Below are 66961 nucleotides of genomic sequence, written 5' to 3' on the forward strand. Positions count from 1 at the left end.
TGCACTCAAGTAGGCCAACAAATTCACATAAATCTTGCCAAAAATCAATATTGTGTGCAGTATGTAGTATAAACATCTCAATTTGCATAATAATCCAAATTGTAGTTGTTTTGACTTGGTAAGTTGTTGGTAAGAAAAACGGTCTTATCTCATTGGCAGTTTTACTTTCTTATTTCAAGTGAGATTTACCGTAGAACCAGTCTGAAATGTCCTCAAACAAGCAAAGTAAACTTGGTCCGATCAGGAAAAATGTCTAAATTAGCGAAAAACGCTCAAAACAAGCTATATTTCCTCAATTCAAGTCATTTGAGACAATGCTTGATATTTACTTTTTGCAGTGTGGCCATCGGGGCTGCATTGCCAGTCCCAGATGATAATTCTTGCAATGGTGAAGATGAGGGTTTCAAAAACAGTCAATCAAATAAAAAACTATACAAACATTGATGTGGATGAGCAAAACTTTGAAGCCTGTAATAAAAACTGCAATCCATTTTTCTATTTTACTATGAAACAAGAAATGTGTTTAAGCCATATGTGTCAGCCTCTGCATGTGGCGGCAGATTGAACATCACAACCGTTTTTCATCTGGATCCTTCATTCACACTCAAAACACAGTGAAGCTTTTGGAGGGAACTCAAGAATGAAAGAGAGAAAGTGGAGAAAGTGGAGAAAGTGTCAAAACCCCCAAAGTGCATGAAAGAAAGCAATTTGAAGTGTAAAAAATGTTTCAAGATTAGGTACTAAATTCTCCCCCATCTCATATTGAGGTCAACACTGTGGCACACTTTGAGGGAATGCGTTGAGGTGACTTTTTGTTTTTCATTATTGCAGTAGATTTACAGATATAAGTGGGATTTCTGGAGCACCGGAAGGGGGCTGTCTGGGTGGCTGCCTCCCTGCATTCCTAAATCCTTATAATCTCTCTATAAATTAACCTCCACAAAAAATCTCACGCCAGATGAGTCGCAGTGTCCTTCATGGCCTTGTGCTGCTGATGCTCACCATTCCACTGAAAAATAATCGAGAGATTGCACGAACACGTCGGGAGATTTGGTATGATGATGATGAAAATGCTGAAATCAATGAGTGTGTTTACATGCGTTTGAGTATTCCGGTTATTAGCCATAATCTGGTTATGGCAATTTTGGGGATATGGTGTTTATATGTATCTGAGGAATGGAGAAACTCAATTATGCATTAAGAATGGCTTAAGGAATGATTGGGTGAAACTTAAAAGCAAACATCGACTTGGCAAACGGTAACGGTAAATGCAGTGAAAAACCTTCCTGATTTCATTTACTCTTCCGGTGGATTTTCATTAATAATTTAGATGTAGAGCAATAACTGGTAAAATAATGTCATAAAAGTAAATATGTTGGATATGCGTATAAATAGCTCCATAGGGTTTGTTGTGATAGTGGTAGATTTTCCATTTATTTGCACATTGAACTCGAGGCTGTACTTCACATTCAGGGTTAAATTTGGTGAAAGGGCTGAGCTGTGTGCAGGACAGATGCTCGGTCTTTTTAAAGGGTTTCAATGGGATGTTTGCTCACTCTCTTATGGCTTTAAATAAGAGGGGGACATCTATCTTCTCTCTCCTGTGTTTCGGGGGGGGGGGGCGATGAGGAATGGGCCTGTTTTGCCCTTGTGACAAACTCAACAGATCTAACTCAGCAAACACACGGAAAAATACCATCATAAAAGTTAAGAAAAGAAGGCGTTTTTTTTTTTTTGCACTGAACTTGACTTCGTCCTATAGATTATCAGAAATACCTTACATTCTTACAAGGTTTTGATCTGATTTAGCACTTTAGCTTTGTTTTCTTTTATGACCTTTTAGCGCCGTAAGTTCGGGCTTTCCCCATCAACCCAAAACACGCACAATCGACTACTTCTTCAACTAAATTCTCCTCAATCTGTTTCATCAACCCCCTTTAGTGCATTATGTGTGGATCCATGACAGTTTTGACCTAAAACACTGGGTCAAAAAAGGTCAAAGATTCTCCTGAGACTGGCCCCATCTCTCGACACCTCAGCTCCCCCAAAGTTCAACCTACTGTTCTACAGTAATAAATGTAGGTGCAGAGTCAGGAGAGCGATGATGCGTTTGTGGAAAATAGGAGTTTTTATGTCCATACAGCTGGCCTCTGTCTTTCCTGAAAAAGCATAAATCCACCAAGATTAAGTAGTACATGAAATACACTCCGTTCTCTCTGAGGTGAAGTGGGACCTCGAGCTATAATTTCCTATATGCTTAAATATCTACAAAGCAGTTTGCTCGATTTGTCATGATTTGGACTCTATCCCGCACCAGAGGTCCAATAGTGAATCTGATATTGTGCCGTTGCTCCGTAAACAGAAACATTCTTGGCAAATTCAATGTGTTACTCTATGCATCTTGGTTTTGACAATGATTGTGACCGCAGTCTATGAGCAGGCATATATTTAGAGCCCTTGTAAATCCATTTCCTCGTGTGAAGTTGCAATATTTTGTCTTTGCCAAATAATTCAGTTCATGGTTTAGATATTTGTTTCAGTTTTGTGTTTTTTTTTTGTCTGGGATAGCTCCCCTCCAAGTGGAACAATAGGTCAAAATGGATGTGCTGTGAAGTTGCATGGAATGAAAGCGTTGCATTGCTTCTCTTTTGCTGTTTATTGTCTGTCCTACAGTTGTGGCATTTATCCATTAATCGCATAGCTCTTCTCAAGTTTGGGATTCAAATTTGTTTGATTTTAGGCTTCTAAGACATTGGTTGGCACTCAAAAATCTTGATTGTTTTCTCAACTTAGATCAAGATTTTTAAAGCAAGATCAACAAATCTCCTTCTGCATTCATTCTGTGCTCTAAACTGCTTCTGTTTGAGTCCATTTCCCTTTCTCCCAGCGCCCTCAGGTGGCCACTTTCCTGTACTGCGATTCCGCTGTGGGACAGAGCTAATGTGTGTTTGTACATGGTCTTTAGGGTTCAGATGAATGGAAATGAAGTGTTTCAAAAGCACTGGACATTTTGTTATGAGTATAAAGTGTTACTGTAAAGACATAATAAAAGACGATGAAGGCTATTGTTATGTATTTGATTTTTTCTACAAACTCACTGTTAGAGAGAGAAAATAAAGAGAGAGAAAAAGAAAGAAACAGGATCAAATAAGTAATGGTAAAATTAAGAACCAAAACGAAAAGTGTACACATAATCAACTTTTATATCATGTATAAATTTACCATTAGTCCATAGACATGGAGGAGGTGGACAGCTTCAAGTACCTGGGTGTTCACCTCAACAATAAACTGGACTGGTCCCACAACACCAAGGCCCTGTACAAGAAGGGCCAAAGTCGCCTCCACCTTCTGAGGAGACTGAAGTCCTTCGGAGTGAGCAGGCCTCTGCTCAGGACTTTTTGTGACTCTGTGGTAGCCTCTGCTCTCCACTACGCTGCCGTGTGCTGGGCCCCGGGCAGCACAGAGCAGGACAAGAACAGACTGAACAAGCTGGTCAGGAGGGCCAGCTCCATCCTGGGCTGCCCCCTGGACTCTGTGGAGGAGGTGAGGGACAGGAGGGTGTTAGCCAAGCTCACCTCCATCATGGACAACACCACCCACCCACTGCACAAGACTGTAGAGGAGCTGAGCAGCTCTTTCAGTGGAAGACTGAGACACCCTCAGTGCAAGAAGAAGCGCTACTGCAGGTCCTTCATCCCCACTGCTGTCAGACTGTATAACAAGACTGTAAAGTAACATGTGCAATAACTCCTTTGCAGAATACATGCAATAATCCCTGTATTTACATCACTTATCAACCACTTGCACTATGATGTAAAACTGCACTGCTAACACTGACTATAACCTTTTTGTTATAATCTGTTTACTTATTATTTACTGTTTATACTTTTTGTCCCCACAAAGTCCTTGGTAGTCATTGTAAGATACCACTATTTACTATTTAATTGTTTTCTCCTCACATTTCCTGCCTCTTTGCACACCTTGAGTGTTTCTAAGAGCTGAACGTAACACGTACATTCCTCCATTGTGAGATCAATAAAGGCTTATCTTATCTTAACTTATTGGATTTGAACATGTCATATATCTGGGAAAACAAAAAATTATGTTTGTAAAATGCACTTTTAAAACTCAAAATAAATAGGCGTATTGTAAACTGCTCAAATATACTACTACAATTACCACTACACTAAGTTGAATACAGTACATCAGTGCTAATGAATTGAACAAATAATTACTTCTAATGGCTTGGATATTTTGTGTAATTTATGTCACATTGCATTGTCTTATTCCAAATAAATGCTTCTGTTTGTATCTGCCAAAGCATGACCTCAGTGGTTCCAGTCTGACTGTGTCACCCAGAGCTTTAAACTCAAAGAAAACAAACCCACTCCCATCTCTTCAGCTCCCATTAGCCACAGATTAACACCAGCTGCATTCACTGTTTATACCCCACATCTATTTATTTTTACATCTTATGCATATTCTGCCTTCTCCTCGTCTATGGACGGACAGCTTCCTGGTGGGATTCGTGTTTAGACTTTGATGTGGTTGGTGCCCCCTTGCCAGTGTTGAGATGCAGTGCGTGACCTAGAGTCCGCCGTAAACCGAGCAAATCCAGGGAAAAACACAGCTGTAAAGCGCCAAACCTGGAAACAAAGGGAGAGCGAGCCACACTATATTCTAAATGACATGCATGGTGTCTGTTACTGCTGATACGCCTATTTATAACTTATTATACTATCATTAAAATACTTCATATTCATTCGGGGAGCCGTTTTTGCACACAATTGATAAATAAAAAACAATGCAAAAGAAAAACATTCATATTGAGCGCAGAAATGCTAACATCACCACTCAACAACACAGAGCCCTTCCAAAAGCAGCAGAGGGACGTCCTGCAAATGGAAAGGAAAACCTTCAGTACCAATGACCTGTGATATTTACCTTCATGTTAACTGCTCACTGCTACCGCCAGGCATGGGCCTCTGTTTGGACTGCCCCTGATGCAGAACAGATGAGGAGGGCATTTAGGAAAGTTGGGTCCCTCAGTGTTCCAGCCATACAGTAGCCACATCGTCTACAGAAAACAATATAGACTATTTGTATGAATCCAGTCACAGTCAGGTCACAGTCATCAAAGTTTGGTCAGTGGGTCAGTGTGGCACTCCTGACGTGAGTTGGCATGTATTCCATCCTCTCTGGGGTCAGGAGTCAGGACTGTCCTGTTAAAAGATCTAAAAAAAAAATATTGTGGGACTTGCATAAAAAAGAGAGAAAAAACGTAGGCTAATGAAACACTAAAGACATATGAAACATGACCAAATGTGGCTTGTGGCCAAACTGGCTTTGCAACTTCTCATGAGTATGGCAGAAAAATATTGAGATGTATCTAATTAAAAGAAGATGGTGCAAAAAAAAAAAAAAAGTAAACCAGCTCTAGCTCGCCTGTGCAAAACTCCTGAAACTACATTAGAGCTACCACCAGGTGGCGTAATATATCCTTATATCAGCGTTCAGTTCGGTCCAAGACATGGGGTGAATGAAAACAAGAAATAATGTTTCATGATACATTGGCCTATTCCTATCATATATTAGTTTTAAGATAAGCAGGGCTTGACATCAATAGCCTATCATTTTCAACAGAGGAATCAAGTGTTGTTGTTTTTTCTTTCTTATTTCTGTAGTCTGGCCATGTGGTTGTGTTGCTGTTTATTTTTTTTATTTTTTTTTAAGATTTCTGATTGTTAGAGAAGGAAGGAAGCTTAACGTGAGAGCTTGGGTTCATTATTTATTTTTGTGTATGCCTATGTTCCAAAGATGTCTGATCTCAGGACCACTGCGCAGAAGACCACTCACTGTGTATACTCACAATATGAACAAAACCTCAGTAACAAGTTTCAACGAGTTAAAATACTGCTGTGTGGACTGTTTGCATTTATTGCTATTGTCGTTTCGGGTTGTAACCCTGTTGATAGTGGAATTATCGACATCACAGAGTGAAGCATTACGAACCATTCACGATCGTGCGTCACTGCGCGTCTCCCAAATGAATTCCTGCGTTTCGTCAGTTCCGTAAAGCGTTCATTCCTGGCCATGTTCAACACAAGATAGAGGATTATTTCCGAAGTGTCTAAGGACCACTCTTATGACAGACATTCCTTACAGCTTTCACAAACGGGCACTCGCACAAACGTGATCTGTGTTGTCTCCCACAGTCCGTGTTTCCCCGGAATAACAAACACGCGCAGCACCTGGAGTGGGATGCGCGGCTGTTAGCTCATTAGCTCGTTAGCTAGCCTCCCGAAGAGCTGCTCCGACTGGACCAAACACCGGTAAGGGCTTTCCGGGGGAAATCAGTAGTTTCTGCACCGAGTAACAATCCTGATATACAATTATGTTACGTAAACAATAACAGCAGATGATTTAATTCAATAAAGTAAGTTTATGTATATCTGTAAGCGGAGAAAGTGGACTCTGTTCTAACAGCTGCTGTGTTATGTGCAGACAGGCCCACGAAGCAAAATCCTCTCCCTCTCCTGAAAGGGCTGTATTGTAATTTCTTCCACGTATAAAATCAATTTAACATTTGCTTCATGTTAGTGTCTGCACATTTCTCTGTGTGAGGCGCAGTCGGAGGAGATGCGCGCACTGGAGCGCACAAATGCGCACCTGTGCGCCTTCTGCACCTGCTCAGGTTATCCAGTGCGTACAGCCCTGTGCCATACAGCGTATTATAGACACACATGGCAGTGTTGGCATAGTTGTGTGCTTTAAATTAACCACATGTTTTAATCTATTATAGGATCTACTATAAGTCACTTATAGACGTTTTGTTCAAAAAGTCCTCCGTATAACTTTGAAACTTTGAAACAGGTTGAAACATCCAGGTCGGGGCATAGTTCAAATGCAGATAAGAACAGTATTGTGACTTTATAGATCTACTCGTAGTCAGTGTGAAATAACCCATTACGTGTCACTGGCTTTAACGAAGGCCTGTGTGTAGCTGTAATATATAATTTCATACTATGCACTGCTATTAAAACTGCTAATGTTGCAACGTGGCAGCAGCAGTTAGTAAATGTGCTCTGAGGAAATGTGAACCAGTTTAAGCTTCAGCTTCTATCGTTTTCACCTCATAGTTATGTTTTAACCAAAGGGTTCACAAAGTACACATCACAAACAGGAATCATTGATGAGAAGGATTTTCTTGTTCTCACATTCCACCTTTAGCTACAGATAACATAAATCACCTCACATATGTTTGTGTGGTAGTGTCTGTTGCTCATTATTTGTTTTCATTGAGTTTATTTAAAATAGTCACAGGAATACCTCGCGAAATATGCACAGACGTTTAGACAGGCGTTACACCCCCTAAACAATCAGTCACGGGTAACACACACTCACTTATTTATCCATCCTCCGTGTGTGAGGATTGTTTGATCTATGACTCAAGCTCTGTTGCCACGGATAGATGTTGCGACCATGTGGACTTGTTCCCATAGAGGTCCTTGTCGTATGTGCCCTTACATTTGTCTGTGTAACTGAGCTGTAAAGATTAGCGTCCCCATGAACTGTCGATTCATTATCGTAGCAGCGTCTATTTTTTGTTGGAGCTATTTTTACTTAGTGAGAGCTCTTTGAAATCTACATCAACCTCGGTGTCCGGCGATTTGCGTAATGTCTGTCTCTCTTCTTGCAGTAGCCCATCTTAACTCTTTTCCAGGACTAATAACTTATAATTTAATGCACACTTTAAATGGTAAAAAAATACACGAATATGTGCATTTCAGAAAGTATGTGTTGTACAAGTGCAGGGTTTGGCAGTTTCACATTTTCTGACCATTTATATTGCAATTTTGATTGGATTTCTAGTGCATCATGTGGTGTTATGTTGTATCCTTTTGGCTTTCCAGAGCTGGTGCATTATGACAGATAGCATAATGAGTAAAGCAGCCACTATGGAGATTCCCATCAACAGTAATGGAGACACAGGGACACTGCCAGAGGACGACGGCTTGGAGCAGGTCAGTCGCGACTACTGATTATCCAGTGATGATTTTGTATGTGGTTTTTGACATCTCAAACGCTCAGTGTGCACTTGGTGTGTGTTGAGCTGCTTTTCTCGTGTGGAAAAGCTCTGTTGGGAATTTGGAAGTTGTAGTCCAGCTGTCAGTGCCGGCTCTGGAGTCTGCTCTTCATGTTGAACTGCATTCTCACTGTCAGACCCGGGGGTTGACGTATAATGATTATATTACAGACTGGTCAATACGTCATATACAGGGCTATACAGTGATCCGATTACATCATAATCCAAATGGAAGAGGTCCTGATAGTTATATGAAAGTTGCACTGAAACACCATTCACCTCCACTCGACAGTAGCTTCTTTCCACAGTACATGTCACTCTTGTTATAACCAGGCGTGATGGCACACTGAGTGTAGGTGAAACTGCAGGGCCATTCGAGTTGAACTGGTCCTCTGTAATGTTGCATCTTGGGACACTCCTTAGATAAACGGAGCTAACATCCTGGAGGATCCAGCAGCTGCTAATCTTCATGTTTACCTAACACACTGCACTCCCTCCACATGTCTTTAAACCTGGCTTTACTGTGGATGAACGAGACCAGTTTGGGGCTGGATATTAACCAGTCGCCATGGTAACGCTGCAATTACTCTGAAACTGGCCAAAGCTGTGTCCTTGAGTGAAAGCCTCAGAAAACAGATTTATATCGGCTCTGTGCTCATTCAGGCAGAAACAGCCACCTACAGCACTGGCACTAAGCTCTGCACTGATGGGACTGACTATTAAAGTAGAGTCTCTGCCAGCCCTGCATGGCTTTGTCTCTTTCATTTGATACTCGAGGTCAGGACCGGATGCAATTACAGTTTTTCAGTGCAAGTGGTTAAATATTTTCTTTATCACAAATGGGTGACACAATATCCATACTGTAAGATGCCAGACCAGTACATCGCAGAATCAAAGGTCTTCCATCTGACGCTAACACAGCGTAAAACGTCAAAATGTGCAAAAGTAAAGTTTTAGTCAGTATTTTCCTTTAAAGGATCGTCATCGTTAATAACAATCTCAAAGCCAGTTTGTTTCATCATGTGTTGTGTGCTGGGACTTTAACTTGTTGAGATAGTAGTGCCATTAAACTGTCCCCAGTCCTATTTCTAGCTTCTTCTCCAATTTGAAACTTAATAACAAAATAAAGTGAATTGCTTTAATGAAGCAGAGACATTTTTAATTAATATTAAGTTCCAGCTGACACACACTTAACTTCTGATGGCATCTATTTTCGTTTTCCTGATCATTTAAGCCCAAACTGCACAGACTCCAATAAGAGCAAAGATTATATTGAAGTGCTTGAAGCTGCCCTACTTTTTCTGAACTTTTAAAGCTGCCTCAGTATTAGCCGAGTGCATCCGCCTGACTCAGCTCTGTCCCACACTGAGAAACATGATGTTCTTCTCTGTAGGAAACATTCAGAAACAAGTGTCGTCAAGTTCATCCATTTACTATGTAGTGATGCTTAAAATGCCAGTAAATACCTGCTTTTGCATGCAATGCTTTGTGAGCAAAAAGAGCAATTATTACAACCACCAGTGAATCACGATTTTAGACCATTCTGTCAGAAAAAAAAGCTGTATTATTGGATGCAACTATTGAATTAAGATCTCTGTGTATAAAGTCTTTCATTTAGACTCTCTTTCACTGTTTTGATTTAGACATCTTTGCTTTCGTTCTATTGCCATATTTTCTGTTGCCACGTTTGTTGATTTTGCTCCTTCCTCATCTGTGCACAGGCTGCTAAACGGCAGTGGAGCTTAGGTGAGAAGGTAGGCAGCTCCCGAGGATCCAGGGTGAGCAGGCCATATCCATCTGTGTGTTTCTGTTGGTGTGTGCAATGCACTGTGGGCTGTGGTTTGACCGCAAGTGGCTTCATCCTCAATACGGCAAACCACTGTTGTAGTTCTACTCCTACTAACTCTAGCTGTAGATAGTAGGCAATAGTAACTCATCAGTGCCTTTGTTTTAATTCATCATCATGTAATCTAGCTTTTGTGTGTGTGCTGGCACTTGGGTGTTTCCTGAATTGTAGCTGGTGTTGGTTAAATGAACATTTCACTAATACACTGGTCTACTAATACTGATGCTTTTGTCATTACTTTGTTGTATTTAATAACTTTAGTTGTGCAAAGGAAAAGAAGCTTAGCACAACAATTTCTAATTAATTACAGAAGAACTTTTTTAAGTAAGAATACCATATTTTCCGGACTATAAGTCGCACCAGCCCAAAAAATGCATAATGAAGAAACAAAAAACATATAAGTCTCTCCGGAGTGTAAGTCGCACCAGCCGTAGCTACTACCTGGTCATGGAGGCGTATCTAGCAGTACAAGCAGTAAGAGTAACCTCCGCTTTACGCCAGTCCCTCACAAGTTTCTCGCTCATTCCAAACTTTCTCTCTGCTGCTCGATTACCGTTTTTTAAATCTTCAGTGATACAAGAGTAGCAGATACTGGTACACAAGCCTAGAGCGCCCTCTAGCAGCTGTCAGTGGGAAAGTAACAAACATGTGAAATTATTTTGATATATAAGTCGCACCCCCAGCCAAACTAGGAAAAAGTGTGACTTATAGTCCGGAAAATACGGTGCATATATGTCATTGTATCGGCATATATGTGTCTTTGACTTCTGATGGCAGCTACTCTTTTGCAAGACAAGTGTTGCAACTGTGTGCTTTGTCCACAAAAAACGGAAACTTCCCCTCCTTTACACAACATTCTTGTGACGTGTCCCCATTATACTCTCAGTTCAGTGCAAGTTTCCTGGAAGTAGCCAAATACAGTAAGACAGTTTGACTTTAAAACACTTTTCATATCTGATTTGAAAGCGATGACACAAGAAAGAAGTAAAACATTAAAAATAATCCAATAGGGGATAGGTATTTGATGGCCAGGAGAAGATAGATTGTTGCTTTTTTTTTTTTTTTTGCCTTTTTCTGGTTCTGAACTCGTCTAATGCTTAATTTGAGACTAACCCTGCTAACCCTAGTGTCCCCATATTGTTCATAACGTTTTACTATTTGCCATTGTATGTAATCGACTTTTTTTACTTCTTCAAATTGTGCAGGATTTGCAGCAGGTGATGGTTTCAGGCCCCAATCTCAACGAGACCAGTATCGTATCGGGCGGCTACGGAGGCACAGCTGAGGGCATCATCCCAACCAGCTCCATCACAGGTAAGTGTCTTTCTTCTTGTGTTATCAGTGTTCCCTTTTCTAAATTGTGGCCTGTCGACATGTTACATTACACCGGTTTTAGAATCGCTGCATTGGCTCCCCGTGTGTTTCAGGATCGATGTTAAAGTTCTTTTAATGGTTTTTAAATGTCTTAATGGTCTTGGTCCTTCTTATCTCTCAGAACTGCTTTTACCCTATGAACCTTCACGGCCCCTTCGCTCCTCTGGCAGAGGTCTCCTTGTTATTCCTAAAGTCAACATATATATTACGGCCCTCGCCTCTGGAACGACCTGCCGGAGGAGCTCAGGGCTGCAGAGAACGTTCATGTTTTTAAGAGCAGGCTCAAGACCCACCTTTTTAGCTTAGCTTTTAGCTGATTTCTACTTACTTATTTATTCAGTTATTTTTATTATTATTTGTATTATTATTTATGTTTCATAATTATCTTATTATACTAGTTTTTAGGTAGTTTTATATATATGTTTTTATTATTCTAATGTTGTTATTTGTATATTGCAGTTTTGCAAATTTCAGAATTTCCAGTGTTTCCTCTGAGGGAGCCCTCTGCCCCGGGAGCGGTGGTTGGCTGTGGCTGTGTGGGCGCTGTCCTCTGGGTGCCCGGATGGAGGTGTGGTGTTTCTGCTGCACCTCCGCTGGGTGTCCGGTGGTGGTGCCCTGTGGCTGTGGCTGATGTACCGCTCCCGGTGCAGACGGCTCCTCTGATGGCATTTCCTTACCTGGTTCATCTGTACCCAGACTCAGCACTACGTCCATTATTTCATCGTGTATGTGTGTGTGTGTGGCTGCGTGTGTGTGTGTGGCTGCGTGTGTGTGTGTGGCTGCGTGTGTGTGTGTGGCTATGGGGAGGGGGGGGGGGGGGGGGGGGTGAGCAGTGTTGTCTGTTTGGAAGAGTGGGTGGTTGGGTGGGCGGGAACTGCTTTTAATCTGTAAAGCACTTTGTATGAAAAGCGCTTTATAAATAAAGTTTTGATTGATTGATTGATTGATTGATGTTTTATGCCGTAACATATGATTCAATTTCTTATCATTTGCATGTTTTTAAAGAAATCACTTTTCATCTTAAATTGCATGATGGCGATGATCTGAAATGCTGTTGCTCTCTTTCCCAGGGCCTGCCATACGCTACAATGCAGAGTTTTATAAAAGGATTGAAGTGACGGGAATAGGTGGCTCATTACACTTATTTAATTTACTAGAGAACGCTTCTGTTCACTTTGCAAATTTGACACCAGTTTCTTTTCAAAACAAAACTCTCTTTGCTTTGTGGGCAATGTCGGATACATTTGGGAAGCTACTCAGGATTTCTTTTCAATTAATGGCACTTGGTTTGCTGGGAGCGAGTCTCTGAACTCCATAATTTGTGCTTGGATAGAATATTATGCAGCAGTGTGACTTTAAATGAAAAGAGTATAATCTTTTAGCAACAGTAATAGTAATACATAAATGCAATCTCCATATTCCCATGATTCATTTGTCTTCATTTGTCTTCAGTGTTGTGCACTAAACATTGTCTTTTCATCTCTTGTCCTCTCTTTGCATCACTCCCTCCCACCCATCTCCTTTTGTTCACTTTGTCCTATTCATTTTTCATTATTTGCCTGTTTCCCACTTCCTCACGATCTTCTGCGTGACCAATAATTTTTTGAAAATATTATCCCCTCCCCATCCCGACCTCCCAAATACCTGGACATTGAAAATTATACTAATTTCAAACCCGATTCCAAACCCCACTTTTCATACAATATCTGAACCCTTATGTTTGGCCTCTTTTCCCTATTGCCCACCCTCCGTCCAGATCTGCGTATGAAGGCCAGAAGAAATAGTGTTCCCCCGCTCACCCGCCACTTAAGTCAGTCCCATCAATATCAAGGTACTGGGAGTCAAGTCAACTCTGAATACCATCAGGACCTGTTCATTTAGTACATGGAGCCTCTGTGTTATAACTTACACTTTGTGATTTAGTGCAAAAATAAGTAAATCGGATTAATCGCTCCTAATTAATTGATGCGATATAATCGGCTAATTTAACTATCAGATAAGATAAAGAATGTTTTATCTCATTCAGAGCAGGATTTATGTCAGCATTTGTATTTATTTATGTGTTCATATAACTTATGTATACAGTGCACACACTAATGAACTACTTTGTTGAAACACAAATAACAGAAGTTCTATCTATATTCTACAAATAACAGAAGTTAATTCAGCAAATAAATATATGATTAAGTAAAGTTAATGGTTTGCTTCAAGCTGGACCATGAATATACCGTGCGTAAAGTTGGACATTCGGTGAGGGGAGGTGTCTTCAGTGCACCATCGCTTTATCAGCAAGTTGTGATATTTTATGAAAAATTCATTGATTAATATAGAAAATAATTGTAGTCATCTAGAAAAGTAATCATTAGTTGCTGCCCTCGATGATTTTTAGTTTTACAGGAAATGTAAATGAACGCTGCTTTTCTGATCTGATGATTCGCTGGTGGTGGAAAAATAATTATCTCTTCATCTTTGTTGGTTATAATAGCTTTTCTAGTTTATATAGAGCCTGTTTTTGTCTTACTGTTATTTCTATTGTCCTTCCCCACTAGGTCCCAACATGAATCACAGCAGCAGCAGCTCTTCTATGACGGGTGAGGAGGCGACCAAAGGAGTGGCTGTGGAGAAAATTGAGCAAGTGAAGAAGTGGGGTCTCAACACATACAAGGTACAGTGTTATATTTACTGTCAAGCTCAACTGTTTCAAGATTTTTATTATGTCTAGAAAGTGCCAAAACGCCAAATCAATTTTCACCTGTCCAAGTCAAAAATGTAGGATTTTTTTTTATGTATACCTAGGTTTTCGGTATACTGGATTCTATATTGCATTGGGAATCTGAAGAGACTAGTCTAAACAGGCTGATTTGGTCTCCATACTCCCCCTTGTGTTCAGTCTAGTGTTTTACAAGTCTTATTTACTAAACAAAAAGGAAGTATTGGATGGTTAGGTACATCTCTTGGACTCTTGGACGTTCTTTGTGGATGACTTACTGATTTATTTCCACCTTTATTGTTGTTAGTGTACGAAACAGATGATCTCGGAGCGTTTTGGTCGAGGGTCCCGGACTGTGGACCTTGAACTGGAGGCTCAAATTGAAGTCTTAAGAGACACGAAGAGGAAATATGAGAGCGTGCTGCGACTGGCCCGAGCGCTGACCAACCACTTCTACAACATGGTGCAGACACAGCACGCTTTAGGGGACACCTTTGCCGACCTCAGCCAGAAATCCCCAGAGCTAAGGGTAAGGATTCAGATCTAAATGTAGAATAAAAAAACATTTACTGTATGATGTTTGAATTACAAAATGTTGCTTTTTACAGGATGAATTTGGGTATAATGCAGAAACACAGAAGCTCCTTTGTAAGAATGGAGAGACTTTGCTTGGCGCTGTTAACTTCTTTGTATCCAGTATCAATACACTGGTGAATAAAACTATGGAGGATACTTTGATGACAATAAAGATGTATGAAAATGCCAGGTAAGTCTTTCTCCTTACATTTTTCTTGTACAGATACTGTTACATGACATGAACCCTCATCTGTCTCTTCAGACTGGAGTTTGATGCCTACCGGACAGACCTAGAGGAGCTGAGTGCGGGACCAAGGGACGCAGTGACTGTAGCCCGCATTGAAACTGCTCAGCAACAGTATCAGATTCAGAAAGACAAATATGAAAGACTCCGTTCTGACGTCACCATCAAGCTCAAGTTTCTGGAGGAAAATAAGGTTTGCAGCTAAAGAAACCTTATGCAGTATATAAATAATCATCAGGGAGGTTTATGGATTGATCCAAGCTCCCACATGTTTACAGTACAGTTGTTGAGACTTCGGGCAAATTAATTTAGCGGCTCTGCCTCTTTCTTTATGGCATTGGCACATGCCGAGATGACAATGTTTCAGGGAGCATGAGACATCAATTTCACATTGATTGGCCACAGGGGCGGACTGGCCATATGTCCATTCTGGAAGAGCACAATCTGGCCTCTCAGTTTTCTCGTTAACCTCTTAGCCCCCACCTTAACCCGAGCTTTACCCAAACCTAAAAGCCTCAAAGAAAAATATCAAAAAGTGACAAAAACGAGGATGAAAACAGAACAAAAATGTGCCGAAAAAGTGACAAAAACACAACAAAAAATGGACAAATAAGTGACGAAAAAGTGACAAAAAAACGACTACAAATTTACCAAAATGTGACGAAAACACAACAAAAAATTGACAAAAATATGACGAAAACATCGCAACAAAGCCACAAAAAAGGAATGAAAAAGCCACAAAAATACGGCAGAAAGTTGCAATCACTTTTGTACATCCTCGCTTTCAAATGAGGCGTTATACTGTTGCTCTCCAGTCGAAGAGATTTTAGATTTGGGTAAAGCCGAACTGAGAAAATGCACTCGGCAAGAGGTTGCAATTTGTCTTTGTGGAAGTGTCGCATTTACGCTAATATGGGCCGGGCTGTTCAAAGTCCAGGTCCGTTTTTCAGTCCCAGTCCGCCCCTGATCGGTCACCACAGAGTCCAGACCTTGACCCCACTGAGAATCTTTGAAAGCTCGGTTTTGTACATAAGTGACTTTCTTTTACAAACGCGTAACATCTTCTCCTTTTCTCCAGGTCAAGGTGATGCACAAGCAGCTCCTCCTCTTCCACAATGCCATCTCGGCGTATTTCGCGGGGAACCAGCAGCAGCTCGAGCAGACGCTGAGACAGTTCAATATCAAGCTTCGGCCACCGGGGGCAGACAAACCCTCCTGGTTGGAAGAGCAGTGACCCCAATCCACCCCCCTCCTTCCACAACTAGGAACGTATCACCTGTCGGACCCCCAGATAACGGAATGAGGACCGCTGCCGTGGAAACGCAGGAGGCAGAAACTGTGCTGAAAGACTTAAGTAGAACAAACGACCGAGCGATTGAAGGAGTGTGAGAGATGAGGACACGAAGAAGCAGGGTATTTCTGATGAATGGACGAACCAGCTGTTTACCAAGTGGCCAGTGTCGTGGACAGTTATGGGGGCTTTTAGTGCCTCTAACTCTCCCTATTTTTTCACTCTAACCCCTTAAGTGTGCTTTATCCAATACTTTCCTTCCCCTGTTGCTCTCTAGTTAGTCAATATTGTGACTATATTATTCCAGCTACTGTATGAAGTGGTCTATATCCCCTATATGAGGCAGAATCACGCCTACTTAGCCACAGAAGGTGCAATGATGGAAACTATTAATGAAGTAGATGGACATGTGACTAACCACTTGATAAAAATCATACTTTTGTTATATTATTTCTGTGTGCCTCTCTACTGACAATGATAGGATGTATAGAACACATACACCTGCGTAAAGAAATAGCCCAATACAATACCTTTAAATTGTGCAAGTGATGTCACAGTCTAGCAAGCATGAAAACAGAAACTATATGAGTGTCTAGTGTGCATTGTTATGATGAAGACACTCCAAAACCTTGAGGTAGGTTAAAAAAAGATCTATCCTCTTTCGTGACAACACCAGACTAATCAGTTCTGTACAATTGACATTGAATCAACTGTTGTGTATTTTGTTGGAGTGCAACATTGCAGAATATTTTGCCAAGTGAGGTGCCTAGATCTTGGCTTAATCGTTTACAGTGGAAGAAAATCACTACATATTTTGTGTCGTTTCAATCTATTGCACAGATTCTCAAATGGAAGTTTATACTAAAAAGAAATATAGCTGCCATGACCACACCAACACTGACTGCAGTACAGAGATTAAACTTAGCCAGAATGTGTATGTGCCATGTACAAACAGTCACTGTCTTGTTTATTCCACTTGTCCAAAGAGACCCATAATGCAGAAAGACTATTCTAATAGATAAAGATGAATAGTAGGAGGAACATGTGGCCTCAATCTGCTTGTTGAAAATGAACGTTTGTCTAAATGTCTGAATTGTTTAAATACACTGTGTTTATATCATGTCTTCTAGAGCTTTATGTACCTATTAGTTCTGTTGTACATCACTACATTGAACATTGATGGCTGATTTGTAAAGTAAAACAATGCTGCACTTGGTACTACTACAAGCTTGTATAAGAAGTAGCATGCATTATCAAAGCCAACAATGAACTATTTCCTCAGACAAACACAATCTATACTGCCTATTATCCAAATAATATATTATGAACACTCTGTGACATGAATCATATCAAGTCTAGGTGGTGTGTTGTCAAATTTCCATCAGTTATAGCCAGTCCTGTAGCTTTTTATCAGCTCTGTATTTGCATGACCGGCAGCAAGCGCAAGGTGTGAGTTATCGTCTCCCTTTTGAGCTTGCATGGACAGGCAAAATGTCAGCGTCATGCTTTGGGTTTTTATGAGTTTTGACTAATAACAGAAAGCTATTAGTGGATGAATTTTGAAATCATCTTAATTTCAGCATCCACTTGCACAATGTATCAAAATCAACCCTATTCACAGCAATATTATGTGAGTTTATCTTTCCAAAATTGTGAGAAAATTGGAGTGTACTGGTCTATAATTTAGTTATACTAACGTTGTCCATTTTAAATGTCATTCCTCCAGGATTATAGGCACTGCTGACTAGAGAACCACATTTTCTTTTTTTTTTTTTTTTAATAAACAATCATTATTTTGTAGGCCAGTCCGGTGTCGTACTGATTTAATGATTGCACATAAGGGGTATTTATGAAAATGTTATGGATTTATGTGATAATCTGTCTTCATTTCCCACCTGGAAACTCCCGCATCAGGGGGAACAATATTAAAAAAAAAAACATTTGCAAATCCTTGGGGTGTTGTGCAGTTTTTTCTTCTGTTTTAATGTTTTAATCAAAATGCTTCTTGTATCTTCTTTTTTTACACAAACATCCACAGTACTACATTTCTGATGGTGTCAGTATTCAAATTGCTTCATTAGCATTATCAACATACACACAATACTGACGATGCATACAGGATTTAACAATAATATATTAGTTTTATTTAGAATGTATTTTTTTTTTCTCTGAATGTAATTGTGTCAATAAAGTTCAATTCAAAAGTAAGAGTAAAAGTAGGTCTGAAATGTTATTGTATAAAGACTAAAAATGACGTAAATGATCATGGGCAGCCTTGCTCTTTACCTGCGTCTATCTAAGGGGCGGGGCTTACCTGAGCTGTTAATTGATTGGTGGATGAGTGGCTCCACACCTGAGTCTCATTGTTTTGCGTCAGTTGAGTAAACTACCAGCGGCACGAGGCTGCTCGAAATTGGCAGAGAATGTACATGGTAAGTTTTTATTTTTATTAATGAAAAAGGCCGTGACATTGTTCAAGGTTTGCTGAATAAGGACATTTTACCAAGGCCTGTTTTTAGCATGCTAATTGTGTGTTTTCCTCCTCGCATTGTTACCCGTTATTTACTATGAAAAGTGACATAGTGTAAACTGACCTAATGCGTTTTGGATTCGTTGTAGCCCACTTACAAAATCAAACTTGGGAAGGTCAACATTTCTCACATGAAAGTTCCTCTTTGATACAGCATGCATCACTGAACATGTTTATCGTGGTCTTTTGTTGCTTCTCAGGTGTGAGCGTGCATTCTCGGGACTCCCTACAGCTGTCCCTCCTCCCTCTGGTGGAGATGGAGACGGAGGATGTTCTAGAAGTGGTTCCTCCACTCCTGTCTTCTTCTCCTCGTGCACCTGTCCCACCAGATCCCAAAGATGTGCCGAAACTGGAACGCTTTACCCTAGGATCTAATTTTGTCACTGTCAATATAGTACCCCCATCTCCCTCACCTCCACCCTTTTTACTACCACCACCTCTTCCGCCCTTCTTACTACCACCTCCACTCTTTATACCTCCACCACCTCCACTTCATCTTCCACCACCTCCACCACCTCCTCCACCACCACCACCTCCTCCACCAGCCTTTGCTGTCCCACAACCGTTTGGCTCTCGGGACAATCGCAAGTCCATGAAGAAGCTCAACTGGGACACCATCCCGAGACAGCGCGTCTTGGGGAAGAAGAATGTGTGGACGTCTAAAAAGACTGAACGAGAACTCAGACTGGACATACAGAGCATGGAGGAGCTGTTCAGTCAAGTGGAAAAACAATCTTCAATACGCAGGACACCAGGACAGAAAAAGTATGACGTGGACATTGCAAAAGAGCCACAGGTAAAAAGGCCCAGTGACACATACATGCATTAGGAAGTACGAAACATATGCAGGAACTTATAGACACAAATGGAGAAGGAAGTGCCCATGTCATTTGGTTCCTCAAATACGGTGTTATCTGTATTAGGTTTGGAAAGGTTTCTGTATAAAATTGTAATTGTTTACATAATTGAGTTTAAAAAAGTGAAAGAGGAAGTGAAACATTTACACTACTAGATGTGGACCAAACTCCGTCAACATTCAAAATAAAACAAAGTTTCTAGCATCCCAATTCTTCACGGGGGGAGTTTATATGCAAGGCAACTTTATTTATATATATTTCGTACACAAGGCATCTCAATGCGACTGTTACACAACATTCAGGGCTACTTTGCATATTTATAAACTCAACATACTGAAGGAGGACAAAACAAATATAATTTTCACGAAAAGAAAATCGAGCACAGGGCCATTAATCTGCTGAGTTTTTTTTTTCTTTTTTTTAAAGGTCACTATTCTTGACTCCAAAAGGAGCATGAACATCGCCATCTTCCTCAAACATTTCAAAAGGTGAGTCAAATCTAAGCACAATTAACAGAACGTTTACAGTACATGCACCAAAGATCGGTTATGCTCAAGTGTGTAAATGTGAATTGGAATGACCTACTTCTTTATATACTCTTTTATTTTGGGATGTCATTCCTGTGGTTTCACTAACTCATCAAGATGATGCTGCACTCTGCCCAAGGTCCACTAAAAATATTTGAATATCATGTTTTATAATTGTTATAAGATTGATACTATACCAAGTGGGGCTTTCCTATTTAAAAAAAATAATAACGTTTTACTCTGTTGCATGAGTAAGTAAAACAAAACAATTTAGAAATACTGTATGTATACTAATTTGCTTTAATCCTAGGCCAGTAAAAGACATGGTCCAGGACATTTTTCAGGGAAACTGGCTCCGCTTTGGATCTGGCAAACTCAAAGAGCTTTGTAAACTGCTTCCAGAGGATACTGAGGTAACACTTTTTGATCTATGCATTTATTTATTTACTTCTTTTTTTGTTTTTTGGTTCTTGCATTAAAACTTCTTTGCAGGTTAAGAAACTACTTTCATTTACTGGAAACATTGCACAGTTACCAGAGGCCGACCAGTTCATGGTGCAGCTTGTCAAAGTACCTGGGTAATATTTCTGTTACTGATTTAGCCACTTCATATAGAAATATCCTTTTCTCACACTTATGATTGCACATTATGATTGCTGTGTTTTGGGTTGTCACTGTGTTTGTGCAGGTATGTGGAGCGGCTGAAGGCAATGGTGCTGAGGGAGGAGTTTTTTCCATTGATGGAGGAGGTGAAGCACTCGGTCACTGTACTAACCAATGCAGCTAATGGTAACTTTAGGCATTTGCCCTGGGAAGTGCAATGGACTGGAATAGACATTTTGGCTTTAGATGTTTGTCTCTCTTTTCAGAGCTGCTCGACTGTGATGACCTTCATTCTGTGATCCAACTGGTGCTGAAGGCTGGAAATTACATGAACGCTGTTGGTATTTTGTCGTTTCTATTCAACATTCTCGCTTGAAAGATTCTGCTCACTCTGAAACAATGCTTGAAATATTCAGGGAGGATTCAGCGAAAATGCAATTGGCTTCAGGATGACTACTTTACTAAATCTGGCTGACACCAAAGCAAACAAGCCTGGAATGAACCTCATGCACTATGTGGCGAAGGTATCGACTACACACCAAACATATGACATACGAGCTGGGTGATATAGCGGATTTTCCACTTAGTCTAAATTTTTAGTTTCACATTAAAACAGTGGTTCGTGCTTCATGAATGTACCTGTATAGGAAAACTCTCCATTCCAGTGGCTTTTGAATTGACATATTTACTTGTACTCACAGCAAGTGGAGGACATAGACCGGGAGCTGCTGACTTTTCCAGTTCAACTCGAGCATATTGGAATGGCTGCCAGGTGAGAGATTAAGCATTACATAATATATATTGTGTATGGTCTGAAACTAATATTTACCAACAGAATGTGCAAAGAGGAGGTGGTGGCAGATTTTCAAAGGGAAGTCAAGAAGATCAAGGAAGTGAAGCTTTATGCAGGCAGACAGACGGACCTCTTTGAACAGATGGAGACGTTCCTCATTGTGAGGCTATCTTTTTATTTAGTATATGTTAAGGTTAAAGATTTAACAGTTCTCTTTGGTACTTTATAGAGAGCTGATGCAAAGTTGTCGGATATTGAGCGCTGTTTAAAGGGACTGAATTCAGTCAGCAGTGCTGTGGCAGAGTTTTTTTGTGAGGACCCAGCCACATTCAGGCTCCAGGAGTGCTGCTCCATCTTTCACTCTTTTTGCACTCGATTTGACACCGCTGTGCAGGTATGAATTTGACTCTTTTAATGGATTTGAATTATTTGTATAGCACTTTTCACATGACTCGAGTCACACAAAGACTTTCACAGTGTAGGGGGTTTGTTCTTCCTTCATTCCACACATAACCCAGACAAGAATCTGTAGTATGTAAAACACAAGTGCCCTTTACAAAAACAACAATAATAAGCAACTACATATTTTTTATGTAATGATCACATGTTTAATGTGCATGGGACAGATACTCGTGTTTTAATATTTTTTACGGTTAGTAGTAGTATACTTTTCAAAACCACAGGAGACAAAGGAATAGGGAGATTTCCATATCCCAAGGAAAAACCTGGGACTTACTCATGGCCCTTATGTACAGGATGGTCGCACAGTGACAGTTAAGGGATTTTTAAAGGCCCAGATTAATGGGGTTTTGATGGGCATTGCAACGTTTAAAAATTGGTTGCCCCCTCAGTCTGTTTTCAGGTTCAGAATATTTACCTTGTTTGTCACATCCTGTGTCAATAAGGAATTAAAACAAATTGAAACAGGAACATTTTGTCATTGTTATGTGTGAAATTGGTGACTTTTCAAAACTAGCACTTTAAAAAATAATGGTTATATGGTTGGACTTTATAAAGCTCTTCTCAATATATTTATCTATACATTACACTTGTATGTGTTGAACTTGTATTTTTTTGTTTTTACGTATTTTTTCTTTGCAACATAAATTAATTCATCCAAACAAGACTTTATTGCTTTTTTTTAATGCATCTCTTTGTTTCCATTTCCGCAGGAGAACCGTGAGCGCGAGGCAGCTGAGGAGCAACTCAAACGTAAGGAAAGCCTGCGCTTCTCTGCCAAACGTCGTCCCACAGTGTCCTGCCCACAAACCAAGCTGGGCCCGGAGCAGGAAGCCCCTGGGCTGGAGTCCGCTCTGCACACCTTCCTCTCCTCTGTCCCGGGCAGCGTCACCCGGACCAAGAAGAACCCACATCCTGGACCTTCTCCTCGTCCCGGCTCTGTCAAAGTGGAGGCCAGTCCCCAAATGTCTCCACAACAGACGCCTGACCATAAGCAAGCCAAGCTCCACAATGAACCGTCGGCCGAGAGTCAAAAGGACGAGAAGATGCGGAAAGTGCTGCGACATCAGGATGGCACAAGCAGTCTTTATGTGGAGAGAGAGTTGGGCACTCCAAGACCAGATCGACTATGCCCATCCACCCCCAGGACGCCCCAGCCCAGAAACAGGCACTACGTCTTTGTTGACAGCGGAAGCTCTCCATGGACCATCCTTACCCCTGTCAGGTGCCCGCGCAGAAACACTAACGCTCAAAACAAACAACCTCTGAAACGCTCCTCCATGGCAGACGATGCTGACGATGGAATTTGGGAAAGCGTGGAAGTCACCTACGTCCCGGATTCAACGACTGAGGAAAGCATAACCTCCTCCATATCCTGCACCCCTGTTGATGTCAAATCCATTTCTCACGGCCCGCTCAACCGCTCTGCGTCAATGGACGAGTCGAGAAGTTCCACGACCTCCGCTTGTTGGCTGGGTGACTTTTTCCAGAGAAGTTTTACACACAGATCTTACTCCTCCGGATCAAGGAGAGATGCTTTGAATAAAGACGCTTTTGGAGTTGATAAAGTAGCAAATCCCTTCGACAACCAAGTAGTTAAATCTTTCCTCAAGCGCATTGGAAACCGAAGCAGACCTTGAAACACTGACGAACCAAATATTGTGAAATCATGCACCTGATTGTTTTTCTTTTTACTTTGTTTTCAAATTGTCTCATCATTGATTTTACCCTTCAGCAAATGCAAGGGAACTGGGGACTTCCTTTGCTTTTTTTATAATGAAGTTACCAATTTAGTCATTTGTATGTTTTTGTCCTCGTGCATGAAATAAACTATTTGTGGCTGTTTTTTAATCTAACTTGTACGTAGTCGTCATGCTCTTCTTACTGGCGTACGCCTCCTTAGTCACCCCTGCTCAAATTCCAGCTCTTGCTTTTCACTTCATCTATTATTTCTCCCTTGTCATTCTGTGTAAAACTTACCCTCAGTGGAATGTTGTTCTAAACTCGTGTGCATTTTGTAACATTTGTAAACGCCTAAGTTATAGGGTTTACAGGGTCTTTATATAAGACCCAATGGATACATGGGTTTAGTCCTATACTCGTAGGACATTAATTATTGCAACTAAAGCCTTTGTGATTATATTTCGAGCCCTCAAGGTGACTTTAAGTAACATTCTGTCAGTGATATTTTAGTAATGTACACAGTGATGCATGCTTGACTCTTCGAGCTAAAGCACCTCTTGCTTTTTATTCTAGAGCTGGCAATGGCAAAGGCTCCTTTCATTAGAGTAATGTGGATGAAAGGGACACATGCTTGAGTTACTTGGGCAACAGGATTCGTTTGTATTCTTTTTCTGATATTCGCTTGAAGAAACCTGTAACACAATCCTTGTTTGCACTGATCCATCCCACTTCTGTTAGTTTTACAGCAAATTCAGTAGTTTCTTTTGGCCAAGCAAATGTAGTTTATATAATGAATATGATGCAATAAAATGTGAGTGCTTCATGTGATTAGATCCTTGTTGAAAACATAAGCTTCCTCTGCCATGACTTTCCTGTTAAATGGTAAATAGCAGTTCTTGAACACAATCGGGCCATTGTGATATGTTCAGAGCATCTCATGTGAGTCGCCTCCTCAAGGCTCCCAATGACCTGCGCACAGTCACTCTCACCATAACAGCAGGCAGAACTTTTTGTGTCTGTGTGTGTCTTTGTGTGTGCAAGTGAAAGATGAGAACACAGCTCTGAATACAGAACAGACCAGAGGCACGCCAGGGAAACTTGGACCCAGTCAGAGGAAGGGAGTCCTACAAGTTGCATTGTGCCAAAGCGCATAGGCATAAAGGCTCATTCTGAGAGGAGAGCCAAGCAACACCCCAGTGCCTGCTGGAGAGAACAGAAGACTGCGAACTTGGGACTGCTGGACCTACAAAGGTAACACTTTTCCCATACACAATTTTGACAAAGGTTTTATACATAATGCTGAAAATGCTATTACAACAAGTACATAACACTTTTTCTTAAAGATCATTCAAAACAGGCCTTAAAACATGACAAGTTTTTATTATGTGGCCTATAATGAACTCGACATTGCAATTATTATGATTATTATACTTGTGTCGGATGGGGATGCTCTTTGTATTGTGCTGACCACCTCTATTATCCCAAAGCCTGCGGTGCGTTTTACTCGGAGAACACAATACACCGATCAAAGGACGCACGCGGATGGATCAACTATCCCGTGACTGTCATTCAACGAAGCAAAGAAGTGACCCCGACGTGATTTGAACACGCAACCTTCTGATCTGGAGTCAGACGCGCTACCGTTGCGCCACGAGGTCCTATTACTATTGTGCAAAAGAGTGTTTTTAACAATACACGACACGAAGTATTATTATTTATTTGCCAATGTAGGCTATGGACTGTAGTGGCCTACGTGGGACAAGCTATAACTGAGCAATTGTTCTAATGCACTGAGTTGCACGGCTCGCCAGGAAGACTGTGTGATTTTAAATTAAAACACGAGGTGGCGCAACCACACAATGAAGTGGTGGCTGGAGAGGCAGGTGAGTCGGTCTGATCAGTTTTCTGCAGAAGATGATTACCTCTCGCTTTACTCCAAAAAGTAATAGGCTTGGTGGGTGGCCTACAATTCAGAGCTGTCATTAATGCCTTAGCTCAAGCAATTAGGGCAACAACTTTATTTACTGTCCACTTCCATTTAACGTGTCTGTGTTTTTGGGTAACAGGAAATGGTGAAAACTGGAGATCCTGACTTCTATACCAGATAAATAAGGACCAGTGAGCGGCGCCATGGAGGGGTGAGTGATGTTCAGGGTGTTATTGTGCAGTAGTTATGAGTGATCGGATTTGCAAGTTCTGACAATTCCCCTTTTCTACCCCTTGAGGTAATTACAAAGAAGTTATAATTTGTCGACATACTTACACAACACAATGGCATCATTCACTGGAGTCATTATAGAGTCTTGGATGATGAACGTTTATATGCCTTCAGGTCTTGCACAACATATCTATTGATCTTGTTCATTGCCACCACCTGATCATGATACGCAGAGAATACATAATCTAAAATATATAATCCATAACATAACTGCTAATCCTTGGAGATGTTGGAGATGTAAGTATGTTCTTATTTAGGGGATAAACCTTTAGATCTGTCTTTATTGTTTCAGAAGACATAACAAAGTATGTGGTGGACCTGTAGAATTGTGTTTGTTACAGAATGTGTTAGACCTCCTCTGTGTCTGGCCCGCACACATGACTGTGCTGAGCCTGACTGGTCCCGGGATACTGCACAGCGCACATCTACACTATGGGCAGCTTTAATGATCCTTAGGTCAGGGCTGAGCATGAGCTGGACTTTTCTTACAGAGACAGAGACTGCCATCTGCGTGCTCTGCTGCACTGGATGCAGTCTCCATGGCAACATGGTGCTCCCGCATCAAAATCCTGCAAAGAGAGTTTGGTCCCCACCCCCATCATGCACGCACACATGCGCGCACTGGGAGGACAGACTGTAAGTGATAGGAGATCTGAGTGCAGCTCCGTCTCCCTAAATGCCCTTTTGCGCATCACCAGGTGTTTGTGTCTTCCTCTGTTGACTTTGGAGCTAAACAAATTAATCTAAGTGTATTACCTACGTATGTGTTGATTTGTTTTCACTACTGACTTTATAAAACCACGTTATATTATGTAAAGGCATTTAGTTTTGTTTTAATGCTTTTCCATTTGATATTCTGCTTTAACGTAACATCATTTTTTGATACTCAAAATAGGGCTTTTCTCACTTTTGTTACAAGTATTGACATAGATCTCGACAAGAGAAAACAGGTACCACAGAGTCGAGGCAGGAATTACGCACAAAAAAACTGTCTCTTTGTTGCCATCTCCGCTCATCTCCCTCCGCATTGGTCGATGCAAGCCCCCTCCCATTTCAACTGCAACCAGTGAGCTTATACTCCCTCTCTCTCCTCTCCTCCAGTCAGCCACTTTACCTCCCATGAACGCACACACACCGCACCGTATACCGTGGTTTTCTGCTCTCTGCTTGAGCTGAGCTGAGCCGCTTGACTGTTTGAGCAATGACAGCCTTTACTTATGGATTTTACTATCTGCAGAGGAGGGAACACTGAAACTACCGGTCAATACCTCGGTGCCATCTGTCAAGAAGCAATTGTGAGTAAATCTTATCCACTGACATCCTATAAACATGTTTCACTGCAGGCACTTTTCCCCCCAATACGGCTCCTCTTCCTCCAGCTGACATCTAGTACATCTAGTACATCTAGTAATGCATGTGATTTCCCTTTGAAAGCTCTGTCATAGAGCAGTGCAGAACATTGTAGTGTAGTGTGTGTGACATGGAGTCCACAGTAAACTGCTGCGTATGTGATTCACCTGCTAATGTCACTCAGACTTGCCTGTGTTTGATTAGAGACGAGTGGGGAGATGGGGCACCGCTGTCATCTCTGCTGGATAGATCATTGCACTTTTGATTTTTTGTGTGTTTTTGATAGGATTAGGTGACAGGGGAACGTGCGGCAAAATGTTGCTTGCTTACATGAGAAATCCCAGGCAAGTACTAGTGTACACCTGATCTGACACATATTATATTAGAAAAACATAGGTGGCACTACTAGAACTACATGGGAGTGACGCTCTAGTATAAAGGTTCTCTATAGTGTAAAAGGCTTTCAATAGATATCTTGAGATGGATACTGTGGTTTTGTTTTTTGATCTTTACCAGTATTTTATTGGTATTTGGTTTGCAATTATGAATAATATTTTTTGTTGTAACTTTGCTACATTATTTTTTGGTCTAGTGCTACCTTTGAATCCCTACAACAACAACACCTAATGCAGAGAACAGACTTAATTTCTTAGACCTGTCATATTCCCTTTGCCATGAATCTAATATATGAGTTTTCTGTCATGGAAAAAGTAAGTTGGTTGCAGATTATGCCACTACTATTCATTAGCCTGATAATTCAGTAGTTTATCTTCATATCTTCGTCCTCTTGTGAAAGACATCAGCGGAGTATAGAGTAACATAATTACGCTCTTGACTTGAGTGTAAGGGTTAAACTTGTCATCCCGGGGCACCTCTGATCTCCCAGGGGGGAGAGAGGCCAGGAATGTCCCATTGGTATGACAGGAATGGGCCAGGGGGCAGTCAGGACGGGACTAATGTAAACAAAACAGAGGGACCGCATTTAAAATACACCAGTGAGTGATGAACCCAACAGTTGCTCTGCATATTCGACTTCATATTAGTTTCTTCCTTTGAGCCGCCACTTTCTACCAAACCCAGTGTCTTCATATGACCTCACTGGGGGAATCAGGAGGGTGTCCCCCGGTGGTTATCATCAGCAGTAATCGGTCATAATCATGTTTGATGTAAACTAGTCACACTTCTTTCCTACTGTACATGACACTTTATTGATGGACTTGCACATTCCTTATGCTCTACAGCGTGAATTCGAGACAAAATACTAAATTAATTAAAGACGTCAAAAGCCACTGACATTTTCTTGCCAAAAAGAAGTGGTCTGGAAAAGTGTCTATCACAAAATGCATGCCAAATACATTTGTTAATGAATTGTCTGAATGATAAACAACATCTGTGACGTCTCCACAGGGGATTAAGTGACAAGTACAACACCTCGAATAGCTGTTTAATTCATCCTGACTAAAGTGAAATGTCTCTTGCTTCATCCCACGTTGTGCAGACTTGATCAGATGATTGTGTTGCCATGGGTTACAGTCTTTCGGACTTTTTTTTTTTCCAATATAGTGTGGGTTATACTGCACTGATACATACATCATTAAATAAAGAAGAAAAGAAATTGAGTGGTGATGCAAAATACCCCCTTTTACTCTGCACAGTTTCTGCATGCTTTTTGGTTGGTGGGGGTATCATTAATGAAAAACTTATATTGTAATTTTAACTATAGCCTTGTAGATAATCTATTGCCCACCTCTATTTTATTCATGTAAAATTATCCTTTTAACAAGCACCTTTCTACATCTATGGCCCTGTAGGTGACCCCACGTTTGTCCCGTTTTCACTTTGTAGTCCACTTTGTATTCCTACGGGAGAGCGAGTTTGTGTTTAAAGCTGAGGCTGGCCCTGTCATGGTGGATATTTTTAGACCGATCCCTTTAGGGGGCTCAGTAATAAGTCACACCATATTGAGAATTTCCTGGGAAATATGAATGACATCAGCAGATTATAAAAGCAATAGAAGCGGCACAATAAAGCCTTCAATATGAGCTATATCAGTCGCTATCTGAGGGTAACTTTGGAGATGTTTAAGTTACTATATTAAGATTTCTTCTGAAGTTTAATAGCATATAGTCAATAGAGAAAGAGCTATATTGACCATTTTATTCCTGTCATCTTTGAGCTCTGCCACAGCTGTCTCAGAGTCCATGTCCATTCGGTTCGACACGTTTGCACCTGTGACTGTCCCGTTTGCCTGATTGAGAGCTGTTTGTGCTAATATGTTTGTACAGGCGTTTTCTGCTTCACTGTGCCACTCAGCCCGGCTCTCTTCATGTGGAGTTTGGGCCAGTGACTAATTTTAGCTGCTGTCGTGTTAAACAGTGCCACAGCGGACAGGACTAGGAGCGACCATGATTTCGTTATGTCTTCCTTGCACTGGAGGGCTTAATATGTGGGATGTGTGTTAGTCAGCGTACAGGCCTCCTATTCACACATCCTCCGAACATACACGTACACTTAGGTTTTTATCAACCCTTTATTTTAATGGTAGCACGCCTTAAAGGGATATTTCAGGATTTTTGACATAGGCCCTCATTTCCTAGTTATCCAGAGTGTTGTTGATTTCTGGAGATTTTGTTTTTTTTTATTCATGCAGTCCTTATATTTGAAGAGTTTAGTGGTGCTAGGCTAATGCTAGGCTAGTGCATGTCTATGGTAACTAGTAGCCTGCTTTAAAAACAGCCTGACCCAAGCACAGTGCACCTCAGGCAAATCATTTATAACACCAGACTACCAATATAAATTATAGTATTTTTGTTTTTAAATAGAACCATTTTGCATTTAAAAGAACTTATATTTGAGCAGCATCAGCTTCCTGGTTGTAAGCCACGCAGCGGCGGAGTGATCTGCTCGGTTACTGGATCTACAGTAGTTTGTTTACCTGCAGCCGGCATTACTACATGTGAAATTCATAAAGGAGCTTTTTACAAATCAGATATGGCAACATTTGGAGGACGACCCCATGACTTTGAAGAGGTTTTTAATGCAGGCTACTAGTTACCATAGACATGCGCTAGCCTAGCACTAGCCTAGCACCACTAAACTCTTCAAATATAAGGACTGCATGAATTTAGGATATTAAGAGATTGCTATTCTGTTGCTAATTTTTTCCTTCCCAAAAGCATGGAGGCCTATACGATGTGGTGTGTGTCTCCAGTGTGTGCAATCTGCGAACCAAAAAAAAGCGTGACTAGTGTGTGAGTATGTTTCCCGTTTAAAGAGTCCCTCACTTTTTACTCCACCTATAATCCTACATTTGCTCCTGCATTAGACTAGGTTTAACAGGACATGAATATTTTTGCTTTGTGCATGACACAACAAAACACCCAAACAGCTCTGAAGTCGCTTGCGGTCACATTCTTGGCTAATATTAATCTGAGACTGAGAGGCAGCTGAATAATCAAAGATAAATCCCTTGACCTTTCCAGAATAATGAACAAATGATAGGACGTCTAATCCCCGTGAGGGATTTGATTTTGTGGCTGCAACAATCAGTAATGCACATGCGTGATTTCCTGACAGGGTTGTCCACGCTGCAGATAAAAGAGCGGCATGAGCAGACAACACACAAGTTGACCTTTTAAGACCAGAGATGTGATGGGAAAACAAAACCGGGGGCAAAATTATGTAACGCATAGACATCTTCTTTAGTGCGGGAGGTTATGAAAAACAGAGAGATGTAATGAACAGTTTCTATACGAGATGCGTACTCCTTTCTTTCCATCTGATAGTTCACAAAAATGTGTTTGGATGGCTCTTCCTGATGATTCTTTTATCCGAGCTTGGGACTTGCTCATTGATTGCACTATGCAGTACATCAGTGACCGTTTGTGGCTGGATTGCTTTACTTCCCCGGCCAAGATGAGCTCCATCATTAAAAATGTACATTCAAACAGCGATTTTAAAACACCTCCGCGACCTGCCTTGTCTTGGCTAATCAATAAAAAGGTAAATACCATTGTTTTGGACTTAATGACATTCTTTCAGTGTATAGTACTTTATCATAGAATATCAATACCCATTCACTTTGATCTATTATTAAATGTAGAGTACAGAATCTACCTAGTGACACTTTTGTCGCCCGGATAAGGGAATTAGCTGCTTATGCTGATATAGTGTATGCTGAGCTCAGGGCATATTCCCACAGTTATTTAAAGAAACATATTATTTCAGGAATTAGCTTCTAGCCCGTAGCACATGTTCCTCTCACAGTGAAGCCTTTGGATCTGGGACTGGGGGGTAGGCGAAGGACACCCATGTGTGTCATACTTTATTCTGCTTCAATGCCTTTAATCTTATTGTTCATTTCAATTCAGTACTTTGCCTGCATGTCAATATATCCACAAGGTCAACGTCAGTGAATATAAAATACATCATTTCAGTCGCTCTAATAGGAGATTTCCTGGTGTTAAGCCGGCAGTCCGTTGTACATTTGCTTGTGACATGTTTCTTGATATGTTATTAGGCAAGTTTGTTGCATTTTATATGAAGTATTCCCTTACAACTCCAACATCAAAATATGCATCTAACATATTCATGTATTATAGACAGTTATATTTAATTGATAGGTTATTCTATAAAAACAACAAAAACACAGTATTACTCAGCCTAGAATAGGTGTACACGTTGAATTTTTTATTCCAAATCAGAATTGGTTTTATTGCCATTGTCAACAGGTTTCTAGTTTGTGAACAGGTTCCTAGACTAGGAATTTTCTTCGGAGCAATCTTGCAACATGAAACATAAAACATGTAATATAAAACTTAAAAGAATAATCTATAATAACTTTAAAACTATAAGGGCATGCATAAAGTAGATTCAAAATAAGATATGATAGAAAACAACAACAATTTGACCCAGATCAACAGCGTGAATGTATTCACAGATGTACAGGTGCATTAAGTGTTAGCAGCAGATATGAGTTGGGTATTAGAGCTGAGTATTGTTTAAAGCGAGTGGTCTAAATGGCTTTTGAGAATAATATTGTTGCTCTTGCAAATGTTAAAGTCAAAAGCTCTGTTTTTAGCATTAGAAGCAGACCCCACATACTTGTTTTTTATCGTTTAATTAACAGGTTTGTCCCTTTAGACTCAATATCTCATTTGCAAGAGAGACCTGTTTCACACATGTAAATTTGCCTGTGACCAGCGGATGAACAAAAATGTAATGTCAGATTATTGTTTATACGCTGTTGTCTTGCTCACTGTGAGAAATGAACTTTTCCCTGGATGAAGATTATGGCTTCACAATAAGAGGCAATGCCCTGATACCACTGTCTTATCATGTATCTCAAAGTGATGGATGCAAGTCACCTTCTTTTTCAGAAATGAATTCATTCATTTCATCCGGATTGCTGAAGATTGCAAGGCCGTGATACGCTTCATGTTCAATATCTATACTGCTTCTTAGAAGAATTTTTTCAGGTTGAGTGGATTTGAGCCGCCGTTCCCTTGTCGTTCTTCACGTCGCTGTTCAGTTCGCAAGCGTTTGGGAATAATCGTCTTACACTGCAGAGATACGTGGTTTATTTGAGACAAGTAATAAATCTGCTACAGAACAGGGTTGGGAACATTGAGCCGGTTTTATTACAGTGGTTTTGTAAAAGACTTCAAAGAAATTCCACTAGGCTGTTGACAAAGCCTTGCATAAACATTACATTATCATCACTGCATGAGCTCTGTTGACACGATTAATTGCGGAAAGTATGAAGCAATAAAACGTATTAAAATGTTTATTTAAATGTTTGGTAAAGCAGATTGTCCACTAGTATTGAGTTACGAGGGCTCTGGGCTCAGATGAGGTAGGGAAATAGTGTATAGGGAGTATTTAGGGTTAGTTAGAAGTATTTTTTTTAAGTAGACGGGGTTACTGTAATTTGGGATAGTGATGGTTGTTTGATATTAAGCTCAAACACATGGAGAATATTCAAACTCCACATAGAAAGCCCCACTTGGCCCCAAATGCTGCTAATTTGGCGTGTAATTCGTGTTACTAAAAACTGCCTCTGATCTTTTTTTCATTTTTTTTTCATTATTTACATCAAGCAGCCGACGACAAAACTAAACGCTGGTAATATTATAAACCGTTTCAGGAAATTGAACATTGGAAATTGTGCTGCTGTAAAAGCATCCCCTGCAAAAGTGGATATTGAAAGCGCGCCTCGCACCTGTGTTGCCGGCGGCGACGCGTTGAGTGACGACAGCTGCAGCCTCACAGTTTAGAGCGGGTGTCAGGGCCCCCGAGTGGAGCTCATCAATCAGATGCTCATTTCAGTCCGAGGCCTGCTCAGTCTGTTTGCTCTCACCTGACAACAGCTCGTGTTCCAAACAACTGTTTTACGCTTCACGTGCAAAGATGTGCCGAACAACATGGTGTCGGTGCGTGATCTGCATTGTAAAAAGTAAATAGAGAAATGAGGAGTGAAGATGTGATTGTGAAGATAAGATTTATTGTTTTGTATTAGAGTAAATATCTTTTGTCATGACACGCCAAAATATAGAGCATTTTCATTTGCAGTGGGAGGAAAATGTGTGTGAACACTTTGTAATTTCTCACATTTCTGCCTAAATTGGTCATAAAATATGGTCTGATCTTCATTAAAATCATAGGAATGAATTAACAGGTGTCGGCTTAAACTAATACCACCCAGACAATTACATTTTATCATATTTTTTACTGGCCATAACATGTAAATATTCACAGGACAGGGAGGAAAAATTAAGTGAACCCAGAAATGTTGCTGAACTGCAACAGTTTTGTAAAGACGAATGGTCCAAGATTCATTCTGATCGTTGTGAACGTCTAATCTACAACTACAGGAATGCAGTTATTGCTGCAAAAGAAGGATCAGCCAGCTATTTAATACAAGGGTTCACTTACTTATTCCATGCTGTTGTGAATGTCAATAATAAACTTTCTATTGATAATAGCACATTGTCCAGGCAACAAAGCAGCTCCACATCATAATTCTCCCTTCTCCATACTTCACAGTGAGCATAGGTTTTTCATGTTGATGCACTGTTCCATTTTTCCTCCTCACATGACCTTGTGTGTTCCTCCCAAACTAATCACACTTTGGTTTGCGAAAGAGCACTTGGATGCTCCACAGCAATACTGGCAAAATATCCTGTGGACAGATTAACCCAAAGTTGAACAGTAAAACCTGAGACATTCACAACAGCGTGGAATAAGTAAGTGAACCCTTGCATGGACCATTTCTCTTTACAAACCTGTTTCAGTTCAGCGAGATTCAGGCGGTGTACTTACTTATTCCTCCCTGTCCTGTGAATGTTTACATGTTATGGCCAATAAAAATATGATAACATGTAATTATTTGGGTGGTATTAGTTCAAGCAGACACTGTGTACTAGATTAGACCACATTTTAAGACCAATTTAGGCAGAAATGTGAGAAATTATTAAGCGTTTACATACATTCATGTCTATCGTGGTAGTAAATCTGCGCAAGTTATTTGGGTGATCCGTCCTGTTTTGCTTGAACAGTCGGAATGTGCGGAAGGTCTTGTGAGAACTAGAAACGAGTTGGATCAGACCAATTCTGTGCTACAAATGCTCTCTATAATCAAATAACTATAGGCCCCAAACTTCCAGTGAAAAAAAAATCAAATAGTAATAAAAAAGAAAAAAAATATATATTTTTATTTTTTATTTTTTATTTTTTATTTTTTTATTTTTTGTCGCACATTCTTTTTGACACGTGCGGTCGTTTTGTGGCTCTTTTTTTATTTTTTTATTTTTTGGGGGGATGGTGTCCCTGCCTAAGGGGGAGGTCGAGAGGTTACTGTTCTGTTTTTTTTTTTTTTTTTTTTTTTAAATATATATTTTTCTTATTCTTTTATTTTATTTATTTATTTTTTCCTTTATGTATTGTTTCATCTTATTTATTTCATCTATCTCTGTTTTTATCTTTGCAGCATCAATTGTATGAATGGGGGGAGGGAGGGGTGGGATGGGTGGATGGGGTGGATGGGGTGGGATGGGTGGATAGGGTGGGAGGGGAGGGGGGAGGTTTGTTTTGTTTTTTATGGTTTGCACCTCAATCTGTGACTTGTACGATTTATGTGATGCCTTGATTGAATTTTGACCTCACGGTCATATTGGTATAAAGAAAAAAATCAATAAAAATATAAATCACAAAAAAAAACTTCCAGTGAAACCATACACCACTAGTAGTTGTAATTGTGCTATTCCAGAACCACTTTATGAGCGGCGTATTCCAAATCAGCGCAAGCCTTAATGAAGAGCAGCCACCACGTCCTTAAATGAAAACGTGCCCTCTCATCCATTGTAATACGATGTTCCACACAAGGCTTAATTACATTTTTTGCCGAGCTGTAATTGTCCCACTGTGTGTCCCTGTTGGTCATCTGAGTCGCTGCTCCGTATCTGTGCATACAGTCCAGTGCACGTGCCTTCCTCTGGTGTGACGGCAACCAGAGCTGATAGCGCTATATATAGAAGTGTATATGTGGGGGCTTCAGTCTGGCCATTGCAGCGGCAATCACTTTTAGAGATGTACCTCCTTTAGTACACCCATGTGACTTGTTATTACATGCTCAAAGTATGTAGTAGGCTAGGTGCATGAAGTGTTCTTTTGAGAACAGTGGAAAGAGTCTGCAGTGTAGTGATGCACAATATTTATACTGGCAAATTATCATTATACAGAATCACACAAGAAGCCATATTACATAAAATCCACTGAGGCCTTCCACCTGACTGAGATTAATATTTTTTTTCCCGCCTGAAACAAGATCGCATAAATCACATAATGTGTGTAAATTCTGTTCAAGTCATAGTTTTACTTTCAATTGTTACTTTCACTAAATATCCCCTTATGTGTTTTTTGAGTAGGATCTGAATACTTTCCCACTTTAAATTTTTAACCCTCTTTGGACTAAGCCTAATAGTATTTGAATAGTATTAGGGTTAGGGTTGCATCTGCTGTGACTCGCCAGTTCTTATATGAAATCCTTTTTTATGTTTTTATTTCTGATTAATGATTATTATGTGTCTCATCTGTGTAGATTTTTTATCACCTCAGTTTCAAACCACTACATAATAAAAGTAAGATCTAATAACTTTCTGAATCAATTATTAGCGTGATTTTATAACATATTCAGGTATGTGCATGAAGAGGCATGGGAGAGCAGGGAGGGGGCAGTAGTATGACTCAGGTCCACACAGCTGATCTGTGTGTCCTGGGGGAGAGGGAGGCAGGCCCAGAGCTGTCTGTGTTGTGTTGACAGCGCCGTACTATACAGTGTAGCCCTGGGAACCAGATGAGAGATGAGTGAAGTGTATTGTGCTGAGAAAGACTAGTATTTATGTTGTCTTGTTAATCATATTACATTTTCACTGTTGTTCTTGGCTTTTACTGTCAGTGAGTCATTGATCAAAGATGCTGTTGATTCAGTTACATTTTGTGCATCATTTGTGGCTGTTCCAAGCTCATAAGACTCACAAAATCAATAAATCAATCAATTTTTTTGTGTAGCCCAATATTAGAGTTGCCTCACGGGGTGCACCACAACACTAAAGCAATGAAACGTAATATTAAACAAGACAATGTAAAGCTCAGACAAATACAGTATATGTCGGCGGCAGGTGTTGACGAACTGCGTGGGCGTCCCCCGTCCTTAGACTCTCCCACATGTTGAGCAAAAATTCAAAAACCCAATCATAGCACACTTGATAGAGGAGACTTAGGAGACCGCTCAGGCAAAGCCAAAAATTAAGACTTTCTACTAAGACTGGACTAGATAATATTGGCTCTCATAAACCGAACAGGTACTTCTTTGATGGCTATGCAAAAAAATCACTATGTGGTTAAAATAACAAGTTTGTCATTTAGAGAAAGGTTTGGAAAGGACAGGGGGAACATCTTGAACAGAAAAAATACCGGGAGCATCAGGTGTTGGTTCTGAAGACTATTAGTGACACAGCGGAGCTTTAGATTTTCTCTCAACAACACCTTGCCTAAGCTCCCGTGCAGTGAACAGATTTGAAACCCCACAAATACAGCATGTTCAATTGTGTGTTGGGTTCTCTATGCATGTGGACTTTCTTGTTTGGAGTTCTTTCAGGGGAGTGTCGCTGTCTTTAAATCTTCAGTGTCTTGACTCTTGACGCTGATGGACGAGGCTTGAGCTAAGAAATTCATTACATGTAACAATAAGGAACGGCCCGCCTTTTGAAAGTTATCATAGATTACGTAGCTTCTTCACCGTATTCTTGGCCGGACATGGTGACCTGCCACTGACCCATATGGATTCTTGCTTCTTCCATTGGTGCTCTCATTAGTTTAGCTGTTCTTGGTCCACATAATGCAGAGGCGGTGGACAGTCATTAAAATGCATTGCTTGTGCTGTATTTACTTGTACGCATTCTGCTCCTGTAAACATTTCCGAACAACATGTACCCAGATTGCTGTTTAATTCTGGCTGATGTCCTGCTTGTTATTACACTGTGTTCCCTGGGAGATGCTTAGTCAGGTGCTGCGCCCTTGTTCTTTTTCAGCCCGTATAATAACAAAGTTCGATAAAAGTCTTGTTTCAGCAGACTTGTGTGGCTAAAACCAATAAAGCCGTTGCTAGAAGACAGGGCATCATTGTAAGTAGTGCTCAGGCTAATATAGTTGTCTGTGTCACCTGTAATTACCTGTTTAGCACGAGAATCTGCCTGAAAAATGCAGCCAGCTCGACCCCAGTCAATACATTTTGCACGTGCGGTGTTTCTTCATCCTCTTACATAATCTTCCCTGTTATGTCCGCTGCACTCGTCTGGTCTATGATGGGATTTTGGTTAAAGGTGCTGGTGGGTGGGAGGCTGAGCCGGAAGGAACATGTGCAACTCAATCCCCTCAGATTATACCCCGGGATGTTTTTGGTCCAAGCGTCGTCACCTCTAGCTCTGGATTAAACTTAATTTTTTTCAGGACACGGCATTTAAATGAATGGGTTTGCATGCTATGAATTATGTATGCGACTTATTATTATTAAATATGCGGTTACATCAAGGAAGGTTATAAGAGGAAATGTTTTGGGTGAGTCTGATTGAGTCTAATTACATTCTGTGTCAAATACTAAAGTTATGTGCCACGGTATGAGAAGATTTACACCTACAGTCTAGACATTTTTTACTTAAGAGTCGAGATTTTACATTGAATATGATTTGTTATATATGCATACATACATACATACATACATACATACATACATACATACATACATACATACATACATACATACATACATACATACATACATACATACATACATACATACATACATACATACATACATACAGTACCATGTAAGGCACATGTTGCATTACATTTGTATTGACCTTAAGCCCCTATGAATTAAAATAATTTGATGTTCCCTCTTATTTGAGCATCTAAGCATTGTCATTTTTGTTAGTGAGTATTTTTAATCATCCAGATTGCTGCTTAATAATGAGGTTTACAAAATCCTAGGCAAGGCATGTTTATTTATACCATGCATTTATACACAACGTTACTCAATGCGCCTTTTAGCTCATATGTCCAAATGGTTTGATGGTTCTCTTAGTATCGGGAAATATGAGTATATTATAGTAATAGATTCAATAGAGATTGACTGATAATTTAGAATCTGCAGCTGATTGCAAGCTCATGACGATGTTTTGACCAAAACATATGATATAATTATTTCAAACTCAGTTAATGTCTCTACAGAGCACTGCTCCTCATCAAAATACTATAATAAAGGGAGAAACATATTCTTAGCAATGCTTCTTAGACCTCCTCTGTCCTAAAGCGTTCAAACAAACTCTCGAGTACCTTGTTTGTATTCATGCTCTGTACAAAATATCAAGACTGATGCTATTTATCAGTCTATAGAAGTGTTTCCCAACCTGGGGTACGGGGACCCCTGGGGTACTTGAGCACTTAGTAGGGGCAACTTGGAATTATTTCAGATTAAAAAGATTAAAAAAAATAAAAAAAAAGAAAACTGAGTAGAATTTAGGCGAGTTTGTTGTTCAGTAAAATTGCAGAGGTTCACAGTAAGAAGGTCCTGGGTTCGGTTCCCACATGGACGGGGCCTTTCTGTGTGGAGTTTCATGTTCTCTCCGTGCCTGCGTAGGTTTCCTCCGGGTACTCCGGTTTCCCCTACCACTAAAAACATGTGCAATAGGTGAATCCTCCAGCCAGGTGATTCTGACCATCAGCATGGCTTTGAGAACAAAACACTAAATACTGAAAAATCTTCGTTTAGCTGGTCAATTTGTAATAAGATTGGCAAGATCCTTGAGAGTGTAAGAGCCTCTGTGTCCAAATTTTAGGACACAGACCACAGATAGATCAAATCATATTTTTTTGCTTCCATCAAAGGATTACTGTGTGTTCTAACTTTGCTGTAAAGTGAACTGTCTACTTTGTTCACAGCTTCCTCTCATTGCTTTCTCAGTCTCTCACTCCCTCTGGCCATCCTGAATTGTTGGCCTCTGACGGAATCCCTACTTTGCCCCCCACCAATGAGCTCTCAGAAGTCAAATCCTTACTCACCACAGGCCAATCAGACCACAGTAGCGGGCGGGACCTCGGCTAGCTCACGCTTGTAAACAGTACGGACAGTGGGAGGGACTTCGGGTCCCCCCCCCCCCATTCCCACCCTTTTCTGTTGTCATTGCTGCTCGGTCTGTGTTTGTGGTCCATGTACCGGGGAGGGGGGGGGGGACGCTATGGAAGTGGAGAGGAAGAGTGGTCAGTGAGGAAGAGGGGGGGGGGGGGGTAGGTGGCACGTGTGGAGCAGGGCGTGTGCTGCTGTTTGGGTCACTGACTTTGCCTGTAGCTGCTATGGAGTTTTCTAGACGTCAGCTGAGAGTAAGTTCACTTTGCTCCACTATTTTGTGAAACTGAGAGACTATGGAGTGTTTTGGTTAGAGTTGTCACTGTGTATTGGTTCACCGCCGAGGCTAAAGGCTCTGACGCTGAGGCTGATACTGACTGTCTGTTGTCTTTGTCCAATGCTCTTTGTGTTTGCAGACAAATCTATGTGGAAGGCTGGCTGCAGTCGCAAAATCCCAGAGGTTTAAAGCACCTCTGATTAAATAGATGGTTAAAGTACAAAGGAAACAGGACTATGTTGAAAATGAAGTAAAAATGCAGTAATCTCTTAACCCCCGGCTGAACCGAGCACATTCTCTCCTGTTTGGTTGACTCAAATCTAAAAAGCTTCTTGGAAAAAAACAGCAAAAAGGAGAAGGGAACGAGGATGAAAACCCAACAAAAAGCCACAAAAGAGCAAGTGACAAAAGAGCAACCAAGAGAGAAAATTATCACAAGAAAGCAATGAAAGTGAACAAAAAATGTACAAAAACGCAACAAAAAAGCGATTAAAATTGTCACTTTTTGTTGCTTTTATCGTGTTTTCGTCACTTTTTTGTTGAGTTTTTGTTCACCTTTTTGCTGCACTTTCATCCCTTTTTTTTTAATCATATCTTTGTCCCCTTTTGTTTGTCACATGCTTTTTTGACGCTTCTTTGTTGCTTTTCGTCCTCGATTTCTCATTGTTTATGACGCTTTTTTTCAACAAGTTTGCAGGAGAATCCAAACTGGAGAAAATGTGCTCGGTTCAGGTGGGAGTTAAAGGAACAGGCCACTGTTTTTCCATACTGAGATATGTTCTTCCCTGAGCTAAGACGAGTTGTACCTGTCTGGTCTTCGCTTCCAACTTCACCCCTGTTTGGAGCCATAGGAATACATTGGGAGAGATCCAATGCTAACAACATCTTTGGTCGTTTTGCGTGACTGAGCGCACGCACAAAGACCAGACAGTTACGCATCAACTCGTCTAAGCTCAGGCAAGAACATATCTCAGTATGTAAAAAGGGTGGCTTGTTCCTTTAAGAGGTTAATCTAACGCATTGTTGTTTCTCTCTCGGTGGTGGCAAACACTCAAAAGAAAAGAAGTTGTGACATTTCTGACCAAGTAAGAAATGTTAATATCAAGTTAATATCAGTGTTTGTTGCACTGCCATTGTAGCAGTGATACTTGTTGCATTGTTTGTGAAAAGGGTCCTACAAGAGGCTAATATAGGATGAAGGCTAGCGTTTGTTCCCAAAATAGGAGAGTAATATTGAGTTACGGCACATAACAAATTGAAGGTACATTTTCAACCCGCCACATAATCTCACTGCCTTTCTTTGTGTTCAATTGATTTTTAGCTGTGAATACTTTCTTTGTGCTTAAATCCGCAGTCAAACACAAACAAGCTAAAAACATATTTAGTTTGCGCCACATTTTAAGTCTGTAATCCCCTTGCATTAGTCAGGCCTCTCTCAACTACTTTTCTCATTACTGTGTGGATAGTACGAGGACGTGTAACAGGGGTATTAGGGCGACTCTTTTTCTCTCATACATCTTTTAAGCCCGACCTGTCTAGACTTGAGTTGGTCTTTTTAACTGTCAAACACAACTCTCCCACATGTTTGCCCAAGCCTTACCATTAACTTGTCACCCTTACTTAACCGTCAAAAGCGAGTGTCGGGAGTTTAAGAAGCTGTAAATGCACTAAATGCTTTATCCGTTGGCGTCCCCGTTTGACCACAAAAGCGTAAAAAGCGAGTGAGCAACCCGCCTCGTGCCCAAAGTAGTTAGACTGCTGGTGTTTTTGCCAACCCCGTGTTAAGTGTTATCCCACTAAAGGGCGACTATGCAAAGAAGTGCACAATATTGACACCGGTTGCTATGTTACTGCAGTATTTTTCAGCGGCTCAATTACAGTTTCATCAGTAATATTTCTCTCACCATTACAGAAAACGATCTCTCTCTCAGCGTGATATGAAAGGATAATAGATATGTTGAAATTGTTTGCTCTTTGTGAAACAATCCCTTCTGTTTGGGAAGTCGGGAATGGTGGTCACTCTTCGATAAAATTGAAAAAAAAAAGAAAGAAAACCAAAATCTTTTCGATGCTGTGAAAGCTAAGGACAAAAACATTACTTTTTATTGACCATACCTGTTTGAAATAAGCAAGCATCTAATTATGAACTAGTAGGGACCGAGCTGCTGTCTCCACACTGTATCAACGCTGCGCAGTGCCAGGTCCATTTTTAGACCCTGCTCTCATGGTGGATTTAAAATACTGGCAGAAGTAAACACATGAAATCACTGCTCAAACCTGTGCTCTTATTTTAGCCGATTGCCCGCTCCAGGTTCTAAATACGGACTTGATCAAATGACTGTGTTGCACTCACAGATGATGAATCAGGTGATGAGACATAAGAAAGAACATTCTGTGTCTAATATGGCTCCATGACTTTTAGAAACGTTTATTTCCCATTGAATCGTCCAATCTGGATATCCTGAAATAGCAGGTTAAAAAGGAAACAATACATATTTCGATTTAGTGATGATGGAATGATGAAGGGATATTTCGGGATTTTTGACATAGGGCCTCATTTCCTAGTTATCCAGAGTGTTGTTGATTTCTGGAGATATATATATGTATTTTTTTAATTCATGCAGTCCTTAGTGGTGCTAGGCTAGTGCATGTCTATGGTAACTAGTAGCCTGCATTAAAAACCTCTTCAAAATCATCAGGTCGTCCTCCAAACGTATATCTGATTAGTAGAAAGCTCTTTGTGAATTCCACGAGTAGTAATGCCGGCCGCAGGTAAACAAACTACTGTAGATCCGGTAACCGAGCAGATCACTCCGCCGCTGCGTAGCTTACAACCAGGAAGCTGATGCTGCTCAAATATAACTTTTAAATGCAATATGGTTTTATTTCAAAAATTACTCAGTCAACACAGACATTTATATGGGTAGTCTGGTGTTATAAGTGATTTGCCTCAGGTGCACTGTGCTTGGGTCAGACTCAATGCAGGCTACTAGTTACCATAGACATGCGCTAGCCTAGCACTAGCCTAGCACCACTAAACTCTTCAAATATAAGGACTGCATGAATTATTTAAACATTTATCTCCAGAAATCAACAACACTCTGGATAACTAGGAAATGAGGCCCTACGTCAATAATCCTGAAATATCCCTTTAAGCTTCTTTCATTCATTTTCTTCTGCTGCCTCCTCTCAGGATCCGAGGTGTTTTTGGAGCTCTGTAGTTTTGGGTCCAAGGCCAGGCAAAGGAAAATGGCCACTCATGTAAAGAGATATCGTGCACTTACTGCCGTCGATCTGCTTACGATGTCATAGTAAGTGAAAACAGTTTTGATAACGAAGCATTTAGGGGAGCAGTTTATCCATTTTTTATTGAATCGTGACTGTGGTTAATCTCTACTCATTTTGTGGGTCTCCAGCCAATCCTGCGGCAGTAACAGCTTATTGTTTGGTTTGTGCGGAGGAATAAAATGGAAACTATGTTGTGTTGAATGGTGCTGCAGTGGAAAGCATTCACTTGTTGCTTTCCCCCTGTGGTTTTGTTATGATTTTGAAATCTTGAATCTCCATAAAAGTGTAAGCCCTATTTGTAATTAAATGAGGGGAACATGGAAACCTCACAATAAGGCTCTACAAACCTTGTTGCTGCGAGGATTAAGTGGTACATATTCCTCGCCGCTGTGTATTAAAACTACCATGGGCCACACGCACTAGTGACAGTCAGAGAGAGCCCACACTGGCTTTACATGGTTTGCCCCTAATCTACTAGTAACTCCTGACACCGAGTGCTGCCATTGTCCATCTCTGCAGTGTGAATGTGATCTGTTCATCAGATGTTCCACGGATTAAGAAGTGACCTTTACACTGTCGGCTTATGGTTTACTATCAGAAGACTGTACTTCTAGCTTTACCCCAAAAGGAACAACGTGCGCTGGGCAGAGACATTTCCCGGGGGATTGTGTGTGCTACACTTGGTCCAGATGAGGCAGATGTGCAGTTGTAAAGAGAGGGGGGGGGGGTCTGGGCTTTTGTATGTCCTGCTCGGTGACTTATCTTACGTGAAGGCGGGTGAGGTGACCACATGCTGCTGCACATGGGCACGTCTGAGTCTGCAGTATGAATTATGGATGTGTTGACCTACTGAGGAAATCCAGTAAATGGCTGCAGTCGGATAGTAACACAAGACAAAAATAGGATAGAATCTGCGAATTACGTCATGCAACTTAGCTTAAACAAAACGTTATTTTATTTTTAAGTTTAAGGAAGAAGCTTTTTGAAGCAAGGACAGAATGTATTGAACATTTGCTGTACACCCCTAGATAGCTATTTAGTGTTTATTTTGCGATGGAGACCCTATTGCTTGTCAAAATGGCAACGTCTTCCCCTGTAGATTTTGCTTTGAGTTGCTACAATGGCAAATTACACTGAAGAATATACAGTGCAACATTCAGTACAATACGTAATAGAGTGTTATAGTAGTTAGGCCTTATCTGTAAACGCTTTGATCAGTGTGAAAATGGGCCACAGTGAGAAAGAGCTGCTTGTTGCCAGGCAGAAAACGTGTGTGTGTATGTGTGAGCGTCAGACTGCTGGATTTTCATAAGAGATAACGTTATGTAAGCTTCGGGGCCTCTTTTAGGAGGCTGCAGGGTTACGTATCTATTATGATTACAGAATGATAAAGAAAGTTCTACTCACTGCTACTGTTTTTTATGTTAAAGGGACTATACAGAGTTTAAAAGTGTTAAAATTGAATATTTTCCTCCCCCTACATGTTCCAGCCATATCCTAAGGTGTAGAATGAGCCCAGACCTATTCACCACTAAAATCCTGCACTGTCACTCAGAAAGGTGTTCATTCGGGTCTGAAGTGCCGTCATGCACAAGCTTAATATAGAAACTGTGGCAGTTGTGAGTATAAAAATGACTAACTTGCATCTAGTCCCTTTAAGGTAAGGTGGAGGTCCTGGATTGCTGAAAAGTTTGGGTGTCCTGTCTCTAGAAATATCTTTAGCTATAGCTTTGGCCAGGAGAGTACCTGGCTGGGGCCTATTGTGCATGTTTTGGGTTGATGAGACTGTAGCTACACCCACTCTGTTGGAATATGAGTGACTGTGTGCTGGCAGTTATAGCAACATAATATGCTACTGGGGCTGGGACAAGATATTGTTTTGCAATATATGTTTTGTATATGTATTGTTTCTTTGTAAGATACAGACGGCATCTCTGGAATCGCCCATATATGGTTATGGTCATGTTTGAAAACAGTTAAAGGGGAAAACAATTTGGAGAAAAATCTACAGTTTCTAATTATTCGAAAGCTACTTTAACAGAAAATGGCTAAAAAGAGTGGAAAATTGTGTTTCCCAAAAGATTTTGTGTTCCCCTCGGCGAAGCCACGCCCCCTTCTATGACACGATGCCGTCTGTATCTATCGTGTATCCCAATACTTTTGATACTCAACTCATTTATGGGGAAAAATAAACTAATGTTTTTTTTACCCAAAGACCAGATTTGGTACTGATTGGCCTAAATAAAAATACTTTAAAATTGCTTCTGCTATTTTCAAAATGTTATACTCAATGTCAGACTGATTTATATTTAATTTATATATTTTTGATTCTCCACTTGCTCATTCTTATTAAATTCATTTGGGCTAAAATATTGCAGTTTGCTATAATGACAACTCATAGATTTAATACTTTGTGCACTGGAAAATACTGTATACAAATCGTATTGGGCCCTCTGTATTGTGATACGTATTGTAGAAGTATATGTATCCCTTATGGTCATATAATTTGTTTGTGGCTCTTCTTACTTTAACACAAACCTCTCCATTTATCCAGGCTTTGAGTTTGAAGTGGCATAAGGGTCACACTAGTCTCAATGTGGCTAGATTGGCATTTATTTTGTAGGACTGTGCAAATCGCCCCTTACAGGTGGCCCACTTTTCTTTCACACAGTTCTCCCGTTTCTTTTTTTGTTCTGGTATTAACCTAGAAAAAGGCCCTTAACAATAGGCATGTTTTCATACTTTTGAAGGAATTAAGCAGATTTGTTGCAACTCAAGTTCCGGGTACCTACTTTGAGCCTTTCACTGCTTTCACCGACAAAAAAATCCTGCATTTTTATATAGAGACTTCCTGACTAACTGCTGTTTTGTTTCTGCGTAGGTTTTCGGCTGTGGTCGTGCGGGGTTTTGAATGTCCACTGCCATGGCCAAGCGGGAGGCGGGCAGCACCAGTCCAGTAGTGCGGCAGATCGACAAACAGTTCCTGGTGTGCAGCATCTGCCTGGAGCACTACAGGAACCCCAAAGTCCTGCCCTGTCTGCACACCTTCTGCGAGAGGTAACAGCAGAATTTGTTGTCGGTCTATGGCAGAAGTCCTAATAGGCTGTGGTTTTTCCCTTTAGATAAACCTGACACAGATTTTATGCATCGCCCCACACCATCTGCTGCTTTTGTACGCATTTATGCTCTCAGGGATTCTACAACGGAGTGGAAATGGGCGAGTGTTTTTTTCTAGGGCTTGGAAAGTGAATCCCTTTTCTCTTTTTTTTAATTGCTTGGAAATATCGATTACAAGAACTAGCATCTATACCAGTGTTTCCAACCTAAGTATTTTAAGCACCCTGGTTCCTTTAATAGGAGTCATAAGAAGAGGCAGTTTTCATCTTATTTATTATGTTTTTTTTTACCATGTTATAAATCGTGGAGTCATGTACTATGGATATTAAGATAATATTCTGTTTTATCTGCTTTTTTAATCTGAAATACTATAAGCCAGCGTACCCCGAGGATCCCCATACCCCTGGTTGGTAAACACTAATTTATAAGATGCTTTAAAGGGACTATACAGAGTTTAAAAATGCTAGAATTATGTATTTTTCTCCCCCTATATGTTCCAGCAATGTCCTGATGTGTAGAATGAGCCCAGACCTGTTCACCACAACTGCCTCTAAAATCCTGCACTGTCACTCGGTGTTACTTCGGGTCCGAATTGCCGTCATGCATGAGCTAAATATAGAAGGTGCAGTTACACGTATGACCTGAGGTGGCAGGAGTGAGCATAAAATGGCTAACTTGCGTCTAGCCCCTTTAAAGCAGGGATTGGCTCCGGACCCAAAAGTGGGTCACGGAACCAATATCAGTCGGTTGCAAGTAGGGCAGCACAATATATCGCAAACAAATATTGTATCGCGATATTAGGTGATGCAATATCCGTATCGCAAGAAGCCACAATATATCGCAATGTCACTTAAGTCCTCATCTGACTGAGATCGACACATTTTAAAAAAAACTCCAAGCCAAAAACAACTTAAATGTGCGGAAGTTCAGTTTTAGGTAAACACGTCCTAATTCAGTTCAATAGGTGGCGTTCACGATTTAGAATGTGCTGATGTCATAATGTCAGGTGGAGGGCAGGGGCTAATACTACTATATTGGAGAAATACAGTCTTTGATTGATTTTCAAAACAAATGATTTTCCTCATTAGTATTTGACAGTAATTGGATTCACCAATTTTTATGGCTGAACGTCTTTCTACTGGCCAACATCACGGTCATGTTTTCGAATATTTCACCACTTTCAGAGAAAATAATTGGACATTGGTTTATAAGACTGAGATATTAACCAAAAACTAAGACAATTTAATCTGCAATTCACCAGTTACCATAGTTACCGTCATGGAAATTTTCAGTCGCCCTCCAATAATCTTATCCATTTGAAATTGAATGGAAACACTATCGGAGTCTGAAATTATGATAAACAACACACTAACACACATTTTACCAGTCTCAAAGTCCTATCTACAGCTTATTCAATAAAACACAATATTCTATAAGATATAACAGATAACATTTTATTTGGTTTGTCATCCTTGTCAGCCTTACTACTTGAGAACCATTAAAGAACTTGAAAAGAGCCAACATTTGACTTTTCAAAGAGGCTTGTGAGCCTGGTCTTGTATCGTGACACAGTACAAAACAGTTTTCAATTACTGCTTATTATTAGGCCTCCTCCCAGTCTGTTACAGAGCATTCTTGTCATATTTACACATCTGCAACGGAAAAGTCAAATCCCTTCTCACAATTAAACTGAAAAGCTGGTCTCCTCTGCGCCTCAAAAAGGGATCAGTGCATTCCTCGGCTCCACGGAGCGCCACTCTCCGCGCTCTGAGAAACATCATTGTTAACAAACACTGTTACAATGGTGTCCTGTGAGATCTCCATAAAGGCAATACTCCCTCGGGCTTTCAGGCCGACAAAGGGCCGAGATAGGATGGTCAAAGTTGTTGAGCAACAGAAATCAAATGAGTAAAACAAAGGTCTGAGAAGCTAAACACCGATAAAAACGCTTTAACTGGAGCGCCTGCACGAGTTACATAATCAGAGGGGAAAAGAGGAATGATTAGGAATGATTCTATGGCTTTTACACTCACACATTACCAAAATATAGTAAAAAAGTAATAGTAGTAAGTAAAAAATAAGTAATACAGTTCTTTATGATACTAGTGTTAGATTGTAATTCAATGAACTCCCTTTGCTGCGGCAGTGGGCTCCATCGCTCCAGTATAATCCTGGTTTTACAGACTGGTGGATCCATGCTGAGGTGAACAGTTTGTTCCGAGTGACGTCATGTTTGGGACAGATGTTTACGTCCCGGGCTGTGGTGTAGTGGCTTTCGGGACCCCCGCTGGGACGGATTCAGCTTAGCGCTCGCTCTATGAGGGTTTAGCCCCTTTCAGTTCCCAGTATGAGGTGTGACATGGTTTTTATGCTGTAATCACATCCTCACTGTTTATACTGTAGAGAGCACTGCTGCTGCCTCATTGTCAGTGCTTTATATGCTCTCATAAAACGTGTATGTGCATGTTAATATTTGAAATAATTAGGAAAAGTTAGGGCTGTGCAATTAATTGAAATTCGATTACAATTTCAATTATTACACAAATTATTATTATATTATTACAAAATTAGCATAATCGAAATTTAGTTACTTTTTTTTTTTTGCAAAGCAGACTTGCATTATTTCATGCCGCTGGGATTATTTTCCCTTCGCATTTCGTGTCCCATGGCTCGTGCTTTTGCCTGACATAAAAACAAACAGCGTTGTGTGATGATGTCATCAGGCCGCGCTGCTCAGTTTACTTGCGCAGTTGTGAGCGCTGGCCAGCAGGGGGCAGGTGTGAAACAGAGTCCTCTCCTTAATCGAGGCATACTTTAAATCATATGTACTTTTTTGACTGCTCAGAAAACAGAAAATATTCAGCATAGTTTATTTTTATTAATAAATATATAAATAAAATAAAGACTTTTTTTTTAAAGGCAACAAATAATCGTTTGAATAATCGTGATTTCAATTATGACTAAAATTATCGTGATTATTATTTTTTAAATAATCGAGCAGCCTTAGGAAAAGTTACAACTCTTCTTTGAAAATTTACCGGAATGAAACCCATTAACCGTAACTGAACTCGTTTTCAATTTTCCATGCCATTTAATCTAAATTTGTTGCAAAACCCTCCTCAGTAATCTTAACTGGTTGTTGTTTTGAAACACTACTTTGAAATGCATTAGATGAATTCATTTGCATATTATGATAATGTCGTGTGGCTAGATGATTACACTTTTTTTTTCAGGAAACATTCATTGAAAGAGCCCAGCTTTTTCCAACACAAACCTGTATAACCGTATTATACAATAGCTGGACATTAGTATTCAGCTTGAGTCGGCCACAGACGGCCTCAGGGACAGACGGACAGAGCTATCCTTCGTCGTGACCTCCTCGCGATTGCCTTTTCGTTCGCTGGACAGAGAAGAGTTTCAGATCAAACTTTATGTGAGGTGGCAGCGTCCGGGCTATGGGCCAAGGAGTGCAGGCTGATCTACATACTGCAGCTGAATTTAGTGCTGACTCTGCTGTTAGCATCGACTTGAAGGTGTCTTGTCCGTGTAGCGATGTGCCACAACTGTGTTAGATGTGGTGTTTAGGGGTGCACGAGTTTGGAGAAAATCCTAATTGCACTTGAAAGAAAACATGACAAAACAAAAGCAAGAATCACATGCATTTGGGAACTTGTTTGGAGAAATCACATACCTATACAGCAGTTATAGGTACCCACTTTTTAATCGCAGCGAAATAGACCAAGAAAAGTCCATCCGCTTTTTCCGCTTTCGAAAGAGAAAAAGTTACATTCTCCAGTGTACTTCCCCTCCCCGTTCTGCTGCATCTCTTCACAGATCAGTTCTTATTGGATTAATTTTCCTCATCTTTTATTCCTGTTTTCGTGTCATTTCTCTGCAGTTGCCTCCAGAACTACATTCCCCCAGAGTCCCTGACGCTCTCTTGTCCAGTTTGCCGCCAGACGTCGATTCTTCCTGAGAAAGGAGTCGGGGCTCTACAGAACAACTTCTTCATCACCAATCTCATGGAGGTCTGGCAATAAAGTCTCTATGTTGACCTAGATTTTAGCTTGTGGTTGAAGATGAAGTAAGATGTGTGTTATTTCAGAGCCCTCTTCGCCCGAGGGCAAGGCAGTGGTGGCATGTGGGTTGGAGTTGATGTGTGAAATAATTAGTAATTTGTACTTTATCTATTCCTGGCTTTTATCTGTTTTAGTCTTAATTTATACCTGGTTCAGTCTTGGTTTATGGTTTATAAGTATTTTTGCCTAGATAGACTATATACAAGTTTTTTTGTATTTATCCCAAAAGAAAACAGTCTAAAAGCAAAATTGTGATGTAAAAGAAAGACATCTCTCATTTCCCCACGGAGTCTGATGTCGTGTGTTTTGTGATGTGTTGGTGCAGGTTTTGCAGCGGGAGCCTGAGTGCTCCAGACCAGAGGCCTGCAGCGTGTTAGAGTCAGTGAGCGCTGCGGTGGCTGGGAAACCTCTCTGCTGCCCTAACCATGATGGAAAGGTACAGAGCATCAGTCATATCCATGAAGCATAATAATCTAATCTGTACTGACCTCTAGTCTTTAATATAAAAGTATTGCTGTTTATTGTACTGTATCGAGCCAGTACCTTTTGTTTGTCTGGCCAAGTGCTCACTTTGGAGTGTCCTCTGTCGCCCTCTGCAGGTGATGGAGTTTTACTGCGAGTCGTGTGACACGGCTATGTGTCGGGACTGCACTGAGGGCGAGCACAGAGAACATGTGACTGTTCCACTGCTGGATGTAGTTGAGCAGCACAAAGCAGCTCTGAAGACACAACTGGACACCATACACAGCAGGTACAGCAGAGGGTGGAGGAGAGGTCGCAGAGAATTAGGGCACTTGTTATCCCTGTGTGACATACTTGGAAAAGCTCTCACACTTTGCAAACTGTGAACATTTTGATTCATGTCTTTTTTTTGTATTTACTCCTCATGTCAATATTTAATAAGGGAAGCTGTTTATCCCTGTTAATTTACAAAATATAAACATGAATGCTCTGTCAATGAACCTGTGAAAACAAGCAATGCTACATCACCCTTTTCATGATGCCCTGATGTCTGTTTCATTCAATAAAGCGCTTAAATCTGCTAAATTATTATGAGACAAACCTCTGAAAATAAGCAACTGAAATAGCCAAGAAGCATAATATTGGGTTTATTGATTATACATGGTATTATCCCTTGATACTGAGTGTTACTATTCAGCACTGTGGTGTGTGACAGGCTCCCTCAGCTGACCGCAGCCATTGACCTGGTGACGGAGATTTCGCGGCAGCTCAATGAGAGGAAGAGCGAGGCGGTGACGGAGATTTCCAACACATTTGAGGAACTGGAGCGGGCACTGCATCAGCGCAAGACAGCGCTCATAACAGACCTGGAAAACATCTGCAGTGCCAAGCAGAAGGTCGGGTCGACACAAATACTGTATTTTGATGTTACAGAAGAGTCATGGTCTTATGAGTTTTGTTGCATACAGGTTTTGCAGGCCCAGCTGTCAGCTCTGTTACAGGGGAAGGAGCACATTCAGAGCAGCTGCAGTTTCACCGAGCAGGCCCTCAGCCACGGCAGTGCGACTGAGGTGAGGTTTAATACGATCACCTGTGGAAAAAATAATGTTTCAGTGTATGAGCAATGATAACAATTGGCTTTGGCTTTTCATTTGTAGGTGCTGTTAGTCCAAAAGCAGATGAGCGAGCGAGTGGTAGCGTTGGCCCGGCACGATTTTCCAGAGAGGCCGCATCAAAACGCACATCTGGACTGCCAGGTTTGACCAGTTTTACATCTACCTTTCTCATTGGAATTTTGCATATATATTAATATATTATTCAACAGGTGGAGACAGAGGGTCTGAGGCGATCTATCCAGAACTTGGGGGTCCTGATCACGACAGGTGCCGTGGCGCACACATCTGTGGCCACTGGAGAGGGGCTCCGGCACGCAGCCACAGGACAACACCAGACCATCACTGTGACCACAAAAGACAAAGTACCGTACTCTGTTTTAATGTTATTGCAGCCGCACAGACATAAATGTGGTGTGTCAAAATAGTGAACAATGATTTTGCAGGACGGGGAGCTGGTGCGGACAGGGAATGCTGTTTTAAAAGCTGAAATCGCCTCCTCAGACGGGACGCGCGCCGCAGAGACGGACATATCGGACAATAAAAACGGCACTTACGAGGTGGGGTACACGCTGAAACACGAGGGCGAGTACGTCTTCTCCCTGTCGTTGTACGGACAGTCAATTCGGGGCAGTCCCTTCAGGCTGCGGGCCATCAAACACTCAGACGTGCCCCAGTCCCCGGACGATGTGAAGAGGAGGGTGAAGTCTCCGAGCGGGACAGGAGGACACATACGGCAGAAGGCGGTGAGGAGACCGTCCAGTATGTACAGCACCACCAAGAAGAAGGAGAACCCCATTGAAGACGAGCTCATCTACAGAGTTGGTGAGTTAAAGTGGCACTAAAGACCGTCAGACTCTGGTGGGAAGCAAGTGGGGCGCAAAGTGCTAATGGCACATGCACCTGCTGCTGAGATTTTTTTTTCCAGGGTGGGAAAGACCAGTTGCTCCCTGATTGGCCAGTCACTGACATTAGCAGTCAGTGATAAGTGGATCTCCAACCATGATGTCACCTCCACAAGACAACGCCATCTTAAACTAATCCAAACTAACCGTATACCTGACCCTAATCCTAACCCTCCTAACGAACACTTGGCCCTAACCCTAAGGATAGGGGAGTTTACAAAAGGTGTATTTAAGGCATATGAATCTGACTAATCAGGGAGTCGATATGCAAATTTGGCCTTTCCCATTCTAGGAAGAAGAAGTAGAAGAATTCGTCATCTGCTGCTTTGTTTTTATTTATTTAGCAGACACAGGGAGAACATGCAAACTCCACACAGAAAGGCCCCGTCCTGGTGGGCTGCGCTACCGTGCCGTGAATGTAATACAGAAATGAATCGGGGAATGATCCGCTTATCAGATCGCCATGCGCTCATGCCATGGAGTCCTACTTTTACAGAAACTTCCACCAAGAGAAAATCCAAATGACATGAACTTTTTAGCCATGTGGGGGCAGTACACACACTGTTTTAGACCGTGTTGGACCATATAATATACTTGTTTACACTAAAATATACAGTTCATCAGCAGAAAAAAGTTGGTTTGGTCTTTCATTGCTCTTTAAGATAATATTCACAAGAGTTAGGGACAATCATTTCAATTACTGGTCGACTGACATTACTGTTGAGTCCTTGGGTAAAACAATCTGAACCAATACTACTACTGCACTTCTGTATCAAGCACTTTTTCGGTGTGACTTTCAATACTAGCACAGTAGGGTAGCAACACCACAATGATATCCTGAAGCAAACATGAGAGCTTTACCCTTTGAAACATTTCATTGATCCCCTAAGAGTTCCCACCGTTCAATCTGGGAACTCTTGGCAAACAAACTAATCTTTTCTCATATCAAATGGAACTGAAAAAACAAACAAATTGTTGACCAATGAAAAAATAAAAAATAGTCTTAAACGTGACATCACTCTTTTGTTAGGTTCCCGGGGCAGAGAAAAAGGAGAGTTCACCAATTTGCAGGGAATTTCTACCTCCAGCAATGGACGAGTGGTGGTCGCCGACAGCAACAACCAATGCATTCAGGTGAAACGACTACAACCACAGCACATCGACATACTGGTTTAAATTTACCCACAATGCCTCATGCTGGTACATGTTTGAATCCTTACAGATATTCTCCAACGACGGTCAGTTTAAGATGCGCTTTGGAGTCAGAGGTCGTTCCCCGGGGCAACTGCAGAGGCCGACGGGCGTAACAGTGGACTCGAATGGGGACATCGTGGTCGCGGACTATGACAATCGATGGGTCAGCATTTTCTCATCTGACGGGAAATTTAAGGTACGTTAAAAACAACAACAAAAACACACTGATTTATATAGAATTATAGAATATAGATTTATTTTTTTCTTCATAGAACAAAATAGGAGCAGGGAGACTCATGGGCCCTAAGGGTGTGGCTGTGGACAAGAACGGGCACATCATCACCGTTGACAACAAGGCGTGCTGCGTCTTCATCTTTCAGTCCAACGGGAAACTGGTCACCAAGTTCGGCGGCAGAGGGACGGCCGACAGACAGTTCGCAGGTTAGAGACGTACCACATAGTTCCTCTCCCCGTTTATTTATTTGGTTTACCAGGAATTCTGAACGTCTATAAAATAACAATGATATGTACAAGGTTGAACTGAGCACATTTCTCCAGTTTGGCTATACCCAAATCTAAAAGCCTCTTCAAAAAAACAAGACTTAAATGGTGAAAATGCAACAAAAATATGACAAAAATGTGACGAAAAAATTATAAAAATGTGACAATAATGTGACAAAAAAATATAAAAATGTGACGAAAAAGTGACAAAAATGTGACAAAAAGTGACAAAAAATATTTAAAAATGTGACAAAAAAGTGACAAAAAAATAAAATTAAAATGTGGCGAAAAGGTGACAAAAAAATAGAAAAAATGTGACGAAAATGTAACAAAAAAGTGACAAAAATATGACAAAAAGTGACAAAAAATTAACAAAAATATATACAAATGTGATGAAAATTTGACAAAAAAGTGACAAAAAAAGAAATTAAAAATGTAACAAAAGAAAATATATAAAAATGTGAAGAAAAAGTGACAAAATTTTACAAAAAAGTGACCAAAAAGAAAAAAAAAAGCGACAAAAAAGTGATACAAATTTTTTTGTTACACTGACTTATAGGCTCCAGTTGAGAAGTTTTTAGATTTAGGTAAAGCTATACTGGAGGAAATGTGCTTGGTTAAGGCGGGGAGTAAGCGGTTAAATGGATTGTTAATATGTCTCACTATTTTAGCTCAATACCATCATATAATCATCCACTGGTTACAGAAGTAAAATGTATGTTTTAATATTAACCCTTAAAAAACTGTTAAGAGTTCTTATTGAAATACAGATATTTTCAGTTTTAATCATAGACAAAGGTTTTTGAGCCGACGTCTGTCCCCTGTAGTTGTCCCTGTAATTTTGAACTCATATTTTCAAGTATTTGCTATTGCTCCCTGGTCAATTGTTCCTGAGTTTATTCAGTTGGAGGAGGATCCTGCTTATATGTATCTAACGTGGTCATTATCATTCAAAATGCTTAAGCTTGTGTTTTAGTCGTATAACTCGTCATTATGCTTATCTGTATTTATTTTGCCTTACCTTAGGTTCTCTCCATGTCTCGCTCTTTGTTTGCGTGTTCTGTATTTTTCTTCTTTGCTTCAGTTGAGTTTATTTCTGCTTAATTTCGTTTGTTCTTTCTGTTTCCTCCTTTTTTCCCCCCACAATTCAGAAAAACTTGGCCCAAACATAAATAAATCTGGCTCAAATTTCAGTAAGTACTTGGTGTGGCCTTGCTGACTCCACAGTGCAGTGCCCCGTGTCTAACCCTCAGTATCTCACCTTTAGGACAAATAAGAGAGATTTAAGAATAAGAATTGCTGATCAATAATTTGCTTAATGGATTGTAATAATCAATATTACAAGATTTGTGTCATGCGGTTTGTCTTTTTGTGAAAAATGAATGAATTCACTTCTCCAATTACTTTCCAGTAAGACTAACATTTGCATATTAAAAGTAGATCTGTATAAGTTTGTATTAGGACTGCACAATATATCGTCAAACTATTGTTATCGCAATATTGGGTGATACAATATCCATATCGCGGCCACAAAACATCGCAAAATCCCTGAGGTCCTTGATCTGATAGAGATTTACACATTGCTTTATTAACGCAGTCTATAACAAACATGCATTGTAACTTGTTTGAACGATTCATTCTTAATTTTCATCATTTTTCATCATTCCATTTTAACCTTGTTTTTGGTTATTTCTCATTTTTTGTGGTGCTTTTACACAATATTGATGAAACATATATCTGAAGTCTTCTAACAATATTCAAGACAGATATTGAATATCACATTTTTATCTCATATTGTGCAGCCCTAGTGTATATTATGATGTCACCAGTTCTATTCAAAGATGTAATTCCTTTGAAAATGAACAGATGATTGATTTTAACATGAAACTGAAGAAATTAAGTACAAATGAGTAACTGATCATAACGTCTGCCTCATTGGGGTTTCCTTATGTCATAAAAAGTAATGTGTTGTTAATGTTGTTGTTAATGTTTTGTTTTTCATTTCCAGGTCCACACTTTGTTGCCGTTAACAACAAGAATGAAATCATTGTGACAGATTTTCACAACCATTCTGTAAAGGTAAGATTCAAAGCTGTGTAGTATCTGTAGTAGTATGAGAGTAGTTGTGGTACTAGTAGCAGCAGCAGCAGCTCACCACCACCTAAATTGGCCTAGGTACGTACGCTTTTGTTCTCTCTGGGCTTATTATTCAAAGTACTAGTAGTGATAGAGCTGTGCTTATTATTTTGTCGGTTCTCAGTTGTACAGAAATTATCCATTGTAGAAAAGGTGTTTGAGTTGTCATTAAAGATTTACTCACTTTGCTCAAGTAAGAGTACAGATACTACTCGAGTAGAAGTAAAAAGTACAATGTGCCAAAAGTGCCATAGTGCTCTAAAAAGTGCAATTACGGTACTAAAAAGTTTCTGAGTACTACTTTCCTCGGACCACGGGCCTGGCCTGATCTAATTGGCGTGATTATCCACAGTATCGCGGTCTTCACCTCAGTGACTGAGGGAGATGGACTGTTGAGTCGACTCATGGCTCACTGTTCTCTGTTGCAGGTGTATAACGCAGATGGTGAGTTCTTGTTTAAGTTTGGGTCTCACGGTGAAGGAAACGGACAGTTCAACGCTCCCACTGGTGTCGCCGTCGACTCTAACGGAAATATTATTGTGGCTGACTGGGGCAACAGCAGAATACAGGTACACAGAGATTTAAGTATCTCAAAAATGTTGTTCATTAAAGGTGCATTATTCAACTTTTTATGCAAAAAAAAAAGTTGATATTTGTAGTGAGCCAGCGGCTGTATGAGTGGTTAACATGGGACCCTTACTTTCAATTACAGTGGTCTCTAGGACGCTCCTGGATCAATTGTTTGGAAGGTTTTCACTGCTGACGGACCCTTTCACCAGAAAACCTACAAAACAATTGATCCTGCAGCGTTGTAGAGAACACTGTGATGTGACCGTGCTGACCACTCATACAGCCGCTGGCTCACTACAAGCTAAAACACGCACAAATAGCACTTTTTTTTTCACATAAAAAGTTGCATAATGCATCTTTAATGTATTAAGGTATACTTTTTATTTCTGTACTTCAGGTGTTCGACAGCACGGGCTCGTTCCTGTCCTACATCAACACTTCAGCTGACCCTCTGTACGGACCCCAGGGGCTGGCGCTGACCTCAGAGGGACACGTGGCTGTGGCCGACTCTGGGAACCACTGCTTCAAAGTTTACCGATACCTGCAGTAGAGACACAAGGCTGAGAGTCCGACACTGACAGATTCACTAATGTAGGAAAATCCAACAACAGCTCTGGTTAAATAAGAGACCAATGCTCATCATTCCTGAATTACACTTTTGTATTCCAGATTATGTAAAGTTCTTTTCCCCAAACAATGTTATTATTACCTTGTTTTATTATCTTCTATAGATACAGACGGCATCTCGTCATAGAAGGGGGCGTGGCTTCGCCGAGGGGGAAAATAGAATCTTTAGAGAAACACAATTTTAGACTCTTTTTAGCCATTTTCTGGTGGAATATGAACTTATTTACCACACATAAATAAAGTCAAGTGTAAATCGGACACATATGGATAATTTCTCACAGCAGATCGTTCAGTAGAAGTTAAAAAACGGCAGTTGTAGCTAGCGCTAGCTAACCATTAGCATTAGCCCGATGCTAACATGAAGCATCAAGTTAGCATTCTCCGTTATTTATGTATTTATGGGCTGTTGAACTACTTTTCTACTAAATAAAGATACAAAGACATGGAGAGGAGCAAACTATTCTCATAATTGAGCGTTTGCTAAAGCAGTTTTTGAATGATTAAAGAAAGTTTAGATTTTTCTCCAAATTGTTTTCCCCTGAACTGTTTTCAAACACGATCATATATGGCCGATTCCAGAGATGCCGTCTGTATCTATGGTCAAAGAACTTTAGCTTCATGTGGAAACTGATGATATCCCAGTAAAGAAAGACAAATCCCCCCAAAAAAGAGACACATTTAATAATCTTGCTGAGGTCTCTTTTTCCCAGAGCTGTGTGTAACAACATTTTATGGTTCAAAAATATAATCTCGGGCTCTTCCTACTTTAAATCTATTTACTTACAAGTCAACATACAGTATATGACAAATTTGCTTAATAATTTAAATCATGTTTAATCCAAATAGTAAAAAAAAGATGGCTGCATTGAGACGAGTTGCATGTCAGTGAGCTCAAAGTATTCCTAAATGTCACTGCCTTACAACACCGCACATGCAAACGGGCATGGTGTGTCGTACAAATTCAGACTGTGTTTTTGTTTTGTTTTTTTTCGTTTGCACCTTGTTATTGCACATATAGTTTTGAAATGCGATGACCTGTGATTATGCATGTTCTCTTTTTTTTTTTTTGGGTACATCCAAAGATAAGCATCAAAAGCACAATTAATTGCACCATGATATTTATTTTGCTTTATCCAGCTCCGAGATAATTTCACACATCTTTTTCATCTCTTTCCTAATTCGATAACCAAAATTTTGATCTCGCTCCAGTTGTATTTGCACTTTCTGTATTGATTTAACATAGTTGTACATTTTGCATATTGCTGTATATAACGGTGTTGAAGTTACTCTAATGTAAAACCTACCTATTTCAGCATTTAAACTAAAGGAGTGGAGTGTGTGAAGAGCGTCATGCCACGTAGCCAAACGAGTCAGAACAATGTGGTGTACATTGTTTGTTGTATTTTATTTTTTGATAATTTATTTCTTTTCTATATAAGTTGTTCTACAAATTATTTTTCTAATTGGTGTGTTTGAGCCGTTTCTTTGTTGCCAAACATTATTGTACATACATGCATCATGTTGTAGCATCACGTTCACATCAGTCATTTCTCTCTCTGCCAAATTGTATTGTAAACAGAGGCGGGTAGTACTCAAGCATTTACTCAAGCATGTACTTGAGTAACTTTTTGAAGTAATTGTACTTATAGGTTTTATCACACTATACGTTCTACTCCTGACCAGTGTTGTTGGGATTACACTATAAAAGTAATCCAACTACTGAACAAAAAGTAATCTAGCTACTTATTTAATGACTTTATTGCAACATTAATCTGAGAACTGATTATTAGTCATTTTAGTTTAAAAATTAAAGAATCAAGCCCGACTGTTTAGTTCTGCCGCACTTGGTTTTCCGCAGTTGAGAACGTTTTTGACAACAATATTCTTGCCGTTAGACGAGATACATTTCTGACATTTTATGAGTAATAAGATTGCAATTGTAATCTTGTTACATAACTTCTTTACTGAAAAATGAATCTAATTACAGTAGTGGATTACACTGCTCCTGATTGACGATATTATGAAGTATCAGTACTATTACTTCAGTAGTTTCTTCTCTCACCTTGTGCAGGTGAAACTTGGAAAATTAGAATATCGTTCAAAAGTTCATTTATTTCTGTAATTAATATATTATAGACTCATTACAAGCAAAGTGACGAGTTTTTATTTTGATGATTATTGAATACAGTCCATTTTCAAAATATTCTAATTTTATGAGATATTTTGGGGGGATTTTTTTTACAAGTTGAGCCATTATAACAAATTAAAGCTATACATATCTCAGTTTGCATGTAATGAGTTATATACAGTACAGGCCAAAAGTTTGGACTCACTTTTTATGTCTTGGCTTTTCTTCATTTTCAACATTATGAACACACTACGATTCTCACTGAAGGCGTTAAACTATGAATGAACACATGAGATTATGAAGGAAACAAAAACAGGTGAAATAACTCCAAATATGTTTTATATTCTAAATTCTTCAAAATTGCCGCCCTTAATTCTTGGCATTTTCTCCATGAGCTTCTTAATGTCGTCTTCTGAGATACAGAATTCAACATGTTGGAGAAGTCCAACCCATTTCTGTGACGACACCGTGAAGCTAACAGAGCAAATGTTAAAAGTGTAAAGCAGTAATCAAAGCGACAGGCGGCAATTTGGAAGAATTTATGTCAAAATATTTTTTGTTCACAATTCCGTATGTGTTCAGTCATAAATGAACGGCTTCGGTGAGAATCTACCATAGGAAGAGTTTTGAAATGAACAAAAAACAAATACATTAAAAAAGCGTTTCCAAACTTTTGGCTTGTACTGTAATAGTTTCACAGTTTAAGTTGATTTACAGAAATTAATGCACTTTTTAACGATATTCTAATTTTCCGAGTTTCACCTGTATATTTATTTAACTGACAAAGGCTCTGTGTTAATCGTATATCTATCTATTTTTATGGTGTGTTTTGGATTTTTATTTTTTTCCACGTCACTAAGAAAACACTTAACAGTTACTCAGTACTTTCCACCGAGTACTTCAACACTTTGTTCTTTTGTTCTGGAATAAAACTACTCTAAAGTAATGTTACTCTTGAGTAAATGTTTTGGCTACTCCACCCCCTCTGATCGTAAGCTGTTATTAAACACTGCACAAAATACTACTTCTATAGTTTGCAAAGAGTAATATATGGCTATGTATAGTTATCCTTTATCAGAAAGTCTATTCTAATCTAGAATCATCTTGTTGTAGCGATCAGCACCTTTACATAGTTTTCAGTATTTGTACTTGTTGCTCATAACACCAGCTTAGAGACTGTGACAGGGTATATTTTCACATATTTATCTCTGACTGTATTTTCCTAATAATCCATCTGTTCAAATGCCTTCTAACGTATAGTGTCCTAACTGTTCTTTGCAGCACATTGTCTTTTTAAGATTGTTGTCACATCACAGGGGTTCCCAAAGTAGAGGTTGTGGTCCATTGGGGGTCGTCAGACACTGAGCCGGACGTCCCAAGATGATTTAAAGAACATAAACATATCTAATATCATTTTTATTGACAACATTTTGATATTTGTAAAATTTGGATAAATACCAAACTAAACTACTCCAATAAATACGTTTCAACCTGTGTGGTGCCCTAAAGCAGACCTGGGCAAAGTACGGCCCGGGGCCACATCCGGCCCGATTCAAGTTATGGGCCGGATGATTCAGTCCGGCCCATAACTTGTAGGGCATAAATTCATAAGCATGTCACCAAAAAAAAGTAAGTCTCTAGCTCATTCCTGTGCGGAGTTATGATTATGTTTTATTATTACCAGAATGCTTACTCCAGCCACTAGGGGGCAGATTAAATAAGAATAAAAGTAAAGAATTCCACAGGTGTCCAGCAAAGGGCACTGGCATAATAAGATATAAGGATATAAACAACACATTGTAGACAAGTGGGAAATGGACAGTCTGCCCCTGGGCAGCTGTGGCTACAATAGTAGCTTACTACCACGTAGTGCGGAGTGAATGAATATTGACTACAATGTAGCAGAGACTTGTGACACAGGCTTGTAAAGTGCAATAAGTGTAAGCCGTTTTCATGAGGCTACAGTCCTGCCAGACTCATCATTATAGATTTATTGAAAAAAAAAGTCCTCAATGTATTTTCCCAATCAACACATTTTTTTTTTATTTTGGAGCTTTTGTTTATGGACCCCGGCGATACACTCCCGATATATTATACTTATATCCCGATATAAGTTTGAGTTATTGTTGGTGCGGCCCTCCGACTCAATTCAGGCTCCTCATGTGGCCCCTTATGAAAATGAATTGCCCCCCCCTGCTCTAAAGGATTCATTATATCTGACAGTGGGTCATTCAGGGGGAAATGTTTGGGAATGCGGAGAGCTGGCGATCCCCACAAACTCATCCCACAACCCCTGTGGGTGTCCCGACCCCCAGGCTGAGAACCACTGCTCTGATCGATCACCCCCTGATTCATTTCCACACCTTGATTCTGAGACAAAAGCACATGTGAAGTATACAGTACCAGCCATGAGCCTGCAGTGTGTACCCCAAAGGCCAGTCATACAGATCCGAGCACACGTATGTAATCACGGCAAATGTATGGTTGTAAATAAAGAATGACACTGAACCGTTGTCCTGGTGACTTGGTTGATTGTGATAACAGTAATAGTCTCCTTGTTCCCCACGCAGTTTACTCATATTTTACTCATTAAAGTATACTATTTTTGGAGGCAGTAGGCTGTATTTAATTTGTACATCTCCAAAAGACTTAACTTTAGGCAAATTGTTACTACGTGATCTTTCTATTTCAACAGTCCTATATTGATTTCACACCGATATTGCTGAATTAGCCCATCATTTTCATTTCACAAATGAGGTTCATTGACAAAAAACTGCTGCCAGTGAACATATGGCTCAGAGGCAGCCAACTATTAGACTCTTGAGAATACATTTTCTCAATCTGAATAAAGTTGCCAATTTGAACATAGCATAGCATACTGATGGTATTGATAGGTCTGTTCTGTCTTTAGTTTTCATTTTCATTCATTCATTGAATTTATTTCAGGTAGTGACACAGTGGAATACAAGGTCGACAATAATCCACATGGATAGAACAAACAATTCCTGTAGATATGAAGATCAATACTTCCTAAAAGGGAAGAAGAAACCCACTTCTTCCAAACCCCAATTCCCATTTAACAATTTACACATTGATTCACTAAAATGAATCTTTAAAAGAGTTAAAGATTCATATACAGAGGTAACATTATTACATTTTAACAATTTATACCAACAATGAATGGTAAGGAAACAATGAGCGCGTGTTACTATGAGACAGAGTACAGCAGAAAACTCAAGTGAAAGACTCTTTTCTATATTTTGACCAGACTCTATCTTTATATAACAGTTTGAATCTAAGAATAGTTGTATCCAGTTTGTTCCAAAGTCACACACTCACAAACGCATTCTGAGTGGATTGAGCTGTCGGCAATGTAAAAATAAAATAAAAAAATGTTTAGAAAAAAAAGAGAAAAAGTCTCATAATATAGCCAGGTTAATACAGCCTTTGTTCTGCCCTCACAGCCCATACTCAACATCAACATCAAAGCCACACTGTGCAACTCTTCACCCAAGAAAATGACTGGAATACAAGCTTTTATGGTGTTTAAAGCACGTGTCTTTACTGTGAGCATGTCACCTCTCCTCTGACCTGGCTGGTAACTTTGCGGGAAGCGATCTCCCGTCTCCATGGAGATGTTGCTGCGTGCTTTGACTACAGGAAGCCAAACATGAATCTAAAATATTGGGTCTTACACCAAATGCCTCTTGGTGACACTGCAGAAACAGCCTCGAGCTGCTTTTGAAAGTGACATCATCATGAGAATGTGACCAAATTAGCATATAGAATGTGGTGATGTCATCACTATGTCATCACATCTCTGTAAGGGGTAACACAGTCAGTTCAGTTCAGTTGGTTTCTGTCTCTGGATTGCCCTCACGCAAAATCTCAAATCTCAATCCATTTAACGCTTTGTTCATTAACTGGAAGTGACCATGAGCCAAAACAGGGCATACTACGCTGTGAAAACAGACGGAAAGTGGCAGGGGCAGGGGCAGGGGCAGGGCGAGGTCACACCTCAAGCAGACCAGGACGTTTGCCCCACACAGGAGAGCAGGAAGGAGACCACACCGGACTCCGGGGCTGTAGGTTATAACAGTACCCTCCTCCGAATATTTGTATTGTTAATATTATGTTGGTTTATTCATCCGTATTATCTTGTTATCTATCATTTGCTTTTAGTTTCTGGTTTATATTTTTTCATTTGCTTGTGTTTTTGTTGTGCTTGTTGGGTAGTTGGCACCATGACCTTCAGAATCTGTTTATGCTATTCCTATTTATAATTTTCTTTCAGTTTTTGGTTCACAACTAGCTTTTGTTTTGTTTAGAGGGTAGTTGGCAGCATTATTGTCGTGGTTTGTTTATATTCCTTATGGTCAAATGTAAATGTTTCATATTTCTTCTTTCTACATCAAATGCTAACTTTTCCATCAAGAAAACAGTCAGCCCTTCACACTCCATCAGAAAAAATGTCTGCTGTGGTCTAAAGTATATTCAAAACATCTCAACAAATAGATTTAGGCCCTTTAAGTGGAATGAGTCACGCCACTCTGTGAAAGAGAGTTTTGTTCTTAGAGTAGATTAGGTTTTGTCTCTGAATGGGTAATCCTTCAAAGCTTTTCAGGCACGTCAAAAAACACAGTCTTTGGGCACATCCTGGGCTCTGTGAATCAAAGAGCAGATATTAATTCTGCACAATATGAGGGAAACATTATAATCTATTTGTAATAAGGATGTAGGATTAATTGCAGTGACATGTATTGTGATATTGCATCTCCTAATATGAACCTCTTACCCCCCGCCATAACTGAGAGTATTTTCTCCAGTTTGGCTTTAACCAAGTCTTAAAGCTTCTCAACTGGAGAGCAACAGTGTAATGGCTCAATTTGAAAGCTAAGGCCGACAAAAGAGATCATTTTTGGCGCGTTTTCTTTGTTTTTTTGTTGCGTTTTCCCCATGTTTTCGTCTCTATTTTGATGTTGTTTGTTTAAGATTTGGGTAAATCCAAACTGGAGAAAATGCGCTTGGTTCAGGTGAGGGTTAAGAGGTTAATATAATTTGGCAATATTGGCTTAGGGGGAAAAGATCAGTGCCTGCTTTACTGGTTAGAGAGCGCAGGAAGTGGCCATGTGCTTAGAGGGAAGAGTGAAAAATGACCCACATTAAAGGGATACTTAACAGAAATTAGAACAGGGAGCTTCTGGTATCCAGCAAAAAATGGTGCTCATGGAAGGAGGCAATGGGATGTGCAGAGAAAGATCAGGTCCTAGGCACTTATATTTTGCAAAAGTAGAAAAGGCTTTAAGGCTTGCACCTTTAAGGCAAACCGACATGCGTTGGTGTGCTTTTAAATGTTTCTGGCCCATTAATAAAGCCTTTTCTACTTGCAAAATATGAGTGCCTGGACCTGATCTTTCTCTGCACATTAAAGGGATATTTCAGGATTTTTGACATAGGGCCTCATTTCCTAGTTATCCAGAGTGTTGTTGATTTCTGGAGATGTTTTTTTTGTAATTCATGCAGTTCTTATATTTGAAGAGTTTCGTGGCACGAAGGCTAGTGCTAGGCTAGCGCAGGCTGTTTTTAATGCATTAAAAACAGCCTGACCCGCTCCACACTGCACCTGAGGCAAATCACTATAACGCCAGACTAACCATATACATGTCTGTGTCCATAGAATAATTTTAACCATTTTGCATTTAAAATAACTTATATTTGAGCTTCGTGGTTGTAAGCTACGTGGTGGCGGAGTGAGCTGCGAGAAAATAGTCCCTCAAAATGTGATCATTCATGTGATGCAAGGTCAGTTATATTCCAAGAATGATTCTGTCGACACAGACATTTATATGGTTAGTCTGGTGTTATAAGGGAGTTGCCTCAGGTGCTCTGTGGAGCGGGTCAGACTGTTTTAATGCAGGCTAGCTGATACCATAGAAATGTGCTAGCCTTGCACTAGCCTAGCGCCACAAAACTCTTCAAATATAAGAAATGCATGAATTACAACTCATCTCCAATCAATCAATCAAATTTTATTTGTATAGCGCCCAACAACAACCAGAAGGTGCCCAGAGCGCTTTCCAGGATAAAAACAAGAATCACAGTAGACAGCAATAAATACAACACATAAAAACAGCAGTCGAGTCGGTGGCTATGTATCGAAGGCTTTTCTGAAAAAATGTGTCTTCAACTGTGATTTAAAAACACTCAACTCAGTGATGTTTCGAAGCTGTACCTGAAGTGCGTTCCACAGCTTTGGGCCTTGCACGGCAAATGACCGGCCTCCAAACTTTTTGTATTTGAACTTGGGAGTGACCAGGGAGGTGTGTTCAGAGGAGCGCAGAGTTCTGGCTGGTTCGTAGACCGTTACTAATTCGGCAAGGTAGGCCGGGGCCAGACCATTGATGGCCTTGAACACAAACATCAGGACCTTAAAGGGACTATAAGGAGTTTAAAAATGTTAAAATTAAGTATTTTCCTCCCCCTACATGTTCCAGCCATGTCCTAATGTGTAGAATGAGCTCAGACCTGTTCACCACAACTGCCTCTAAAATCCTGTACAGTCACTCAAAAATGTGTCATTTCGGCCGAATTGCCGTCATGCACGAGCTTAATATAGAAGGTGCAGTTACACATATGGCCTGAGGTGGCAGTAGTGAGTATAAAATGGCGAACTTGCTTCCAGCCCCTTTAAAGTCCACCCTAAACGCCACCCCGAGTCAGTGGAGAGAGCGGAGGA

At 40.3% G+C, this 66961-nt stretch overlaps 2 protein-coding genes across 5 annotated transcripts; both read left to right on the plus strand.

Moving 5' to 3' along the window:
• The first annotated feature begins 6040 nt into the window (after positions 1-6040).
• Positions 6041-18110, plus strand: arfip2b (ADP-ribosylation factor interacting protein 2b). 3 transcript variants are annotated; one of them, XM_079565867.1, is made up of 10 exons: positions 6041-6332; positions 7914-8024; positions 9808-9864; positions 11138-11246; positions 13063-13146; positions 13856-13971; positions 14324-14545; positions 14625-14782; positions 14855-15029; positions 15915-18110. In XM_079565867.1, the coding sequence occupies exons 2-10, from the start codon at positions 7926-7928 to the stop codon at positions 16068-16070; spliced, it is 1176 nt and encodes a 391-aa protein (XP_079421993.1). In that variant the 5' UTR covers positions 6041-6332; positions 7914-7925; the 3' UTR covers positions 16071-18110. The 3 variants fall into 3 exon arrangements, with proteins under 3 accessions (XP_079421993.1, XP_079421992.1, XP_079421994.1); XM_079565866.1 differs by lacking the exon at positions 13063-13146 and having other exon boundaries at positions 6043-6332; positions 15915-18107; XM_079565868.1 differs by lacking the exons at positions 9808-9864; positions 13063-13146 and having other exon boundaries at positions 6044-6332; positions 15915-18106.
• Positions 18111-26886: 8776 nt separating this feature from the next.
• Positions 26887-58156, plus strand: trim3b (tripartite motif containing 3b). 2 transcript variants are annotated; one of them, XM_079566940.1, is made up of 17 exons: positions 26887-27092; positions 46276-46451; positions 50410-50539; positions 50916-51026; positions 51190-51341; positions 51768-51948; positions 52021-52122; positions 52210-52308; positions 52377-52529; positions 52611-52989; positions 54100-54203; positions 54292-54459; positions 54536-54704; positions 55916-55957; positions 56773-56843; positions 57329-57469; positions 57868-58156. In XM_079566940.1, the coding sequence occupies exons 2-17, from the start codon at positions 46306-46308 to the stop codon at positions 58018-58020; spliced, it is 2301 nt and encodes a 766-aa protein (XP_079423066.1). In that variant the 5' UTR covers positions 26887-27092; positions 46276-46305; the 3' UTR covers positions 58021-58156. The 2 variants fall into 2 exon arrangements, with proteins under 2 accessions (XP_079423066.1, XP_079423067.1); XM_079566941.1 differs by lacking the exon at positions 55916-55957 and having other exon boundaries at positions 57868-58155.
• Positions 58157-66961: the final 8805 nt, after the last annotated feature.

This window comes from Gobius niger, assembly GCF_951799975.1.
Source record: "Gobius niger genome assembly, chromosome: 11".
NCBI classification, from domain to species: Eukaryota; Metazoa; Chordata; class Actinopteri; order Gobiiformes; family Gobiidae; genus Gobius; species Gobius niger.

What these genes read in the sequence shown, in the direction of transcription:
- arfip2b (XM_079565867.1), top strand. Translation starts at nt 7,926, where the DNA reads ATGACAGATAGCATAATGAGTAAAGCAGCCACTATGGAGATTCCCATC. An exon ending in GCAGCTCCCGAGGATCCAGG is followed by an intron (nt 9,865 to 11,137) that starts GTGAGCAGGCCA and finishes CAAATTGTGCAG; the next exon opens with GATTTGCAGCAGGTGATGGT. An exon ending in TCAATATCAAGGTACTGGGA is followed by an intron (nt 13,147 to 13,855) that starts GTCAAGTCAACT and finishes CTTCCCCACTAG; the next exon opens with GTCCCAACATGAATCACAGC.
- trim3b (XM_079566940.1), top strand. Translation starts at nt 46,306, where the DNA reads ATGTCCACTGCCATGGCCAAGCGGGAGGCGGGCAGCACCAGTCCAGTA. An exon ending in CTGCACACCTTCTGCGAGAG is followed by an intron (nt 46,452 to 50,409) that starts GTAACAGCAGAA and finishes ATTTCTCTGCAG; the next exon opens with TTGCCTCCAGAACTACATTC. An exon ending in GCAACAACCAATGCATTCAG is followed by an intron (nt 54,204 to 54,291) that starts GTGAAACGACTA and finishes GAATCCTTACAG; the next exon opens with ATATTCTCCAACGACGGTCA.